Source organism: Danaus plexippus, chromosome 11, assembly GCF_018135715.1.
Source record: "Danaus plexippus chromosome 11, MEX_DaPlex, whole genome shotgun sequence".
Lineage (NCBI taxonomy): Eukaryota > Metazoa > Arthropoda > Insecta > Lepidoptera > Nymphalidae > Danaus > Danaus plexippus.
In genome coordinates, this window is record NC_083544.1 from 6,116,071 (window position 1) to 6,188,159 (window position 72,089).

General features: G+C 28.2%; 1 protein-coding gene across 1 annotated transcript; it reads right to left on the bottom strand.

Annotated features, from left to right (window-relative positions):
- Window positions 1-15,010: 15,010 nt before the first annotated feature.
- LOC116765938 (uncharacterized) lies at window positions 15,011-39,943 on the bottom strand. The gene is made up of 9 exons (XM_032655587.2): window positions 39,760-39,943; window positions 28,476-28,694; window positions 25,120-25,328; window positions 21,109-21,244; window positions 18,095-18,228; window positions 17,693-18,022; window positions 17,029-17,152; window positions 16,105-16,165; window positions 15,011-15,420 (listed from the first exon to the last, which is right to left on the bottom strand). Exons 2-9 carry the CDS (start codon window positions 28,537-28,539, stop codon window positions 15,408-15,410), a joined length of 1,071 nt encoding a protein of 356 aa, XP_032511478.1. The 5' UTR covers window positions 28,540-28,694; window positions 39,760-39,943; the 3' UTR covers window positions 15,011-15,407.
- Window positions 39,944-72,089: the final 32,146 nt, after the last annotated feature.

A 72,089-nucleotide genomic window follows, 5' to 3' on the forward strand; every position in this document is an offset into this window, starting at 1 on the left:
TTCCTTTATCTCTCTCATCATTTTATTAACGTTATAGTTATCATACGTATATATATATATATATATATATATAGATACTTGTCGCCCTGATGGTATGAATTATTAATTAAGCTAATACACTGTTGCCTTCTGTTTGGTGCCGTTCCCACATAACACGGACTAGTAAATATTCAACGAAATCTTTGGAGAAAACTATTATCTTACTGTAGATTATAATTAATTTAGGATATTATTATTTTTGGTCTCTAGAAATAATCTGGTATATAAATATTGTTTTTGTGTTTCTCCCTATTTTTTTATTTTAATATATTTTCCTGTTACAAAATTCATTTATATTATGTATGCATTCTTAGATATAATATTTTACTTACTTTATCATTCTCATAACCTAGCAACAAATGTCAATAAATTATTACCTGTAAACATTGTGATAATTGAAATAAGGTTTTTGCAAAGTAGAAAGTGAACTTTAAAATCTCAGACGACACTTTTTTCTTTTATATTATTCACAGTTAACATTCACTTGGGGATAAAATTATGTAAAATTTATTCACACAATCTTACTCGTAAACTTAAACTGATGGTTAGAAATTGGTAATGATAATAAAATAAACAACAACAAAAATATTGGTATTTGCATGTCATTATAATATATTCTTTTAGATAATAACGCAAATTAAAAACAGGGTACGATATTTATTTCTATCATTGATCATAATACAGAAATGCCGCAGAGCACGTGCGCAAATTAGTGAGTATATATGTACATCCACTGTCGGCTGTTGTCGCCTGAGATCGAAGGAATAGATCTCATCTTTCACTTTACTTTATTGCTATGAAACATGCGATAGATGTATGAAAAATTTAAGGAGACCTAAGAAAAATTTCCCGTAATGGAGTGTTAGACATTATTTTCTTTTTATACTATAAAATAACAATAGCTTCCTTTATGTTTAGTGCATTATAAAATCTTTCATGAAATTGTGGAGTCTATTTATCTTTTTTCTAATAAAGATACCTTACAGTGGGTGAAAGGTTATATTGTATCACTTACTTTGTCATTGTCGAATAGCGGCGAATAGCATTCTCGCTTTATATATTTCTGCCATTTATCAACGGGGAGACTTAATTAAATTTAGTTTTGGTGATGTGAAAGGTTTGTAATTCTATTCTACTCAAAAATATATCTATGTTAACGCAACTGGTTCATAGAAATGGCTTGCAAGAGCACCTATATTTACAACGATAACAACTATATATATAATATGTACAACGATAACAACTATATATAGAAATATGTGTCAGAAGTTTCACCAATAAGACCATTTACATGTTATTCTGGTCATCTTATTTCGTGAATTTTTTCGACGTATTGGAATAGAACAGTTAATTTAAAAAGTAGATTATTTAAAAACAGAACGTGATGAAAAACCGCTCATTGGTTTATAAATATAATCAGTCGAAGAATATCTTTTCTTTACGACTTGTATGCAGGTGGTATCTAAATTTACACCTACGTTGCGTAAAAGGTCTTTCGCAAGCCATAGAAGAAACCAATTCATACTTGTGAGAAATAAGTAGTATGAGCAAGTCTTATAATAAATGTTTGGCTTGGTGATAAATCCGGATAAAATGCTAGCCATAAATATTGGTGGATTCAGACAAGTGACAAAAGTAGATTGCCGTACATTACTGGTCGTAACTTTTAATAACACAAGGATTCTTTACACTGACACCCTAAAAATCGTTGTTGTCACATTCGATCAAAATCTTCATGAGGGTCCTCCTATAACCGAGGTTAGTAAAGGTGTCTTCGCTGCAGTTATGTCATTGCGCAAACCAAGAAGTGCTTCTTTCCTGGCATTTTTCAATGTTGAAATAAAAGAGTATCGGTATTCTCAAAAATATCTTTCCTAAACTATGTATCTCCATCCTGTCGCACTTATTATAATGTAAATTGTTTCTAAACATTGTTATCTAATGAAACAGAAAAGCGTCAAAACAACATAGATTTAGTTTAAAACACTAGAAAAAATTATCATAATTTACAGTGTTAACGAGAAAAATGCCAAATGCTAGCTATATCTGTGGTGGTTATTTGTAGGGCACTATAGATAATGTTCATAACAGCTAACAGAATCAGATACTAGATATATAGATGGATATTTTAAGATTTAGGCACTACCGGCAATATAATATTAAGATTAGGCACTACCGGCAATATAATATAATAATGAAACTAATATTTTTCGGATGTACTACACGTGCTTTATTTTTGATTAAAACTACATACTCCCGACGTTTCGGTTACTTTTCAGCAACCGTGATCACGGGCAGACGAGATGTGAATGTGAATGAATGTGATCTGATGATCCATTGACAAAATTAAAGCATATTTTTATAATTAATGTTCATTTAAACCAAATGCTTACAAGTATAGAGAGTTTGTGTTTATACTTATAAATAAAATTGCCATCATTCTTGTAGTTTGACGGGAGGGGACTATAGATATATGATTTTAAATATCCTTACCAGAAAAATTATCACATAATTATAACACTATACATCATTCAAAACGAATAATGAATTATTACATAAATTTGTGTAGCATTATTTATTTTGACCAGAATAAATTTTATTTGCAGTCTTTGTAGAGACGTTAATAGAAATTACAAGAGACTTTTAATTATTCTACTTCCTTATTTATTGCGTGAGATGAATATTAATGATGATGAAAGGATTAGTCTCATTCTTTACATATTGCAATACACAATCATCTTATTTCGTTGTTTTTCAACCATATTGAAAGTCTTTTATACCAAGTCATTCTCTTATTTTTCTACTTCAAATACATACTGCATTTAAAAACTTGATCCACATTTTATTGTTAACAACGTTCTTTTGATATCCAATGCAAACGATTAAGTATTTATTTTTATGTAAGAATATTTTTTTGAGTTTTATTTAAGAAGAAATTTCAATAGAAATTCGACCTTTATTAATATATGTATTTGGTTAACATTACTTCATCATTTCTATTTTCTTTTATATTTTTTATTTATTTATTGTTTTGATCAGGAGTTAGATAGTAAGTTATATTGTTATTGAACTGAAATTATTAAATGATTTCAGCTAATTCAGGACTGTTATAAAAAAATCTTTAAAAAAAACTAAATCAATTATAAATAAAGACAGTTGCGAATGCAATATTCTACTCAACATATTCATATTATATTTAAAGACGTGGCTGCTATACGTTCTACACAGTAAAACTTGTCTTCCTTTTAATTAAAGGGACTTAAACAAAGGGGACTTAATCATTCTGTGTATGTTTTTGTTATTTTATAATTACAATAACTGAACTTTTATGCTGAGTCACAAAATTACAATAGATTGATATGAGAATAACGCTCTTAAAAGGTCGTATAACATGTAATTCCAGGCATTTATTTTTCCTTGTTATTTCTTAAAACTGAACACGTCCCTCTTATTATAAAATACTATGTGTTACATCATGCTTAAAGTACTTTTTTAATTTCATACAGATGCCGGAATCCTTCGAGTTTAAAGTTGGAAAAATTGTGTTATAAATACTTAATTTATTATTATTATTTACGTTACATGTTGAATAAAATAACTTTTTTTCTGCTTCAATATTCCATCAAAAATGGGTTTGACATGCTGGAAATTGGTGACGTCATCTTACCCATAAGATTTGGGTCTCTATCGAAGCCTGAATGCAATTATTAGTGCAGGCGTGTTCATATTCGCATAATCAAACCAAGGGTATATGCATTGCATAGTTTTGTACTACACTGCTTTCGATCGTGATCGTACATCTAAATTACAAATACCATACAGAATACAAAGCATACAAACGATTTTTCCAAGTTTTCATCTAAACAGAATTCATTAGGATGAAGAATTATCTAAATTAAAACAATTTTTACTGTCACTTAGAATTGTTTTTCAATTTCTATCTATCCATCTATACATTGCATCTTTAATTTATTTCTAATAAACATAATTATAAATGTAAGTATTTATGTTTCAAAAACATTGATGCATATTAGTAAGATTTTTAAAAAGTATTCTTTATTGATTTTCTTTTATTTAATGTTCCTTCACAGCGATTAAATCAGCATATCATTTGTTTTTTTTTTTCTTATTAAACGAGTTTTATAGTCTCTTATAGATCCTGAATTAAACATCAGATAAAGAGTATTTTCAGGAAGCAGTAATGTAATGTAATTTAATGTAATTTATTACATGGAAAGACAAAAGTTTATTTCTTTCTGAACGACTGCATAATCTTCTTTATATTACTCTTACACCTCGTATTCTATACCCTTACTTATATTTGTAAATAAATTGTTTAAGAAGACGAAAAAAATATTGTGTAAAATTTGTATTGCAAAGGCCTGGTTTTCGGTTAGACATACTGAGTAGATGGCAAAGTTTTCCAAAATATTGACGAATTAATCGTATTCATCAAAACGTATCTGCAAAGAACTCGAATATGTAGTTTGTGTTAATATAGTTGAGAATGCTAGATAAATAAATTTCTGGTAGAAAGACACGGTCGGTGTTGTGAAATAATATTTCTATATATTTTTTTATTTCAATAATAATTACACTTTGTGTGTACTTTATTAATCGTCTCGTTTATTAATCTAATCAAAGTGAATATACTTATCGTTGATATTTATATTAAATTCATATGTCTTGACTTATTTTAGCATAATAAAGGAATTGACTATTTTTATTAAGAACATTAAAAGTATTTAAGTGAAAATCTTAATGATATTACCTTTAATTAATTATACTTTACTACATAAATATTTATTTACATTGAAGTGGTAACCAACTTATTCATATTTTTAATTTCTTTTCTAAATTACTTGTATTTTTCAAAATAGAAACCTATATCATAAGCTCGTTTTGAAAACAAAAGAAATTAATACTAAGAGGACTTTGCTGGAAAAAAATTACAATACAATAATCTTTCTGCGTCATATATTTATATTCAGTACACTAACATAATATAATAATAATGTTTAAAGAGTAAACAAGCATATTATAAGTATTTAGTATACCTATATGTAAATAGTAATAATATTAGAAATAAAGTTTATAAGGACGGACAGTTGTTTGGATGTATGGGTGTTTGTTGCTCTTTTACGCACAAACTATAAAATTCATTTTGTTTGAACATTACAATAGTGTAAGTTAAAAATCAAAATGATATATAATGTTTAACGGAATTCCGTGTAGTTCTCAGGGGATTATGTCATAGAAGTCTTATTGTGTAAAAAGTCACATGATGCATACGGTGGGTGTTAGTAACCGTGGTTACCATACGTAATGTTTATATACATCTTATACATATTACGAAGTTAACAAGGACGAAGTCCCAAGCAAAAACTAGTTCATGATAAACAAGAGGTATCCTATAAATAATATCATACATTATTTTTTAGTAATAATTACCAGATTTAAAAAAATGTATATTCTTGTAGTCTGTCTATCATTTATAATGCATTATCTATTATATGCAAAATTTTATAGTCCGACGTTGGAAGACTGGTGTTGGCTATTACTGGACTTGTTTCGATTAGATATGTTATGAATGACCCAAAAAACAGTGTGTAATATATTTATTTAATAGTAAGTATTGCGTCAAAGAGAGATGCAAGTAGAACAAATAATTTTAAAACTTATTTTTAAATTTTAATACTTTTATCTCACTTGTTGTTATAGAGTTTTCAAACTTTCTCAAGATTTCTAAACATTGGTATAATATTTTGATTGATATTAAACTATGGCTCCTGATCTGAGTGTAATTTTTACTGACTGAATAGTACCTGACTATCATTTCACTTGATGGTTAGTGGAAATAAAACCGTAGATAGCAAATCGACTATCCCAATAGAAGCCTAGAAACTTGCCTCGAAAAAGTGTTTTCAAAAGTAGAGTGTTGACTTTTTTTCTCAGTTTTCATTAACTGTAGTGGCAATCTCATTTCAAGTTCAATTTCAGAGTTGAGTGATATAATTGTATTTAGCGACTTGCCAATAGCCAATCATTAGTGTTTAAGCAAAATTTTTGTGATCTTAAAGTATTCATATAAATAAAATTGGAGTGCCTATTTATAATATTGAAATAATCGTTTTTACTGCAAGCATATATCATATATACACCAAAACGATTTTTTTTTTATTTGTGTTTGTTTTTTTTTAGTTTGACTAATCTCTAAAAGGGCTGGAATGATTTTGGCGAGATTTTTACAAACAGGTAGCTGATGAAATAAGGAGTAACTTAGGCTACTTTTTAATGATCGTGATCCTAAATCCCGATACCGAAATTAAGCGTTATCGCGAGCTAGAAAGCCAGGTTCATGTCACGCTTAGAAGTTTTTTCATTGTTTTTTATTTTGTTTTACACCGACGGAGTTGCTAGAACAAGTTAATGCATATTAGTGATTAATTTTTTCTAGAGTTAGAGGAACCACTAAGCACCCTTAATAAATTTATTTCTTATGAAAAGACCTTCTCATGTCAATTTTATACTTGTTCGCCTACTGTTCAAGTCCCATCTATTCAGTGTCATATTTGAAAATCCGTTTTTATGAAAAAGAAATCAAGTAAAAGTTACATCTACTTTTTATCTTTTCCTTTTCGATTTAAATGTGTTATTTGAAAAGCTTTTTAATTCATTTGTTTTGTATTTATTTGAATTTAAATTATCTTATTTAAATATTTTCCTTCATTATGTTTTGTTATATAAGCGGTTATAAGTTATTATCCCTAATCCATTAAGTTTCCTGCTACAGGTTTTTTAGATAAGCTTACAAGACTACACTGATTGGAGTACCCAGGTTAATGATATACTCATAAAATTTTTAAAGTGTTTAATAACTCTACTAAAATATCATTTAAAAGATTAATATGTATGTAATTATACTGTAATTACTATTACAGATATATGAATATTATAAAGGAAGGAAAAAAAATCGTTCATATTACTTTTTTTAAAACCATTGCACTGCTGTATCATGTAACCATTACATAGGATCTTTGATTTTGTAATTAATGTGAAAAATCTCATTTGACTGTACAAAGGCTTTCCTTATTTAATATATTTAATATATTTATAAATTTATCCTTGTGCATAAAATGGCTTGAAGAACATCAAGAATTTATTTAAGTTGCTTAAACTGGGTGCAAAGAAAGATCCTCATCTTTTTCATTATATAAGTTTCAAATTTTCAAAAAAATCGAATTGAAAATTCATTCTGTTGTTATAAGAAAGACAAATGTAAAATTTATTTGCGTTTGAATGTTCTATTAATTTTATATATGTATACATCTTTTATTGTGTATTTTATGTTCTTTTAATAATGACGTACGTGTATTTCTTTGTTTGTGTACCATTTGTTTAACAAAATTAGTTCATTTTAATTAGGTTAATGCCAATGAATACATTCATTTAAGATTCATTTCGAAGTTTTACAAACTTTTAATGGATGAATTGAAAATTGTAAAAAGGAAGAAGAAATTGAGTATTAAATTTACATAATTTATATTATCATATTTAATATTGTTATTCTAAAGAATAATGTGATCATAATCAAAATCACATAAATGTGATCATAATCTTAAAAAGATAATTCTTGGTTAACACTACGTACTTTGGGTTAAGGACAATAGAAATAATGATAAAAAAAACATACATTGTAAAACTTTATTTATGATCTCTGCCTTTCAAAGTATTTGTTTTAAACTTTGTGGAACTTAGAAAATAGGAAATTTCTCTAGCTAAAATAATCGATATCTACAAAACATATTGTTGGAGAAAAAAAGATTTATCGTATTGAAGATACATCAAAATATTCTCCCATCTAGGAGAAGTTAGCAATGTTGTACTGATCATTGCAATTTAAACTTCCTGGAGGTCAGTTTTAACGGTCTGGCTTTTAGCAGAGCGAAAGAGGAAACGTATATTACTATGAAGAATTAATGATTTGGTTTGTTCCGTTAATTTTAATGAATCCTTAAAAAAAAATAGACTAATAATTAAACAACGCTCGCCAAATAATCCTTAAGTTTAAAGGATTTGTTTTTCAAACGCCAAAGAATTGATAGTTTTTAAAAATTTAATGATTTATTCTACGAATTGTAATAACTTTGCATCAGGGACGTGCACAGAGATTTGGGATAGGGTAAGCAGAATGTCTAAAAAAAAATCAATTTAATCATAATTTACTCCTGTAATACAATGTTAATATTCGGAAATAAAGTTTCAGCAGTCCGATCAGAACTAACATCTATATATTTTATAAATCTATCAACTACCTTTGAGTAGTAGTAGTTATTTCAATGGGAATATACAATGGACACCTGATCATTGTTATTGTTATTATTTGAAAACAACAAACAAGGAAAACAAAATAACTTATTTGTGTGTATACAACCTGCCAATTATAACTATCATAATACTATTTATTAAAACGAGTAAAATTACCTTTTTTAGTTAAATCTAAACTGGTCACACACCTTCCCTTTGTAACTATTTTAATTTTATCATCAAATGACAACATTAAAAATGTACTTGCAATTAATTTCGTTAAACACACATACAGAGCTCAGAGCTATTATTTTCCATAATTCGTTAATAAATTCACTAACTAGATAATTAAAACTTATTCACTTGCGCTTAGAAAGACAATAATAACAAGATGGCGAAAAAAATATTTGTACAGTAACTGACAAATTAAAAATTAACTTATAAAATTTTATTTGACAATCAATTCGGTTTCTATGTCGCGTTTTAAACGAGTAGGGTTAAGGAAGCAGTTCCACTCCAACACTAACACATGCTCCGTTTTTGCACAGAGACATGCAAATGTTTCCTGCATACAACACGAGATTTGTAGATAATCTTTGGGTTTATTTGTATGGAATAAATGCACCGAGTAGTTGTGCTTACCTCCGCTTTAGACGGGAAGCGACGCCAGCCACTAACAGCGGCAAATTGAAAATGTTAGTTTTCACGTTGGTAGATGGCACTTTTAACAATTTTACCCAATTGTGAATCAAATGACATAATATTAAATGTGTGTAAACATTCTTATTCCGTAATTTATAATTAAAAGTATTAAAGTAAGAATTAAACTATGTAGGTTTAGTTGTTGTATGGGTAGGGCAAGCAGTGCTTACTTAAATCCAAGTTGCGCACGGCACTGCCTTGCATAAACCTTTTTTTCCATTGTAAGGAGTGCCTTATTTTTCATGAAATCTTCTCTTTAATATTTAAACATATCAAAACGTCATTATGAATAGTTTTTGGCAATGTATGTAATATTTTTACATAAATAGTTTTTCTTCCAAAAAGTTCTTCCAAAAACTTCAATCTCAGGTAACCTAGCCATAAAAGTTTCAAATAATTCTTCTGCATTGATTAAATAAAAATTCTATCAAAAATAACACATCCAATCAATAACAAAACACGAAAGAGTCCATTTTATGTCATTTGAATTTGGCATATGGAATTCTTATATATAGTAAGATCATTTTTAAGTAGGTGTTGTATGCGAATAAATTACATTGCGATTGTGATGATTAATATGCTTCAGTTGAATTGACGGTTAAGTAATCATATAAGCAGTACTTTTTAATTAGTTACCTCAAAATATACCTAGGTAAGTAATTATGGTACCTTATTATATTAAACAGAACACATTACATAACAGATTTTTCTGAGCAATGTTTACAACGTTTTACTCTTGTATTTTATCTAATATAAGTGTTTAACATTGTTATCGTTTTTGTTATTATTATACATATGGTTGAAAAAATAATAAAGTATTTTTTTAATACAATTCGTACGAAAAGTTATACAGTTCACGATAGCGCCAAAAAATTTTTTTTTCTTAATAATTAAAAAATTTTGGTGACATTTCCAAGCAAAATTATAGGAGATCATTACTTATTTTTATTTCTTAATTAGAGTGAGTCCAATTGAGGTTAAACGGTTACACTTAATATTTTCCTACTTATATTAAACTTACCTTCTGTTTAATGTTTTTTTTTTTTTGTATAATATAAGCGTAGATTTCAGTATATTTTGTCTGTTGTATTCGATCTAACTTTTCTTTTGAACAAAGTTTTTTTTATGTGCATAAAATAGAACTGAAGTCATAAAGCATCTAAAACTGGTTTTTTATTAAAAAAAATTATAAATTCATAATTAGGAAATGCCGCTTATTTTTTTATAAAGGTTGGAGATGTCTTAAAAATAAAACTAAGAAATTTTAAATTAAATTTGTCTAGTAAGTTTACATCACGTTTATGTCAAAGCCAACCTCTAGATTTTTATTTATATATAGAAAAATTATGATTTTAAGGTACTTTCATTCCATGGCAGATGAGTTCTTCAAGCACTTTCCTCATTTTTACTACTAAACTTGTGTGTAGTTTGGTTGCTGTAAAATAAACCGGATATTAAATAGTTTAAATCATAGGTAATAAAGAGTCAACAATCAACTACTACTTTCTGTAATAACTACCACTTATTGTTTTTATTGCAGGAAATGCAATTTATGCAATGTTATGCAATAAAATGAAAAAAAATATATATATTAAATCTACTATTGTGCATAAATTTCGTATTGACGAATCAAATGTTAATCATACTTCTGAATTTTAACTTAAATAGTTTTATTGTAAGAACAAATAAACGATTAAATTTATATCATTTGATATCAAAATAAATTTGATATTAATACCTATATCACTTAGAGAAAAAAATCTTTGATAATGTTATAAACATTCAAGTCTTTGTTACCATATAGTTATTACCAACCTCCAAATTAATTACAAATTTATGTTTAAAGGGTGATTTATTTCTCTTTAACATTTAACAGTAACTTAAAATGTTTATTAAACTTAGTAATATAATACAATCTATTAAGATATTTTAAGAATCAAAGAAGGAAAACAAATGGAATCAATTAATGTTAATTAATTATTATTAAAATATTCAAATTTATAAGGTATATGTGATGAGATACCAAATTTTGTCATATTGTATATCTCATATTAATTTTAGTTAACGATTAGCGCAGATGCTGTTTCATTAAAACTTTGCAACATCGTTATCCTTTACACATTATTGAACACCCAACGATAATTCTCTGTAATAGATCCAAAAGTTTTTGATATTGATTTATCAAAATTTTGCAATATATTAATTTGTAATGTTTTCCACACATTACCAATGTTTTCTTTATTTATATTGTAAATGAGAAATTATATAATGGTTAATTTTTTCTAGTTTTCTGTATATAATAATTATTATGTGTTTATATATAGGAGAAAAATATGTCTTGATACATTTTTGTATATTAGTAAATACAGTTTGGTAGCGTGTGTACTTAGTGCTTTGAATTTATTTTTATTATTAATTTTTTTGTAATAATATTACTTTTTTACTTCGAGTACATTTCTTTTTTAATCACATTTCATTATATAATGAATTGAGAAGTTATATTAACGATATGAATACAAGTCTGTATCAAAATCAATCTTCATTTTGCAGGTTTCCCAATTGATTCCACTTTTATACTGAAAAGTTAAATAGTGGTATTTCTGTAAACATTATCGTTGCTACTTAAAATAATTTATTTAAACCAAAATAGTTAGAAAAACACAAACAGACGTGAGAATGAGTTTCGTTTAATAATTAAGCGCTTAAACAATTTACACTCATTATATAAAAAACTAAGGCTTCGCTTCGATAACGTACGAAACTTAATTAAAATTTTATAATTTGCGTATCATGATATATTTATATAGCCTTTATATTTGGAAGAGGTGTTATGAGCTGAGCTCTTAAGGCGCTATGTGTAAATGAAAAACAAACATAGAGCATTCCATTCAGTCAGCCTCCTTTTATAATATAATTTGAATAAATTATGACTCTTAACAAATGATGCGTGATGTTTAACTCGCTTAAAATTCTTATATATTTCACATTATACTCCGTGTTGCCTGTATTCCGCAAAGATTTTAAATTTCAAGTAAACGAAGTTTGGGAAATTATTCCGCATAACCAATTACTGTTAAATCGCTTTAAAACTATAACATCTTTGGCGCCACAATAAAGTAGTAATAATTTAGAATTTCTTGCTGAAATAATTTTATAAAACCTTTTTTAAACTATTTTTTTTACTTATTATTGTATTATTATGGTTACCAAAGACAGCGGAATGACAACAATTTTTAATAGAAGTTTTATTTCAGTCCATTGCTGAAACAAAAATATTATATAACATTTTTTTCTTTAGAATTTGGTTCAGATATAAATGTAATAAGTTTGTTCAAACAAAAGATATGTGTATCCAAAAAATCTGCATCAAGTAGATTCATACAGTGTAACTGTTATACTGTGATTCCTCATTATAACACTGTTTCAATTACAATCCGTTTAGTAGCTTTTGCGTGATAGAGATACATACATTTAAACGTCGTCACAAACTTTCGCATTTATTTATTAGTAAGAATAGGATTTGTTTACCGAGTGAATTCCATAACTATATTTTTTAATGTTTTTGTATATTGCGAAGTCAAAGGTATGTTTTAGTCGACTTTTCCATTTAAATTTAAATATTATTATTTCAAAAATAAAGACTATTTGCTTGATGACCTTTGAGATAATATTTTTTTCTGTAACATTCAACTATTTAAGAATTTCTCCCAATAAATTGAGGTATAAACTTATAGGATCCTAGAAACCCTTTACGATAAACGTTAAACTTTCAATTTTGAACTAACTGCTTACATTAATTGATGATATGAAATAATATGCAAACATTTATAATCGGGTAAAACAGTTACCGATCATTATCCTTATCTATTCTACGTAGTAGGTGATGTTTGTTATAGACCTACATATATTCCCAAAAGTAAAATAGAATTAAGGTGAGTAAGTGACTTTATACTAACCATATCTACAACTAAATTGGTGACATGGAAATGTTAGAACCATGTCCGTTGACTGTATACATATGATTATAAATCACAGTTCCTCTTTGAATAAATTCAATATTTTTGAACACAGTTCCATGTGTACGAATGCTCACAAATCATTTTATTGTTAGAAGGTCATTCGCAAGTATATATGTTTATAATTTTAAAACAGTGAATTCCGTGAGTTGTTCGCCCTCGCTGTTGGATTACCCACTCCTATATTTGATACGCTGTTAGTATTTTTAAAAAGGTAAGTTTGTAAATTCATTATAAATTCCTCTTACTTCTTAGTTTCCAAATAAATTATGTCCAGTTTTTTTTCAAACATATCCATCAGCCTCATCTTTAGAGAATATTTTATTAGAGTATACCCGATGTAATTTGTTTGGTTATATAAGATAACTTCATTATTACAAATAAATAAATTTCAAAATAATGATTATTAATTAAAATACAAAAAAAAACATATAGGTTCTAAGCGTTCTCCCACGCTCTTACAATGACACTGTAAAAGCCGCAGGGCTAACAGTAACATTATTACAAAAAAATAAAATCAGGATAGCTTATGAAAAATACAAATGAAAGCATTTTCAATTTCAGAATACATGAAAGCGAATTTCCTCTTACTTCAGTTTTATTTTTTTTTTCACCTTTTTTGTTAATCTATATTCATAGACGACTGGTATCAAGAAATCCCTGCTTAATCGGAGTTGAAAACTAGTTGAACTAGATGCAGCGTCTCGATGAAACGAGCGTCTAATGTTTTCGAAATAACATTCAGAGAAAACTTGACTACAAATTACTGGATTATATGTATATAATTGTCAATAATTTTGTCATAAAAAGTACAATTTATTTTTACCAGAAGATTGTTTTTTATGACGCCACTAACAAAGATCTACACGGAAGCAGTTAATTAAGGTATTATTCATACATACTTAAAGCAATTTAAATTTATTAATATTCTCATTTTAAGAAGATTCATTATATAAGGACAAAATTTATTTATTTCGTATGTATATAAATATTGTAAAGTATTTTCTATAAATCTAAAGAAACTTTTCATTATATAATTGCAAAATAAATAATCAAGTTTCTTTTCATTATTTCGTCTATTTTATTAGTTTAAATAGAAAAAATAACATTTTAAAAAATACGAACACACAAGAGTCGAATTTTAAGCAACTCCCGAATTCGTTTTGATAATATTGGGTTAAGTAGAAGCTCAGTCATGTAAAGTGTCGCATCTACTCCATTTGGTGCCATTCGTTCGAGAAATTTCCATTACCTATAAACTGTAATGCGTGTGTTATATCACTTCTCAACCTGAACATGATAATAATCTCAAAAGCTATTGAGTTGGAAAATTACTCGTGAAGTCACCAGTAGGATTATTCCCACCGGTGCCCAGGTTTATTATAACAAATATGAACTGATAGTATTCTTTTTGAATAGTTGATTTCAAAGTAGTTTTATGTATTTGCAACACGTACGGCAGTGGTAAAGCTGATGTTTTAAGTTTCTTCGAAACTAAGAGAGCTATTTCTTGAAAACAGGTAATTAAAATAAAAATAGTTACATTAATATAAAATACAATAATGTAAACGTATTGAAACAGATGTTGCAAATCCATAGCAATTATATACACATTTGGGAAATTGTTAAGGTCAGTTTTAGATGAAATACTTACCTATTACTCGTTTTATTGAATTATTTAGTGAAGTTAAAAGTCAAGTCAAGTCCAGAGACCTAATAGTCGACGACATTCTTCCTCTCATATTTTCTGCTTCCATTCATTAATCAAGGAACCTACCAAATACTATTATCTCCAAAAGCTTCACTACCGTGATTACCAAACGGATTTCCAAATTCAAAACAATTAGGAGTGTAAGTAAATGATGTGATAACTTAAAGCAATGAATGAAAAAGTATTAAAAAAGAAATTCTTTTAATTTATGTTCCATATTTACCATTAACAGTTACATACATAAAATTGGTGAAGCAAGACATCACTATATCTTTATAGTTCTACAAATTTAAAACTATTTATATACAAGTATAAAATTCACTACATGTATCACTTCACTGATAACGTCACCGATCGTCGTTCTTCGTGTATTACCCAAATATATAGTGGAGTAAATATTTACTACAAAAAAATAATATAAAATGTTACAATACCAATGAAGACTTTCCTATAGAATAAATATTAAATGAAGTCTTCGCAATATTCAGATATATTTTTACTTTTTAAAACATTTTTAGAGCTTAGTTTTTGGATTCGTATTGTTATGAATAATAAATACTCAACTATAAATATGGGTTTAACTTATATAAGAAAATCTAACATTTGAAAATTTTACGTCCCCGTGTCTGAAATCATCGAAATACCCTGAAATGAAATAGAGAAATTAATTCTTAAATCAAATATAACTGTCTTACCATTTTTAAATAAATTGAATTTTATATATACTAAATTAATACTTTTTCTCGTTGCTTTTAAATTTGCAATGAAAAAAATCTAGAAAGAGAACGTTAAAAATTATTAAAAACTAAAATGAACTAGGTTTCATACTTTGGTAACTTTAGTTTACAAACTATGTATTTTACAAAATGGCGGTGGCATCGGACACGGTCAGTAGTGCTCATAAGTCGATGCCTCGAGGGATCAATTTATCACGGTGAATATAAAACTCTAACTCTTGAACACGAGCTGATGTCACAAAAACAAAGTTTGAAACCTATTTTTCATCGTGAAACATATTTTACTATGTAGCAACTTGCAGGTGATATTATAGCACGTAAGTAAGTTCTATGAAGTGCTCTATAGGTTTTGAAGCACGAATAGATTTTCTAAAAAACTATTTTATAAATCGAAGTATAATAATAATCTTTTCGATGCACATTCTTTTTATAAATACCTAAACAGAGAAGATTCTAAATGAATGTTAAAGGAACAAAAGAACTTCTCTGTAACATTTATATTGCAAATACGGTACATTTTCTTGCTTTGAGAATACAGCTTTCGCATCCACATAAGATATGCACGAAACTTGAAAGAGAAACAGTTTCTCACCAGTGCTTGAACAGTAAATAGTTTAGAAGCATCAAGGCGACGTGAGATGTAGGACGTGTACCTGGAACAAACAGGGTGCTTTAAGAAACCACTTTTATTCATTAGAATACAATTTGCAACTGTACTGTTTACTTACTTATTACCATTTTAAATTTAAAACATGAAAAACAAAGAATAATTGTTTATAGTTTTCAATGATTTAGTCACGATACGAAATAAATAATGTTTTCAGTTTCGAAACAGAATGTTAATTATAATAATGTTTTGATAATTAAATATGTTAAAGGCGGAGGCAGATGCGAAGTGCAAACTCGTCGAAAATTTATGATAGATTAGAGAAATTAATTAATCAGCGGGAGTAATCCTACACTCCGATAGAATTTTACAACCTCAGTATATCGCTTACGAGGCGGAACAAAATTCCCTTACATAATGTTATTGGCTACAGAAAAGATGAGTGAGCATTTTCTTATTTTTGATTTCCATTTATAGTACTAATAAATATATAAATTCATAAAAGATTGGTGAAGTTATTATAACGTAAACAGAAAGCTGATTGTGTTTGTTTTAAAATTGTTGTATTTTCTTTTTGTAACATTCGCGTTAACAAGGCGATTTTTTTGTAATGTCTTTGTTTCCGACGAAAGTTTCTCAAGACTAAAGTAATGAATCTTGCAATCTATAATAATATGAAGGTTATTTTGTTTGTTATTTCAGTACTAAGTTGCTTAACAATTTTTAAGAAATTTATAACTTTTAAATGAAAAACAAGTCATGCTATGTAAAAACAACTCATGATCTGATAATTATTATTATAAATGTTATTTAAACATTCTGAATGCTTAATTACTAGCGTCAATGTTAATAAATCTTACCTAGGGATCAGTATCTTCTCAGTTTAATTGCTTAATAATTTTCACTCACCATCATTAGTGTCCCGACTTCCCATTACTGGCGCTATTTGAGGTCGCTCTTCGTCTAACAAGATTGCGCCACTCGCTGACCATACAGAAAGAATCCGAGCCACACAAGTGACATTTAAATGACCCTGAAAGTTATATTATTCATTAAATCATATAATTTTTTTCAGAAACCGTAATTTAAAAAATTAGAATCGTGAATCGTGAAGTCGTTCTAAATTTCTTTTCTAAAGAGGTCTTACAAAACATTTTAATATAACTTTATTTTAATAAAACTTGTTTTTATTGAAACTCGATGAAAAACCTAAATTTAGGAAACATTATTTAGATTTTAGATCAGATTATTTTAAAACTGCATTAAATAATCGTTCAAAAACAACATTAATTTCAAATCTTGATAATATCACCGAGTCAAACTCAATAATTTATTACGGCTGGGATTTTATAAGTTCTATGGACTAATAATAGTCTAAGACTATGATGTGCTAGTTTTGTTTTATAATTTAATATTTGACAAAACCGTTTCAATATTATTTATTTTAAATTCAGGGTTATACTATTGGTTTGTACAATATTTTATTAATAAACATATTTTTGTGGAACAATAGATTTTAAAATAAAATAAGAATTCTTGTTTTCATAAATTCGAAGTTTCAAAAAGCTTATACCTTATAAAAATGTGACGTTTGAACTCGCATAACAAGTTGACTGAAGGAGGAAGACTTATTAGATTTCTCTTCTTCCATGCTAATGTTTCTTGTTGGAAATAGTTCAAGTCGAGGCACGAGTTTAGTTGTGCTTTCAGACTTCTTTTTATAGTTTGCATTAAGCACGCCATCCATGTCTGGAATGTCTATTATTTCAGTCGCTGTTTCTTCGTAACCGGGGAGTGTGTCCCATGGGCTGAATATTATTCTATTTGCGTTTTCTAGCGATGCATCGCTTATCGGCTGTCGTGCTGGATAATTCTCGTGAGGTGGAATATCAAGACCTTTAACCTTAAAATATATTTTATTACTTAGTTTCTCCAATAAAAAGGGTTCAATAAATCCAACATGACCATTTTCTACCTCATATCCATTAATTAGCCAAGTCAGGTTTGCCGGCGGGTCTGAAGGCGGAGACGTACAATTGGCACGTAGCATATCGCCCACAGAGTACCAACTCTTTTGCGCTCGAACTAACGGACCTGACTCGGGTAATTCTGTAATATTTCCTTTTTTTAATATTTCTAGACATCTAAAAGATTTTATAACACATTATCGAAAATTAAATCAATATTAAACACTTACAAAATTATGTAATATTTACAATAAAGTAATTTTATATAATCCCATGCCACTTTTCTGGGATTTCTTTTATTTAAGTCTAATTATAATCACCATTAACGGTGTATAACTCTTATTATATAAATTTTGTATATACACATATCCAATGGCAAGCGTTTCCGTTAAATGTCACAACTTCACCCTAGACTAGAATATAAGTTGGAGAGAATAATTCAAATACAAAATAAGCACACTTATATACAATATAGTATAATCATTCATAAAATAAATATAATATAAATTCGGGTAAGTTTGGATAAACAGTACCCGCTTTATCTATAAGTGCGAAAGCGAGCAATGCATATTCATCTTCCAAACGTTTATTTCATTTTAACGTGGGCTTGCAGAAATTGAAGCTAAAGCGCGGAGTATGGAGTCTGGATATATAGCACAGCTTTGTTTGCTAACAGAACCCCCTTTTCAGCGAGCGAAACGGCAAAACTCCTCGTCGAGTAAAGTTTTAAGTGTTTACATTGGTGTTCCGTTGTCGTTTTTTTACAAATTCCCTTTAACGGTAACGCGGTGGAATAAACGTCGTTGCGTGACTAAATTACCTTTAAGTATTTATGTCATACGAAAACATCTGTTGTTTATTTCCAGCCTACTTAATTTCGTTTATAAAGTTTTTTATTTAAAAGACATTGCATTTTTATTAATATATCAGATAAAGGTTTCACCATCTTTTTGAATTCAAATTAAAAATCGAATTATAGTAATCAAAGTGATCCAATAGTAAACCTTTAGCACATACAAAATAAATAAATGTAAAATATTTTTATAAAGAATCGTTCGTTATCTTACTTTTTAATTGTTTGTCTTATATGGATTTATCCTTACATGGGAGTGTATGCTGTACAAATATTTTTATCTGACCTTTTCAAACCTTTACTTAGTACGAGGATTCAGCGTTTAAAAATATTTGGTAGAATGCTAAAAATTTCACTTGGCTTATTTGACTTGAACTTTAAAACGCTGTAACTCTAAAAGTAAATGCAAAGTAAATCATAACTTAGTGAAGTTGAAACAGTTATCAAATTTTTAAGTTATTCTACACATAGGTACTTCAGCATTATATATGTTTACCAAACTATACTCAAGTTCCACGAAGACCTCACTTTTAAATTTAGTTGTTGAACTCTAAGAATTTTTTATCACATGACAATTTAATGATATGAATGTATAGAAAATAAGCTTATGACAACACTTATCTTTATAAAAATGTACAGTTAGCATATTACAATGTATGCAAGTCGTGAAATATGTTGATAAAAAAAAAATATTCCATAAGTTTTGACAGTTCGTATTGTTGATCCTTTGCTCCCAGATGATCTGAAATTCTAAGCTTCCTCCTTAAATATCTTTTATTCTCTGTCTTATAGCAGATATTCTGAGGGAGCGCTCAACATAGTGCGTCCATCATAAATTTATTTCTGACATCTTTGTTGTATGGTGCGATATTATCCACATCATCCGGATGGATTTAACAGTTACGTTTTACGTATGACTGAGAGTTTATATGCATTCAGGTGATGGATTTGAAAAATCATTTCTACCGAGAGTTTCTGCGTAAGCTATTGGCTATTATGAAGACATAATATAACTTTCTAATATATTTAAAGCAAATGTTGGGTTAACCTAAAATGGGAAATTTATTGGTTGAAATTCTTACAAAACACTATGATACAGATATATGTAAATGCTTTGAAACTAAAATAAAACAATACTCCATTATCAATAAATAAAATTATGCTATCACCTGCAAATTATTTTAATTATTTTAAGATATATCCACACTTTACAGAAAATATTACTATTAATAAATGAAATACTATACGTTCAAGTAGGTGATTTATGAACATTCAATTAACTAGAAGTTGATGAAACATTCAAATTTCAATGGTTTGTTTTAATAAAGATCTGTCTGTTTTTATTAATCACATAACGTAATACAGTTTACAATTTTCCAATAATATAATTCAATAGTAACAATAAATTAAACACGATAAACCTTAATCAAACATACCCTGCGCTCCACATTTATTGCTCAACAATAGTTATGATTTACGATTTAGATTTCCACTGTAGAGAATTATTCCTATTATTTATACCTGCAACCGTTAATCGGAGATGTTATCATCGGGTTTTGAATCATTATTATGGGAAAAGGTAATTTTCTAATGTCAATGTATACAAACCAAGAAGAATCTTTCTGAACTGCCATGAATTGAAAGATTATTTATACCTTATATAGCTTAAACTATAAAACTGGATATCTAATATGACTTATATTGATAGTATAGAAGAATGATACATATAATTAATATATTTTTATATATACGTGTTTATTATTATCGCTGAATTATATGAAAATTAAAAAAATGGAAATGACATTTATTAAATATTGACAAATTACGATGTAAAAAAAAATATATTTTAATAAAAGCGAAATTGCAAAATCAGCTATTAATATATGTACTTTATTTGCAATTTTTTATTGTGATCTATAGCTGTTTTATCTTTATTTTCCATTAAATCGGAAATTGTGTGGAGGAATTTATCCGTATGAACATATACGAGAACCGTAAGAATACACACATTAGTTGTATTTTATTATTACACTTATATTAATAAAATACTATGAATTTTACGGCCAGTGATGTCTTTGAAAGCTCTCCTTTAAATAGGAATAAAGTTTATAGCATTTAAGTTAGCAGAACATCTACAATAAACACATCATTGAAACTCAATATACTTACCAACAACTCGCATAAATGCACTTTTATAGACAGTGTGGAAGAAAGGAGCGTCAGCAGAAACTTCACAACGATATCTTCCACTAAGACTTCTTGTTGCACCACCCAGCACGACTTGGTGAGCACCAGACTGAGATACCTGATAAAGAATCGTATAACAGTGATTTTTTTTTTTTGATACAGAAAATTAAATAAATGTTGTTTTTAATATACTCATTTGCCATTACTTAGATAATTTTAATTGACAATTTACTATACACAAATAAAAATTCATTTAACTAGTAGCCCACCCCGGATTCGCACGGGTATTAAACAAACATTTCAGTAGATATATTTTTTTACACACACTCTCGCATACATACTTTCTCGTTTTTACGTAGCGTCATTCAAGAGAGTAAAATAAACAAAATTCAAATTTGAAATATATTGTTTATTGTATTTTTTTCTAAATCTGAATTTTTAATTTAGTAAAAAGGCCCCTACTATTTGATGGTTACCTTACTTTCTTTGCTCTTGAAAATCAACTCATTGAGTCAGAGCTTCCCTGTAAACGATATTTGATGTTAATTTATTATGGGGCAGCAAAAAAAAATGATTTTCAGGCCCCCCCAACCCGCGATAGACCAAAACACGCGTTTTCTGTTCAGCAATCGCTTGATAATCGATTGTTGCGCGCATACTTGAGAGGTCCTTAAATTTTGTTGTAGTAAGTAAGTAACATTTATATTTGGTTGGATTACGTGCTATACGAATTGAAAGCTATATATTCTAAAAAAAATATACGATTCCGCAGACGACCGCTGTTTTAGGAGACGACCACGCGGAAGCGCAAGTGAGCCGCGCGGCACTTTATTTTCTGGTATTGACTCCCCTTCCATGCCCCAGTGACACTTACATGGTTTACTATTATTATGGTGCCGTATAACCGAACGATGGGAGCGGTGACAATGAACAACTTTTCAACAAACTTATATTTTTAAAAATGTGATATCTTTCGAATGAAATATGCAAATTGAATAATTCAAAAAGTTATATAGTAGTATCGAATCAGATTTAAATAAGAAATCATTTATTTTAATAAGGATAATTTGAAATTTTTATTAAAAAGCGTTTATAACTGTTTCATTTATACATATTTTAAAATTAAAAAACACTTATTGTGACATAATTTTAATAGTTAGTCATATGCTGTCATGCTACTTTTTGTAGACAATTATATATGTGTTCTACAAAGTCGGAGTACATTATTTTGTTTTATAATCAATAGTTTTCACGGCACACGCGATGTAAAAAAGCTTTTTGGAATTTTTTCACACCTTGGGTTATATTATTAGAGTTTTAGTTAAGATACCTAACTTTTTGAAAATGTTATATAACATATTCACTGGAGATAGTGTAGCTCCCAACAGTGAAATGATTTTTAAAATCAGTCAAACAAAGAAGAACTATACAGAGACGATGCGATGAGAATAAATCTCATAATAAGGGTAATAGTATAGAACACATAAATGATTTAAAAAAAAACTATATGTAAATGTAAAGTTTGGTCATCTGTATTCGAAATAAAATACAAAATGTTTGTAGGCAACAAAATAGTTTTCTTCAATTTATTTAATTCCCTTTAGTTATTTTAAATTTTAAAACCAATTTTTTTTAATGCACCTACTTATAAATTACTGCACGTAGGGAACGACTGGCTTATTTTGTGCAATTATAAGACTATATTCTGAACATGTGAGATGGGCTCTTTGTACTAGAATAAAAAGTAGTAAGGCATTTTGTTTGGAAAACCTATATTGAAAACAGATATTTTCCATTTGGTTTCATTTTTCCCCATTACATTAATTTAAAAATATTCTAACTTGGTTTTCTGAATATTATTTACTTATCTACATGTTTATCGTGTTTGACCCGTCATTGTCAAGTCATTTCCGTCTTCTTAGTCTCACCGCTGACATAGTGCAGTGTCTGCATTAACCTCACGCTATGAGATCGTTACTAATTAACAAAAGTTTATAAAAATCTTTTTATTGTATGACTTTTAAATTATAATTTTCTTATAGAATCTTCTATTCCTTCGATTTAACTTCGATTCCTACTAACTTTGTAACTCATTGAAATGCTTGAGTAGTAATATATTGCCAGGCTATTGTTGATAGTTTTATAAAATTTAATTCTTTTTGTATAGATATATTTATGACATATACAATTAGATTATTTAAAGGGCTTCGTTTATATAAATTTTTGTTAGCAGAATTTTTCCAGAGTGTTTCACGTTCATTTGAAATAAATAAATAAATATGAAGTTGAGATATAATATTGTAACACTTTAATAGCAAGGAAATAGGAGCGACTATTGTTATGAGTATTATTTATTCTTGCTAAGGATCAATATGAAATAGCTGCAAGGCATGTCGCATTCCAAGTTAAACATGAATACTACTTCTGCTGCAAGCAAGCCACATAACCGTCGCCGGGATTGTTATTATTATTATTAAATATAACAAATTTATACTAGTATAATATTATATTTTTAAAAATAAGATTTTAAAACTTTAAAAAGAATCGCTATCCTTTCCTCCAAATCATGTTTAAACTTTAAATAAAATATATTTTTATATATCTACATATTTAAAGTTGATAATTTTGTCCTTAGCTCAAAAGCTTTTCAATGAAAGTAGAACTATTTTATCGCATTTTAAAAACTGGTTTATACTTATAAATTTATAGTATCGATTATAATTTATCTCTGATATGAATAAATTTTACTGCATCATTGCAGGTAGTTTAAATATTAATTTTATAAACCCTTTAAGAGTTGCCGTCAACGTTCTTGAATTTTTCCATTTACATTTGTCATCTCTTTCCATTAATTTTAATTTTATTTATTAATCCATCACCATTTATCTCATTTTCAAGCAAAGATATAACCAGGACAACATCAACAAAAAGACAAACAATATTTTAGTATCAATGCACTATATTTGACCACTATTTCTGCAAATCGGAAATAAATCGTCTCATAAATCAAGGATGGCGACAACGATTATGAAAGTAGACGCTAGTCTGTACTTTAGCGTACGCAGCTGGAGTTAAATTGTACTAAAAGCTTTCATCCATCTTATGTGGTGAGTTGGCCCACTTGAAGCTTCTAAAGCAATCTGAGCCATCCTTACAAGAATATTCTAGTCAGAATTTTGAAACCAAACAGCAGAGCATTTTGAGACATATATGTTAGAAATTCCATTGAATCTAGAATATATATTTTTTGTAGATTATTCTAAAAAATGGATTTAAATATATTTGGCATGATTTTATTTTGGGTCCCTATTATGGCAATGTGCCAAAAGCTAAAGGTTTAACGTGCCCGCCGCTCCGTGAGATTTTTAAGTGATTTTTTGTACCGTGCTCGCTGAAGGCAGTTTAACGAACTAGCAAGATGTCGCAAAACCATTGACCCATATATAATCACAGTTATGGCGTTGTTTATCACCACTGCGTAAGTTAACTATTCGCCTTAGAAATTTCATCTGGTAAATTTATGTCGCAGTTTACGTAAAGTTGCTACGAAATAAATTGCAAACTGTGAGAGGTATTTTATAAGATACTAAAAGCTCTTACGTAAATTATATCTATACAAAGATAAGCGCATTTGTATTAAAGCATCTTCTTTCCACGGGTTTACTCGATGCAAATTTAATTGAAACCCACAATTTTCACTTTCTGTAGCTTTTTGTATACTTGTAAAATTTACCTTTACTTATCATGATAGTAACCATTAAAGAGATTATTAAAACCACTTATTAAGTTAATGTTTGCTTTAAAATCCTTGGAAATTATATGAATACTTTAAATGGCGTGTTTTGAATACTTCTGAAGAGAAGTATTTGATATGGCATTTCTTTCTGAGCTGGTGAAAATGTGTTTAGCCGTACCATTTCAATTGCATTTACTTTGGGCTATAGAATATATACTTTCGGTAACTGCGGTCTACGAGTTCTAAATAAAGCTTACATCAACGCTTATTCCAGTTTGTGAAAAAACTCTGGTATTGGGTAGTTCCTTTGGGACAAATCGGAAGAACTCTTGAGCACCATGATACCATTTGACAGTGTATAGGGCTTCTCCAGTATCAAGAGCCCATCTACAGCCAAGAGTAGCGCTGGATCCAATGCCCACCGCTTCCGGCACACTAAGCTGGATATCTCGAAGTCCGAACACACCTGTAATTAGGAGCACGTCAATTCCTTTCCAAGCTTTATTGTAAAATATCATTTAAGATTTTCTAAATGTACAGAGATTTTTTTTTTTTTATAATTCTGTTATATAAAAAGAAAATAAATTTACTCTTTTAGGATTCAAAAGAATTAGTTTACTTATAATTTTTGAAAAGCGTATTTAAATTTGTTTATAACCGGACCCGGCTAAGACATATTTAATTTGAATTTTATACTTTTTAAGCGTTTTATTGATATATAAAACAAGGCGCTCTGGTAACATTAGAAGATAGAAATATTAAGAATACTTATATTAAAAAAATATAAACAATGTATTCGAACTTCGCTGCAATATTTGAGACATGGACAGTACTTAATATGTACGGAATTCTGAAAAGGACAAAAGAAAAAAATGTAGATTTGAATTGACGATATACTTGTCCGTAATCTTAATAAAAAATTATCAAATTTTAATTTCTTTTTCATTGCTTGCGATGGATCAGTTACTTCTTACTGCAAACAAGTAAAAGTACTACAAAAAATATTAATTCTATTTGTATATTTTTTAACAAAAGATAGAATTAATTGTATAAAAAATGCCGTGGAAAAAATCCCAGCCAAATAATAATAACAACAATGCAATTGCCCTACCAAAACCATCTATTTAAAGTCATCTATGTAATTAAAAGAAAAGTTATATTTTAAACCTATTTTGCTAAAGTCATTAATATTCTAAAGTCAGAACTTTAATATTAAAACCGAAGACAGTTAATTAACTACAAAATCAACGGCTTTGACTCAGAAGAATAAATAATCCTAATATAACAATCCTAGGCTATTTATTCATTAAAGTCGTTCACTAGTCGACAGTGTATCAAATACTTTATTATAATGGTTAGATATAAGTGGAAACTTTCTGTTAATTTCCTTAAATATAATTTTACCAAAAAAGAACTATCAAAGTAATTTCTATTATTTCTTGGTATTTTTTTTAATTTTTTATATTTTTCATAAATTTTATATAAAAGGGGCTTTGATATATAAATAAGTTATTTTCTTGGCTGTAATAAGTTTTGTTTCAAATCACTTTTATTGGTAATTCTTTGGGCGATTCGATAACGGTTCAGTGGTCAAAATCAAAACAAACTAAATAATCAAATATTGGGATAAAGCTAAACTAATACATCAATCAGTTGAAATAAATAAATCAAGCGAAATTTCCTTGATCGAATTAAATCTCAACCTAAAACCTCAATCTATACAGGTAAACAAATTCAATTTATTATACAGATTATAATATCTAATAATAGCTTATAGGTAAACATACATATCGGAAAAGATCGTAACTAATAACAAAGGAACCTATCATATTTCTATGCAATTGCTATATGAAAAAATATTTAGACGACAAATATACTGTTACGGTTCTTCGAGAATAAGAATATTGTTTATACTTCTGTTGAGTTTTTATTTTTAAAATATAGATAAAAGGGAATTAAGAATATTATAATTTAGTTTTGGAAACCTCATAGCAGTATAAGCCTTTCAACATTAAATGTCTAATTTATGAAATCTCACACACAAATGCCTTCAATACATAAGGGTTTACAACTTTGTATTTAATATAAAAGGTTTTTTTTAGACTCCACAGCTTTATATACTTTATTAAGAAGATATTTTGCTAAAACTATGTTTTAATGTTTTATCGCTACCACCTTTATTTTTTGAACATAATAATATTAAACGTTTTTTTCTTAGTATGGTAGTAAAGTCGTTATAAATATTTAAAAAAAAAATTAAAAGCGTTTGAAAAAATGTTGAGAAAAAATTTGGTTTCACAGCATACTTCAATTAAATTTCTCTTTAATACGTTAATTTAAGACTTAGAAATTAAGAGACGAAAGCTGTGTTTATCGAAAACTATAAAGTATAGTTTACTCTTACCTTCCTAAATACTTAAAATCATGTAGAAATGATTATATAAGAAGACTTCCTTTTGATGGAACATGTTTAAAATTTTCCATTTTTTTATATACTCACTAAATAACAATGAAACTAAAACATTGTCATTAAAGTTAGTAAAAAACTTTTTCAAGCAAGTATTACATTTATTGAAAGTAAAGATATTTTCCTAGAAGGGGAACCCGTGTCCTAACTATAATACTAAATGACATCTACATTTCTTTTTATGTCACAAACTTTCACATTCAATTTGATCACATTGCCAACCCTTCCGCTATAAATCTCTAACAAAAAATAATTCCATGCGAACGGCCTTCCGGTAGTGTCAACAATTGTAATGTGGTTACCTAATTTCTAAATATATTTTCTTTAAGTCGGCCATAAATGTCAAGAAGTAATATAATTTAGAAACTTTTGCCGGTCTCGATTTAGGAGTCACCGTCAGCCATCGTATATTGGAACCATTCCTATGTATAATAAATGAAGGGTATTGCGTGTTCCGAACCAATAATTTTGCTGTTGCCAGGTTGAGATACGAATAAGATTGGCACTTTACAGAAATTTTAGGTACTGAGAGCCCTCGGGGTACACCGATAATCAGCTTTACTTAAGGGATTGGGTTCGAAACTCGATTGTATCAGAGTGATTTTAATAATTCATTGGAAACATAGAGTTGGATTTCAATAAAACCACTCATCTTAATGCATTTTACACTTTAAGAATCAGCAACAAATTATAATAATCTATTCACGTTTCGATAGAAATAATACAGACACCAAAGTTTTAAAAGAAAAGGAAATAAGAGACAGGAAAGACTAGGAAAAGAATAAAGGAAAATAATTCAGTAGTTTTACTCTGAATTGGCATTTTTTAATAACTTTAACATAGTATCGTATAAAATATTCATAAATCGATACAAGATTGAATCTTATCTCTTATATTCTTCTTCCGCTTCCACATTACTAGCGATGTATTATAAAATATTGAAAATTTATTACGACGTAACAGTTTTTTTAATGTGGCTGAACTGAATAAATTGTTTGTACTTATTTTAATGACATAGAGATAAGAATAATAAGGAACGTATTTTAATGATGCGAGATAGACATCTTAATGTACTAACTTCCAAGCCTTAATGCCCAATAAATTTTCCTCCAAATGTTATATCCATCTAATATAAAGTTTACTTACATCCACCAAACCACAACAATATGGCTGCAAGTCGTGAAGCCATGTTTGACAAACTCCCCCACATCAAGTAGCTAGCATCACGTTACTTCCACGACACTTTCTTATAAGCAGCTTCATTTTGAAGCGCCTTCAAATATTGGATTCCGTCTTGTCATCCTTCAAATGAGTTCAGGTTATACATGCTCACAGTTACGTAACAGATTTTAGGAGACCATATTACTGTAAAGAAAGAAATATCATTATCAGTCCTGTAATTCTATCAGAAGAAGAGCATTAAATCATTGCTCCGTTATTGTGTTAAATATAAAAATATTGACAAAAATTGATAATGAATATGATAAATAATTATCATAGTAAAGATAAATTGTGAAGTCAGGATTTTTGAACTGTTGTTTAATATTAGTTATAGAATGATAGAATACTTAAACATAGGAAAAACATGAAAGCAGAAAATGGTTAAATAGAAGAATTAAATAAACGATAAATGTTATAAAATTATATCTAGTAAGTATCCGCGAGACAGTTTAGTCTGCAGGTCCAAACTCCTTAAGCTTTACGTTTACTGCATGCATCTTATATGTGACGGCATCTTCCCTTATAACCTAGTCTTTGTAAAGGTTACCTAACACAACCTAAGTATATTCCGACCATATCCATCTATTACTTAAGTAAAAACAGCACATTGTATTCTTAAAGATAAAATCTAAATTGGGGTAGTAAGTTTGTATATAAAAATATATGATCAGAAAAATTTCTGATGTCTTTTTGCGAATTTATTTTAGAATATTAAGGACATCTTTTTATAAATATATATTTATTGACATGCCCGAAATAAAAGCAAGATGTGGATTTAAGCGCTTTGCATTCGGTCATTCCTGAGAGTATGCAAAGAACGTGGTCTCAATTCAGACAGTGAAATAGTTCAGTGGAATTCAAGTCTTGTGCTTTAGAATTTATTTTTATAAATAAAATATCCTTTTTATTTTAAAGTTAGTAAAGAATTAATAAACATAGCTTTTATGATGTTTTATAATGAATATCCATGACTTCGCAGTCTCCAAACAACTAGACCCTCTAAGATTTTTTTTTTTTGGTGACTAAACCAACAAGATGACCACATAAAGATCAAATGTAATCTCAACGTTTAAATGTAAAATAAAATCACTTTCAAATTGATTAATAGATGAATTTATTTATGAACTTAAAAATAAGAAATACATGATAAAAATAACATAATCTACATCCTATACTTCTAGAACTTAGAATAACGTCACTACGTTTTGATATATTCAATTTAATTTAAAAAATTTGTCAATCTATTATTGTTTCCTGTTTTTCAACACAAAAATACTAGTATTCTAGTAAATCTAGTATTTAATACGTACAAATTGTAATATACATAAAACATCAGTTGCAGTTGAATAAAAGTACGTGGATTTATTTTCTTTTCAATGATAAATATAATGGCGACTGATCAAAGCTCAATTATTTTTCTTATTTAAAGAACAAATAATTCAATAATATTTTAAATTTTTTTATTATTAAATAATTTAATTAGTGTCAAAATGGATGTCACCTCATACTTTCGAATAGGTAATGAAACATAATGTAAGTTAATTTATTTAGAATGAATTACTATTATGATAGTAATTTAAAATGTTTTATATTCCGTATATATATATATATATATATATATATATATATATATATATATATTATTATTATTCTCATATATTGATCTCATTCTATCTAAATTTTAAAATATATTTTTATTTAAGTTATCGCTCAGGCTCAAGTTGAAAACAATTAAAATATTCCCAGTTATAAAAACCGCGATTCCTTTTGTAAAACGTATTGTAGACATCGGTGATTTATCAGCCCAGGAGACGCTCGATTCACAATGTGCGTCCCGTTACCAGGAGATCGATTGACACCGAATGAAATACATTCTCGAATTGAATAGCTCGCCCCACTGTAATGTTTCAACGGAGCGACACTTTTTCAAGGGACTAATAGCTTTACGCGTTGGCCCCCGACTTTCAATAAATGGTTACTTGCTTCGCTTACCTCGAACGGCTAATGTATCCATTCCACGTTTCTTTCTAATTCAATGTTTAGTGGATTTACGGCAGGCGTTATTTCATCTGTTTGAAGATTAAAGGTATTTTTTTCTGGTATCCCATTTATATTCTTTATTAATTTAAGAGCAGAAAATACATTTTGTCTTTTTCTAAGTAAAACGTTATTATCATTTCTTAGGAAGAACGTTAGATTTAAAATCTTATTTTCCTCAAGAAAACGACAAAACGATTCTCAAGTTCATTCGATTTACTCAATCTATTTCACCAACAACTACGTACCTGGGATTGCTACATTTTAACTTAACCTACCCTACCTAAACGAATTTACATACAGATTCAATAAAGTACGAAAAGACGAGATTCAGGTGGCGCGTATTATGTTTATCAGTTACAAAGGTTTATGAGAACAAGGCAAATAAAGAATGATTAGAACAACCTATTGGTAGTATTTTACTTGACTAATTGCAACTTTTAATACTTAGCACTACTTCAAATTTCACAGCGCCATTGTTTTCGACAACAAAGAATATGTGAAATATTTACAGACGACTTTATTAAGAGCTCTTTATAATAAGTATCTCTCAAATAACACGATATAAATTAAGTGTATTGTTATTGAATAGAAAAAATATCATCACAATATTTATTTGATTGAAATTAAACTTCGTTATTATTTAATTTTTTATTGATCAATACAAAGTTATAAATCCTTTCAATGTAAAAATAAGGTAATCCAGGTAAGAATATTACCTAATGCCAAAGATCAAGAATAGTATCAATATAAACTAGGGTACGCCGACCGGTTAGATCGAGCTTTTCAGGATTAAATAATTTCGATTGCCACAAATAACGATACTGTAGGAGCAATTAAACCTTTTAGTGTGTACCGTCAGAGCTTAAACTGTACACAGTACCAAAGCAATAAATATGAACCCTTCGATAAATAAACGCCATCCATGTTGTTATATCTGATTAACTTACGTGCTGTAACTAGTGTACGGTATTCATTTGGAATATAATAAAAGGGTATGATAAATTACAATATTAGCGGGACTTACATAATAATCAAACATTGCCAACAAACGCCAACTAAATTTGCAAGTTTCTATGAATCCTCCATATTCGTGTAATGCTATCATCTAAGTGTTCAAAACTTTCGCTATTGCCATCTCGGGACGTGTTCCGAACGATTGTGAATATATTTCGTCTTCTCAGCTTTTACAACTGTTAATACACTTCGCCGTAAAAGGTACTATTTTATGTGGTTAATTTACATTTTGAAGATTTTTTGCTCAATTCTTTTCTTTCTTTCATGCTTACAAATGTGACAATTAAAATTACTCTTGCTTTTGTCATAGTAATAAGAATAATAATAAAATTAGATATATTTTTTTTTTTACAATTTCTGAAATAATAAATTATCGGTGAAACTTACGAATATAAAGGATTTCATATATTTTCTACTCCCTTAATGTAGACTTACCTACCGTAATTTTAAAAGAAGGGTTATAATTTTAAATATATGTACGTATGAATTGAATATTTGTCACGTTGAAGTAAGGGTTTCGTAAAATAATTTGTCAGGCTAATGGGGTCATGTCATGAAAGTGGTTAAAAAACACTGATTAAAGTAACATTGTGTCATCCTTTACCTAAATATCTAAGTCATTTTATTGAATTATTATCAGGCAAGTTTCGGTTAATTTTCAGCAACCATGAGCGCGGGCAGACGAGATGAAAAGTAACCGAAACGTCGTGAGCATGTAGTTTTTAAAATAATAAAATACGCGTAGTATAATCCGAAAAATATTTGTTTTATTTCCTGAAAAGTTGATAACAATTTATTGGATGACATGAAATAGCTTTAATGCTGAAGGTAAAAATCCATCTTGGCTCATTTTCATTCAGAACTAATAGATATCTTTTTTATTTAACCTGACATTTCAATTACTTTCCAGGGGCCTTATTTCCGGGAAAACGAAATTAAGAGCCATCATTTTGTCTTGTTATATGACATTTGTCGCCAAAGAGTTACTAATTTTTCATTACTGTTTCGTGTTCACGGTGAAAGACTAACTACTTATGTATAGATATATCATGAGGTTATCCGTAATTTCATTACTTTTTTTTATCTTAGTATTTTTCTATATTTTATATATATTTTTCATTACTTATGTTTTAATGACATCTAAGACTTTTGCGAGTATTCATTTAAACGAAACTAAAATTATTCGGATTTTTACGGTTATTTTAATATTTTAAAAACAATTTACTCCCGGCGTTTCAGTTATTTTGCAGCAACCGTGATCATTGGCATCTCGTCTGCCTCTGAATCATATTATCATACCATCTGAAAAATATTAGTTTCATTTACTTTTGTTTTTTATCTCAGTATTTATCCATATTTGAAAAAGATGATAACTAGGTTTTGCAGTTCTTAATTTTGTAATAAATATTTTCCTAGCTTAATCTGTCACAACTATACGTTGACCCATGGCACTTATCCAAAAATCACGCTGAGTAAAATCTTTGCTAAAGGATCAAAATAATGTATTCATTTATATGATAAATTAAATTACTCACGAATATTTCCGTAGCATAAAGAGCTATTATCAGTTTTTTTCTTTCTAGAATATATTTCTTGGAAATTAAAAAAAATGTGAACATTGGTGTAACATAATGAGTTACATACATTCGTTTTCAGTAATTTTGTTCTGAATAACAACTAATTTAAACTCAGATCTCATTAATTTTAGAATTAAATAATAGACTTAAACTTCTCCACGTACACCATTCTTATACATAAGATTAAGATTAAGATTAAGCTATAAACCTTTAAATTTCTATGATATAAAACTCCTTTCCATAAATAAATACGAGTTCTTAAGGACAATTTTCAAAGACTCTCTTACAGTCAAACAGAAAGTAGAGTGACAACGTGGCTTTATCTAATACCATTTTCATTTTAGACTTAAAAGAAAACATAAACACATATTTCAGTTACATAATACCTTTCAGAAGTTTACTATAATTATTGTGTTTAATGTACCACTTAACTCTTAATTTATACAAGGAGTATAATTGTGAAACTTTTGTTACAGGCCCACCTGACCGACTGAAAAAAAATCATACGAGAACTACTTGGGTAAGAATATTTTTCTCTTTTTTTAGGACAGTTAAATATTTAAGTACATATAAGGTCATCAAATGGTACACTTAAAATAAAATTTTTAAAAGATTTTCTTATTTTGAATTAGGTATCAGCCCCGACTTTGCACAGGCTCTTAACAAAAAATATAAAAATAGCCTATTTAATTTTGAGACTTATCAAACATATATTATGATTACTTTCAAATGGTACGCCCGATTTAAATGATTTAAAAAGTATTTTACAGATACTGATGTAGGCCTGAAAACGAAGTAATTTGTTTGATTAGACTTAAAACCGTATTTATAAAAATAGCTTTCCAATAAACGCTTTAGGAATGCCAATTTATGAAAGTAGTAAAATGGATATAGTATGTTAACCTTAAGGTATAGACATATATATGCTACCGCGGACTTTTTTGTAGACCTATATAAGATACAAAATTCCACCAAATATTATTTTGTTATATCTTAAAAACTTTAGGCAACGTTTTAATTAAAAGCTCTCAGACTGCTCATGTTTTCCCGACATCTTCAAGAAATATCGTTAATGTATACACAAGTAAATACAAAAACTTAACAAATCATATACTAAAACCTTACTTGAGAATCACGCTATCGAGTGGTAATAATTGTTTGATAATCGGTGCAGTAATTTTTCCGTTCATTGCGAACAGACAGACAGACAGACGTGGCGAGGGACTTTGTTTTATAATATTTATTGATATTATAACAAACCACTTTTTGTATTTAAGAAAATTTCATAAAGATAAATTTAAACATCTTAAACTATAAATATCATTTTAAACTAACATTCTTTTTTTTATCGTTGCAATGGCATAGACACATCTTTCAATTGCATAGACTCGTCATAGAAATATGAAACAAAAACATTGGCTAATTATGACGCTCTTAGCAATAAATTGCACCGAGTTGCTTTTAATTGAGAGGCTTGTTAGACAGCGTACACTAACTCACTCGACGTAAACAATATTCCCTCGGGAATAAAAATGGAAATTCCGTTCCTTAGGCAATATATCATACATTATCATGACAAACTTGAGATTTTTGAACCGACTTTTAAATAACAAACAATAATTTTAAAATTGCTACGTTACGATGAAAATAATATCGGAACAGCAGCTAAACTAGCCATTTCTTCTAGATTGTGAAGTATCATGATGTGTTTGAGCGAACTAGGTTGCTTTAATTGTGTCGTTGTGATTTAAAAAAATAGCATTTTATAAACAAATTCTTTCAGCACTTACTATGAATGCATAAGCACAGAGATATATTGAGTACTGGAAGAATAGCTGACAGCCGAGACCTCCGCCTTAATGTCGATATATCAATGCGACACGCCCTCCCTTGACACTTTGTTTTATTGGCCCATTCTCTTGTCAACGATTCTATGAATAAATCGCAAAATACATATATTGTTCACGCAGAGGAAATTTGTTTTATAATATGTAATTCTTTTCTTTCTAGTAATTTTATACAATGAAAATGATTACAATCACAATCATAATTATATTTACACAGAGTCGTAAAATAAGTGCCGAACTACCAATTAAATACAATATGACAAATGCAAAACATAGCCTGAAATTTTTAGTCACATGAAACTAAAAATCATAAACATGGAATGATTAAGATTGTACCGAGATCTTTTAAAGTTAAACAATAAAGATAAATCTCTAATATACATTCATAAAGAGAAAAAATATTGCATATCAAAGGAGTTATCTAGTAATGTCTTAAAATTATAACTCGAAATTCATTTTCAACGGATTTATTGCATACATTCCTCGTATTATTTCATTAATAGTTCATTAAAAGTGCTGTAATTCAAAACGACTGTAAAAGGAATGTTTGGATGTAATTTCCTCAAGGCAATCTTAACTGTCATCCTGAATTACACATAGGTATTAGGTGACTGAATAACCGTGTTCATTACCTATTAATATGCAAATCCTCATCAGAAGTAACCACATACAAATTGTAACATTGAAAGTGAATTTAAAATAAAACAATTGTGAGTATTTTCTTTATAAAAGACAGCTTAAGATTTAAAATTTTCTTTCTTCTTGGCATAATTGTCATTAAAAATATTACAGCCCTTAATTATTAACCAAAGTTCGAAAATATTCTTCTTAGATTTTGTTTCGGTAACAAATAATTATTATTCTATAACAAAAGCAAAAGTTATTTAGCGAAAGATATATTAAGTTCTATAAACTCCGAGGAAGCCATTAGTACGGTCCTTATTTTTGGAGACTTTTATTATCATCTGCGTTTTGCTACATTTCATACACTAGTTTTATTTCGTAAAAACAAGTTTGATTTTTTCAAAAGTACTTTAAATATTATAATAATAATTTATTATAATAATACTAATAATACGTCTTGTTCAAAATTATCCGTATTTTCTGCCCTAGCAAAAGAATTGAAACATTACATCAACAGGATTAAAAGGTTTCACCTTTAAAATGTTAAACATTAAAACTCGCTTAAATGAAAGTCCCGTAACATTATTACCAGCTTAAAGGAAACACAAGTCTCACAGGTAATTGATGTTATTAAAATAATTCCTTGCAAATAAATTAAAGGCTTTCGATCTTCTTAACCGTATAAAAGGCTCTTATTGGAATGGGTTTTGTGATGACTTATATATGCCTTTATAATCTAGATCGTGCTAGGATGGCGTACGTGGAATAATTGTTTTTGTAGTTGTGTATTTGCCATACCATTTTTTTTTGTATTATATTATTTAATGTGATTTATAAAATGGTTATATAGTTTTTCGAATGATATCAGAATCAAGATGCAATATTGGTTACTTTTTTAATTTCGTCATTAAATTTTAAAGTTTAAGAACTTAAACTAGTAATTAAAAAAAAACATTTTGCATAGAGAAATTCCCCGTAAATTGTGTTAAAAATAATATAAATTTATTTTATTTAGGAGACACCAGACTGAAAAAGGCTATTTACAGTAAATGAATTAATTCTAAAGCTTGTGTCAGTAAAATTTCCTCTTACAAATAGCACAAATAATAGAAGGGTGTAGAGAGAAGTAAACAAATCAATTAAGTAAAATACTTACATATATATATATAACATCAAATTATTTAAAAAATATATATAATAAAGATCAAAGTTAGAAAATTTTTCAAAGCCATAAATTAGCACAAAATAATATTATTTCGGATATGAAACAAATGTTATTCTAACAACAAATTAAAATATAACAGACTGCTATCTGATATATGAGGTAAATATAATTGGAGGATATAAAATTATAACTTTATTACTTATTTGTTTGGTGTAGGGACTCTTATCGAAGCTATTTCACCCAAAACCATTGACTGCTAGAATTTTATTCTGATTGTTGATGCACTTGCACACTTCAATCTCATAAATGAATTATCCAGTTTAGATGTGATATCCGCTGTTTTATTCTAATGAGCTTCACTTAAAATTTTGTGTTTGCTTCATATCAAGAATTTCATGAAAAAAATTAGACCGAGACGGTGTTTATAATTCAAAATATATAGCTCAGAAATGAAACCCAAATGCACTATTCCAGGCAGTCAAAAGCGCAAGCACAGCTACTTCATTATCATATCTAGTAAATTAATGAAAAAAAAAATATCTGATCAGTCTTTTACAAAAAGAATTAAATTGTTTATGTTTCAGTCCGATATTAAAATATATTCCGTATATGTATTAAAATTTATTTCAGGTTATTTCAAAGTCAATATTTCAGACAGTAGGTAAAATAGTTCTTCGTTATAGATATTCCTAAAACAGGAAAGGGGAATCTCTCGAAGTTCTAAAAAGTAAAACTTAACATTCAATAGGCTCTACCTATTTTCTTAAAAATATTTTTTTAGACATAATTACTTCCGGCTCCCTGAACTCTATCACTCGGCTAACCACAACTCCGTCGAGACCAAAAGCAAATATTATAACATTGTATTGCCTCTAAATAAAAATAATATGTTTTTATTGTTATTTTATTAATTTTAAGAAATTTTGAATGTATACATGAGATCTTCAAGAGCAAAAGTTATATAGAAAAAAACTCGCCTATACCAAATAAACAAGAGTAACAGATTTAAAATTTACTCTATTAAAATTTTGAAAATGATTTATATTTAATCTGTAAAAATATTTTTTTTATACAAGTCTATAAAATATGTACTACATAATTGACATAGCTTAAAAGCTGTGTAAGTGAATTAAATATATATATTAATTTAAGGTATCCCTTAAGTTAATAAGATACTAAATGATATATGTTGTATATTAATTTTAAAACTAAAACGAATGAAGAAAGCTGTTACAATAGAATATAAAAATTGTAATAATATAGTGCAGCTATAAATTACCTAGCCCTTATTGTTGTAACATGAATGTTTGCCGTTTAATTTATATACTACAATATTAGAACAGATATAATTTACCATTTATATAAAGTCGTAATGTAATCGTAAGATACATAATTCATTTTTTATAATAACAAAGCTTCATGTAAATTATAAATAGTTTTAATCTTATCCAAGCCTGAACGTTTTGGCTTTCGTGACATATTCATACACAACTTTCAAATATTTTGTACATGTTCTCGAAGGCAAATACGACACGTCTCAGCGAATATTCGTGCCATTATACCATAAAATGTTTCTATGTAATATTTTTGCTTCATTTTCTTATAAATATGACATATTTTGTAATTCCTTTAGTTTTTAATTGAAATAAAATGTTATTTATTTACTTAAATAGGTATATAAAAGTCTTAAGGCTACATAGTTTAACAATTATCTCATTAAATTGAAATTAAATAATAGCAAAAAATATTTATTTCTTTATATATGACAAGGATAAAGTTTGTTGTATATATGATTAAATACAGTTAATGTTACTCACAAAAATAAAAAATAAAACTTTCTCGATATACGATTTTTCCAACAAAGTCATTGTTCTTGTTATGACAATAGAAAGTAATGTAAATCACTTCTAAGACAAATTTTCGAGTTCTTATTTCTTAAGAAATACTTTAATATTATCCGTTTTGGAACTTTTTCTTTTAACTTTTATTCTCAGAGGAAGTTTTGACTTAAATTCTCTGAAATTCTTTTTAATTCTTTTCAAATAATCATTAAAATGAGTTATAAGAATCTTTAGTACACGAAAAACGAGTTTATTACTTTTACTTACATTGCCATAATATATTAAACTTATAACGAAACCTGAAAAATTAATGAAAAAACTAAATTATATATAAATTATATCAAAGAAAAAGTTTCAAAACTATTATTTCATTTCAATATAAAACAATATATAGTTAAAAATAAAGTTTGAGAAATTCTAACAAACAAAATTTATGTATCTATTAACTAAAAACATAAAATTTCAATTTCGTTATAAGAAAAAATCACAACCTTATTCAAAACTAATTTGATAATACACTATGGTACGAAAAACAATAAGCGCTCTTTATAAAACGTAGTTGATATACTCCGGATAAAAACGCTTAAATCGATTTATAAAAGTTCTTATTGATTTCCAGTTCAGCATTAAATGAACTTACAAAGCTTTTAATTTTAATGGTCAAATTATTTTGGATGATGAATGTTATGAATAAAATAATACCTGATTTAATAAAAATTATAAACCGATATAGAAAAATATTTGCTAAGACTTGTTATTTATTATTAAAATTATTACAATTTATGGGAGTAACGCCTAAATATACAGTTGCTTTGAGTAATATAAAGCTATTTGCATATAAACTAAATTCTAGATTTCTCATAAATAAGTTATAAATAAAAGAAATCTTTAAGCTGTAGTCCAGTTCATATTGAACTGCGTGTTCGGATTAGACAAATATATATGTAATGCTAATTGAAGCTAAATACTATTTTCTTTTACCGAAATATAGAAATAGTTGTTTTCATTGTAAGATATAAAAGTTCCAAAATATCACAACAGCCATTATTTCACTCTTACGTTGATATAAAATTAAAAACTATTAAATTTCTGTAAACTTACCAAAAGTAATAAGTAATCGTTACTTCAATCCAACACCATAGTATAAATAACTAAAACTATTCACGTTCCCACTAATAACTATTAATATAAATGTCCAGAAAATGCATAACAGTTGTTATAATAACTACCTAAAACATTCGTAGACACGCTACAGCGTAGCGTTGTAGCACGTGCAAACGCAACGGGATCTCGTAGTCAACTAAACCGCCCGCCAACCGCTGCATACCTCAATCACAACTCAACGTCCATGAATCTCAATTGCATAATTTATACAAAGAAATCTTATATTAATCTATTACAAATACCATAGTTTTAATATTCGTCAACATAATTTTAATATAACGTCAAAAAAAATATCTCGGATTGCAGGATATTACTAGGATTGCTTTAAAAAGTCAGTGTTGATACTTGTTATATAAACCATAAACAAGGCAAAATTTATAAAAAAAAATAATAATTTTGGATAGAAGTTTGCCATGGCTGGCTTGCCCATATTGAAGTAACAAGTAAATGAAATTCCATTATGATATTAAAGAAAACCCCAGAGCCATGGCTGTCCTTATGAAAGAATTTAATAATGAAGAACAGAATATTATACAGTTTTAGAAGAAAAACAAAGACGGGACGAGAAGAAATTCTGTTTCCACCTGAGGCCTTGGGGCTTAGTCGAATTTATTAGCATTCAAATGATTTATAACTAGCGAGCGCAGCTGAATATTTTCTGATTCGTCTTAAATTAAATTCTTTCTTTCCTTTGAGTGGATTTCATTAAGGATATGAAAGGCCTTCAAGGTAAAAAAGATAATCTACAGCTGTCTGTAAATATTTCATACATTTGTCTTGACTGTGTATACTTATAACATTTGATTCTTTTATATAAAAATCTTTTCACTCATATAATTTACTTAATACATAAAGGAGCATATACATACATTGTGTTAGACTATTTGAATATTTTTAGTAGTGTCATAAATAAAATAACAATCTATATACATTTTTATATTACAAATAAGAAATGATCACAGGTTATGTATCATATTAATATAAACTCATAACGAGTAAAATAAAAAATATTATGTTCTTAAAAATGTTATAGTTTTTGTATGTTTGTTTATGTTCATATAAAATTATTTATTCCTAATATTTATGTTATTTTTTTAAATAATATATTGTATTTAATATATAATAATAAATAGTGTTAGAAAAAAACTACTGTAATAAATATTTATAGGCGTTAATGTATGCAGAAATTGACCTATTTCAATATAAAAGCATAAAGGGGAACGTGACCCTTAATCCTCTCATTAAAGGATATTGACCTAGCAAAAGAGTTACACGCAAAATTTTTTTCTCTTTGGAATAAAAAAGGTTTGGAATCAAAAATTAAAAATGCTAGAAAAAAAGTTTTTTCCATGATCTGTGTGTATTATTATTTTACCATATAACTTTTAACTATTTTTCTTTCTATGCTTGATACAAAAAAAAATACTATCTATCTAAATTTTAAAAAAGCTGTAATCAATAATTATTATTTTTAAACTAGGATTTCACTGCAGTTTTCATTTGCTTCGTCTTCAATGTTCACAGAGAAATTAATAATTATACTATACGAATAGATAGTTTCTGTATCATGTAAGTTTATTACATACAATTGTTATGATGTGTTCCTAAGCAAACTAGACAAAACCAAGAGGTAGGTAACCTATTTGTTAGATTGTTGTCTAAGCTACATTATTGGAAAATTTCACCAAAATTCGATCCGTTTATTTTAAGTGAAAGAGCAAAAAATTATTCGTAAATCTTCATATATTTTTGCACCTATAAGTAATAGTTACAATATAAAGTAAGGAATAAAATATATTTTTGACTTGGGATAACCTTCAATAATTTTCTTTATACATTTCCTATTTTGTTTGAAATCTCTAGACAATGCCTTTATTTTCTCTGGTCTACTCCGGTTGCAATAGTACAGTAGTTTCATGAAAAGGCCGGTCGTTCGAGTTTAAATATTTAACGAGGGCTGTGCAAAAGAACAAAGCGCACTCAGTTTAGTACAACCTGTCTATCGTCCCCGAAAGCCTGACGTCATTAAATCCAGGGCTTTACACTGACTTCGTTAGAGCTACCGCAGCTAAAAGAAAATAATGGTACTAGCAAAGCAACTGCGTAATAAGAACACTTGCTGACAGAGGAATATTAAAAATCATTGTTTTCTAGTATTGAACATTTTTTAAACTATCATAAGCTATAGCTTAAAACAACATCGAATACAAATTATATATCATATGCTGTTTTGAAAACAAATGAAAAAAATATCAAATTAGTTATTTTTTAAGGTCAAAATATTTTTAATGAGAACATTCATCATGAATTTAATGTTTAAAACGTTACGATGAAATATGTTTTTTAAATAATTTCCTCTGGCTGATTTAAAAAAAAAAAAAAAAATATTTTAAGAAATCTAATTATAAAAGTACTTTAATTAAAAAACTAACAATAATCATATATAATGTATACCAAATACTTAAACAACACACATTAATTTCCGATATGTAATAATATAATACAATACGGTATTTGACCAGTATAAATGTAGCCATCCTCATTAGAAAATATTGCGGTGTAAATTATAATGACGAAGAGAAACAAAGGCGACACAATCCGCTCCCACATACGTTATTGTTCCACCTTTTATTGAATTCAACGCTCATTAAAAACCGCATATAAATTACTATGCTCACGTGTCTTGCTATATTAAACATTACAACGCAGCTTTATTAAATGTAATGGTTATTGAAATCATCATAATTATGGTAATTATGATTACATGTTGTAATGTGGCCATTAATATGCTAATGTTGGTATTATAAATTGCATCCAGATAAAATGGAATAAGCTTTACGGCATCAGAAATGTTTATAAATACCTACCAAAAAAACATTTTCATATTATTAACAATAAGACAATTTTGAGTTATATTATATAAAAAAGCGTTCTTTTTAATTATTTAAGCAATACTAATATTTACCCCAGCCATCGTAATCATTTACTTTAAACCAGCAGGGACAGAAATAACACAAAAAAGAATATAAAACTTAAACGAGTAAAATATTCGTATATTAAAAATTATTGGAATATTTACTGAGCACAAAGAGAATGTGTATTTATATTTAGGAAGTTTTAAAAGTAAAAAGCTTTTATATAGCAAAAAATATTGAAAGGTCAATATAATAATATTAAATATTATTCTTCAATAATATTCACTTCTGTCTGAAAGTAAAGAATTTAATCTTTTAGGTAATGTTAACGTTTGAAGAATATTTATATAGTTGTAAATCAATATTTTTTAAATACTCAGATTCAATAGTGCTTTACTATCATCCTTCCCGTTGGTAGATAGACGTATACCCTTAAACGGTAAGCGTATTATCTCAGTAAAAGTATTTTCATTTTTTCCTTTAAGACCTCCAAATTTTAGGAGGGAATTACAAACCAGAAAGTTGTACTAGTCCTTTCCTGTGTACCTATATAAGAAAGGAGGATGCATATAGCTTGCACTTGTACTGCGAGCTAGATCTGCAACGAAAGAATGGCGGCATGTAATTCGTCTGAGAAAAAGATGTTTTTATTTTTGTCTTGACTGTCATGTCATGAATTGGTCGGTGCGAGTGAAGCTATAGGTGGTAATCGCATCATCTTCTATTAAGATCCTATTGACTCTAGTCTTGAACACACACAAATTAGAATTGGAAAGAAACATAGACAAACAAGCAAACGATTTCAATGCTTTGCTGAGAAAGCTCTACAACGAAAGGATGAGAGCCACCTCGGGTAGTCCGATGATAAAAAGGGTATTGTGAGTATGATAAAAAAACATAAATGAAAAGAAATTTCCGACTTACGTCTGGATGTATTTAAGTCCTAATCGCACAATAAAAAAATATTAGAATTCACAAATAATACTACAATCATACTACAGGTGAAATCTATTGCGCAATCGCTATCACTGTGGAGTCACCACGTTGTTGCTACACGAGCAACCCCAATTAAGACTTAGTATAAGCACTCTAAACAATGTTTATATTCGGGTTTAAATCATTAAGATACATTCAATATATGATTAGACATCGATTATTATTGTAATTTAGAATCAGTTTAAATTATGTTTTAATTTCAATTAATTTGTTGGCGCAGACGGTCAAATAAGATGAAGTAGTTTTGATACGACAAAAAACAAAAAATGATTTCCAGGCTGATCGTCTCCAGCTGCTTACATTATTTAAGTGTTTTCGATCCTCATCCCTCCATTTTCAATGTACGAAAAATAGAGGAAAAATCTGTCCTTGTAAGACTCAAGACAAGAAGATTAATACAATAAATCTATTAGACAATAAAAGAAATTGAAACCAATATAAATAAAATGTTGATATAGTTTTAATATATAAAACTAAACTAAACTAAACTAAACTGATATCATACCCAGGAATAAAAAGTAAAATAAGAAATTTAATAATGGACCCACATAAGGCTCTCCGCTCAGTTCCCGAGTTCTATGGAAACCCTAATGTCCTTATTCGTTTAATAAGAATTTAGAAACGAACCAGAGAACGAGCTTACTAATTTATACTCAATTAACAGAATATTAAATAAAGTAACCGGTGCTGCCGATATAACAAAGAACTCAAACAGAATTCTTGCAAGTTTATGAGAAATTAGGAACGCTTTTCAAATAATTTTGCAAAGCAAAGGGATGAATATAACGATCTGTTAATTATTTCTCAATGCAACGACACCTCGCAAGAGTTGCGAGTTAAATGTCAGAACCTTTTCTTCTTTTCCTTTTGCATGAGTTTATGGCTGTAACCATAAACACCATGCAAGAACTATGTTGCAAATTATCGATGCAGGCGTATGTCAAAGGTTTAAAAGAACCTTTCGGGTCGTATGTATGTATGTGTGCGGTGTATGAAATCTGACACAATCGAAAAGACTATGGACTTTATCCAGGAAAAAATAAATGTACCTTAGCCTATTCTGATTCTGAAAATATAATAAAACTAATAGGATCCTAGAAAGTTACGGGAAGACATTATTAACCGAATAAAAAGATCATATGAGCCTTGATAAATTTAATTGCTATACAACATCACTAGAAAATGGTGAAAAAAGAAGAAGATTAAAAAAAAGCAAAGAATATATTTACGCTGAGCAGAGGGTATCATACACCCAGGGAACTGTACTAGCAACATTTTCGCTTAAAGTTCTCAAATAGTTGCAGTTCTGGGGGCGGAGGTGTTACATCAATAACTATTAGGCAACTGCTGATGCTGTTGAACGACCAGGTTGTCGCCTTACGAGCAATTACATTCCATACTTAATATAACCACTCTAAACAATATACATAAATTCGGGTTTTAATTCTCAACAGACATTAAATATTTAATATAACATCAGTAATTTTTCTGACTTAGAATAAGATTAATTGGTAACTTTAAATTTCTAATGAATGGTAATAAAACTTAGGTATTACAACTTTACTTTTTTACTTTACTGTCACTGGTACTTTAGAAAAAGTCGTTTAATATATTTTTGGGCGTAATGTTTGTGTTAGCCACTAAGTCATTTATTGGACGTGATGGATTTGCCTTAAATTTTGACTCCAACTGACCAATACCTATAGCTGTGCGATCTTATAATCTTATTTGATAATATAATGACATGAGATGTTCAATTACCCATCTCTGTAGTCCTTAGTACAGCCAGGAGTAAGCCTCGTCCTCCGGTGAAATCGCGCACTATCAACTTCTTACGCATTGTTTTTTGCAATCTGCTCATCCCTCACGTGCTTCTCAAACGACGGTTATAACTAGTCTAAACGAAATCCAAACGTCCCAGAAATATTTTGACAGACTACTTTTTGTGTACTGTGTTCAGTGATCCTACACTAACAAAACCCGCTGAAGAGTAAGTTTTGCGCCTAAATTTTAAATAATAGCCGTTTTAGTACTCTTTTGCACTGCCTCAACACATTACCAGCCATTTATCGTAAGTTGGATAGTATTTTATTAAAATAAAAGATCTCTATAAACAATGTCATAAAACTTCGCAACAGGAAATGCTTTTAAATATATAATAGAGTAATTAATTTTAACAAAGGACCCCTCTATGGTTACAGCCACATATGAATTTGATGATGCTTTTTTTGTTTGTGGATCTATTAATATATGAATGTGCTCATTATAGATCGGAGCATCTAGAAGAAGTTTTAAATTTTACATTGTATTGTTATTGTATTTTACGCCTTATTGATTCATAGTATAGGGTTATAAAATGTCAAATGAATTTAAGTATCTAAGATAACAGGTTATCATATTTTAATAAAGCACTTATCTATTTACGAACGTAAGCTTTATGACTTAACACTTAAAGGAAGTTTCCCACTTTAATAAAGTATTATACGGCAAATAAAAAGTATTTTGAAACGTGATTGCGTTGGATTTTACTGGAGTTGACTAAAGTTTTATGATATTTTGAATGAACTAACTGCCGATATCTACTGAGGTAATACGAACAAGTTAATTAACTGAGGAATTCGTTAGTACCTAAGTTTAAAATTTTATATACATAATTGCGTTTACGTTTCATCGCTTTAGTGTTAACTTTTAGGTGCTATACAATAATTTTATTACTATAAAAGTTAGTTAATGGTTTCCAATGTCTTTGAAAGTATTAAATATATAACTATAGAAAACTTTTCATTTGAACTCCTTTATGTTATGTTTCATTTTGTAATTAAACACAATATGTTTTTCTTAAAGCATTATAGTAATCAAAATTCTAAACACACAAAAACGTTACTTTTATAGATCAATTTTGTGGAGACAATTTTATTTTATTCAGTAATTTATCAACAATTATAGAATCATATAGACCAATTGTCAACATGGCTATCCAAAATCTTATAAACATAATTGTATTGCTTATACAGAAGGTTTTCAATTCGTAATTTTAACAACAATCCTTAAACCTTAATTTATTTTATAACAAATTCTTTTTATATTAAAACGACAACAAAAAATAATATACTATTTCTCAGGTGGTATTATTGAACGTGGTACTAATAAAGAATACTATACAATGGTTTAATCATTACAAAATAATTGACCAAATTTCTCGAAAAGGGGCTGCTACGTCCAGTTATTTCTGAAATAGGTGATAAACTAGATTTCCTGTGTACATATACCTTTTCCGTCGTAATTTACTTGCTGCAGCCCCGGCTGGCATGTTTCAATTACAGAGGTAGTTCAACGGACGTCATTATTTCCTGCTCTTACTGGGTCCCCACGCTACTGAATCTGACTTGAAAAATTTTCATCGTTGCACTTTTTCTTAGTATGTAGAAAAATTGAGAATGTTTTAAATCAGTAATTACTTTAAAAGTCTGTTATAAAGCAACATATACATATAAGCTATTTATTAATATATTTTTATTAAACATAATATATGATTATTATATCGCATTTCGTTTTCAATCGTTTTATCTACTTTGACAAATCTAAAAAATGAAAATCCTAATGTTGTATTTAGTATAGTGAATGTATAGGTATATTATAAAGGATTCACTTGTAATTACAGCATTATGAAACAATGTTTAGTAGACCATCAAACGTAATAATGTTATACAATCTTACTTGATACAAAATTCATAAAGTCTCAAATTGGTCACCTGCTCTACTTGAATGTATTTGAGTTTATATTGAGATAAAATTGAAATAATAATTAATAAGTTAAAATCATTATCGTTAGTAAAAAGGAAATATGTTTTCCGCTCGTGTGGACTTGTTCATTCCAATTAAGGAGGGGATGGCATTATTTCCGTAGCAGTAGATCGCCTGTTTGTTGATGCTTTGTTGACCTCTATGTTCACCTTCTGCCCACTCGACTAATACTTGCGCTCTACCTTTACAAGCCTAAGCAGAACAATCTAAAATAAAATGGTGAAAATCTTCTAGCACTTAATGAGATACTTGAATTAGGGACCTCTATATCACTAGTAATTACATAAAAGGTTGTTTTTATTCTGGTTCTCTCTAAAATTTCACAGAAAACAATTAATTCCACAAACGACCTAGCCACTTATATACATTTATATGTGCGATATAATTTGATAGGTGAGAAATATTTACTAATAAACTAGTGAACATTCCATATTGTCAACATCTAGGACCATTACAAAATTAATAAGCATTCACTTAAAGTTGCTAAGGGCAAGTTATTGTAATTTTATTTTTGGTATTTTACATTCAATTGTAATTGGATTAAGTTGATAAATGGGGCTGTTAAAAATTATTATTTTAACTAAAAATTATTACACCGTCGTTAGTAAATGTGGAATGTCTTTATGTATATGTGTTGGTGGACTATATTGCTTTAGAATGAATGAAGTATTGTTAAATTTCCAGATGAAAAACTGCGCAATTTTAATGGAATTCACAGACAGGCTTTGGACATTGGATATAAAAATTCAATTTGCACTGATGGTTAATGCTCAATAAAGTTATTGTTATATATATGATGATACTCTTAATTATTAAAGAAAAAACACACTACAAACAAAGCCTTAACAGAAGATACGTCATATAATTTAAAACACACATATTCAATAACACACTTACAACACTACATATTAAATCAAATAGATTATTGAACAGGATTGAAAATCAAAATTAAGAAATTGAACAGAAAAAAAAATACATTAAATGTCAATATTAAATTTTAATTCATTACAATTGTGGAGACATGAAACGGAAAATTTTATAAAACATTCAATATTAAACATCTGAAATGCGATCACAGTGAGAAGTGTTCAAATTGACAAGAATAATAAGCATTTTATTGTTTTAAAACTCTTAACGAACCTGTTATAGGAGAAAATAGTAGCAACGTTTAAAATTTTGATTTAACAGACTCTATTTACGTAATTAATAATATTATATTAAAGAAAAAACCGTTTGGTTGCTGAGATATTTTATTACATATCAATTGTATATAATGTCCGACAAATAATCTATAGAACTCCAAAGAAAAGTAGAATTCTATTATAATGGTTGCCTAAGATTTAGTAATAGGGATCGTATCCCCCGGTGCGCAATCAACAATTATTCACGAATATAAACGTCATGTCACACTGGAATTAACTCTGTTAGCTCGTAAACATGTTCTGACATTGATTTATAGCATTAATTCCGCAATTCCGCGCCATAATCGTTAAACACTTGTTTTAATAAATACGCCATATATTATGACCAATTGTGCGTGACAGAAATCTAGACATACAATTTAGCTAAAATAACCTATTTTCGTAAGTATATATAATTTTCATATAATTTTACCCCCTTAAAGCACTCTTAAATTAATAGATAATCTATACACAGTTTTGTATTGTTAAATTTTCTATAAAAAAATCACCTCATCTCTAGGTTACGCTGCATCAGTAAAACTATTTTTAATTAAAAATATCTGGATTAAAAACCAAATGATTGTTTTGAAAACAAATAGATAATTTAAGAAATAAAATAAAAGGTTGGCTTGCGAATTATCGATCAAATGTCATAATTATTAGACATATAAAAATCCTTGGATGGATTCTTAACTTTCTCTTATATTATGGATATTTAAAAATCTTTATTTTCTTAAATAGAAAATTATGCACAAAAAATACATACATACATCTAAATGTACTCTCATTTTTAATGAAGAAAACTAAAGTTTTTTTAAGTACATATGTTTTAAGACTTGAGGATTATTTGCAAAATTTCTAAATCTAATTAAAAAAATCTCCATTTGTTAAGTTGGTACTAACCAAGAATGACGTCAGTCATTGTCAGGAGGGTATCTAGTTAAGAAGTGATTTTTAATAACTGTTCAAACACAACAATAGAAAACGATTTTAAAAATCCTCTCTGACCTGTATTTTAATTGATGGTGGGGTTAAAGAACGTATTATTTTTGTTTTCACAATTTTTATATGAATTATGTTAAGGACTGTATTCTTTTGTTATAAGTTAATTATACTCAATTATTTAATATTTCTAACATCATAATAATATTTACCGATACAATTTCCATTAATCATTTCTTATCTGAGACAAAAACACAACTAAACAATCATAGGATCAAACACCTACATCTTTAGAATGTTATAAAATTAGAAGCTTCTAACAAATAATGAAAATTAACACTTTACCCTATCAACTGTTGAAGTACATACTTTAATTATAAATATAACAAAGTTTCCAGTTTTGACCACTTTTGAGCTATCGTGCTCTTCCATGAGCTTTGAATGAAACACTCACTATATTCAAAATTTTCTGAATAAGAATTATGTCTATGAATGTATAATGTTTCCTAGAAAAGAAATATGTTATATCAGGTAAATAAAAAAAAACAAAAAAAATTATTATATATCGTTCATAAAATATGTTTTAATAAAAAATAAAATATGAAAAATAATACTCGCTTAGTACGAATAGATGGACTTTCGAAAACCACTCCTAATAACCTCATCTTGATTATGGAAACCGAAACAATCAGTAAAGCGGAAAAAATAAAAGCATTGTCGCCTCTGAATGTTCACATTCTTAGCAAGGGTCCCTCGTAAAACTTTATTAGGCGCATTAAGGTCGTGGTTGAATCTTGTTTATGTAACCGCCAACGGAGACCTTTAGTAAGAAAATATTAAGTGATATACACTATTTTGTTTGAAGGTGCGTAGTTTATATAACATTCTTATATATTCAACGTTTAAAAAGAATGTTTATGTGTTTCCTGTTCAGATACATATGTCGAAACATATTATTATTTTCTCCCTAAGTATATTTAAGAATTAAACATCCGTCGTAGGAAATAATACTTGAAATATAACAAGGATTATGTTAAATGAACTCTGAATTAAACTTGCCAATTATTACATTTATAAAAAAAAACTCATCAAATCCTTACATTTTAATAAAAAAATGGAATGACTATTTCTTAAAGATATCTCAATCAAGACACAAAGAACTCCAATATTTATGATACCACTTCTAAATTTAAAAAATCGAACTGAATTAAGCTTAATCTGAAAATAGACTATAATTGCTTCTAATCAATTAAAAATAGTTGGCGAAATATATTATGTACTATACTTTATAATTAACTATTTTTATGTCTTTCTTCTATAAAAAGTATACTCCTTTTGTATTTGTTTGCAAATTTTTGAACATTTCCTATTAAATATAAAAAACACCTTTGAAGTATTCGCCACTTCACCGTGTTATAAATTGATTTTAGTAGTAAAATTTTCACAATAATTACTTTAAGCAAAAACGTCTTTGCAACTCGCAGTGAAGTTAATTTCTATGCAAAGAATTGCATGCACTCACATTAAGGAAACATAACTTTCTAAAAGGAACTCAAAGTTTGAATTTTATGGAATTAATATAGTTCACATAATAAACAAACTTTGTTATTCGTATCAAAAGTAACATCTTACTGACACTGAAATTATGCAGATATTATGTAATTAAATTGAACAAAAATTTTTAAATGGTTGTTTTAAAAAACACAAGAAAAAATCTTTTCTTGTTGCAAAAAAACTACATGGAAGGTTATAAAGGCAAAGGAAATTTTAGCAATATACATATTTTATTTTGCAGGAATGGTTGTTACCAATCGAATAACGGATGGGGAGTTATGCTTAATAGTGACATATGAAATGTGTAATAGACGTATGTACATTGTTGTTTCAAAATGTGATGATAATGAATAGAAGGGACGAATTCAACCGCTGTAGACTGAATGTGACGAGATATTGAAAACTACTTTTTGTAAGGATAATATTAATTTACATGTGGAAAAAATTAATGAAAATTTAAGAAGGGCCTAAAATGGATAGATGCTTGGAATGTGAAAGTTATTGCAAGCGATTTCTTCTTTTAAGGTTGCAATAAATTGTCTTTTTATATCTTCGATTAGCATTTAATAACATAGTATGTAAGAAAATCGTAAATGGTTTTTTATAAAACTCAATAGGTTTAACATATTTAATACTTGAAAATTAATACCAGTTGAAGAGTAGTCTCCAAACAAGAATTCCTTTTATTGGATTTTCAAAAAAGTCTAAGGAACCCAAAACAAAACATAACAAGACTCTCACCTCATCGAAAAGGCTGGAAAAGCTAATAGGAAATATTTATAAGGGTTGAAGTAAAGATTCACAAAACCTATACTGACCACTCGTTTGGAGAATTTGCTGGTACATCCGGTTATTCCTATGACTTTAAAATTATAATTTTCTCAAACTTCATGTACCTAAGATGATAAAATTAAAATAATTGTACTATAAACCAAGATAGACAAAATAAAAGATACACTGATTAAGTGTCAACGGGTCATAAGATACCTTTTCAAATTTATTAATATTACAAAACGGTCATGGGACCGATCATGATGCATTTCTGCAGTTTTTAGTGTTATTCATAAAATATATATGAGAACATTACATGCAGCAAAGATGCGAATATTTAGGTATATTTTTGGAGTTGAATTATCTTAAAGTAAGCTTGAAAATTGAGATAGTGACGGACTAATTGAGGATGGATGATTAGTTTGCTTGGGTGGTTGCGGTGAAAGATAAGGTGAGCCAAAAGTAGTGGCTGTTCAGATAACGGTATATCGGTACTAATGAAAGAGAATAATATTTTGTGCTAGCCCAAAATAAACGTACTTCCCTCGTATTTTTTATATTTGCAAAAAAGTTAAATATTATACATATAACTTAAACTTAGCTTCTTTAAAAATGGCGAAAATTTAAATACCTTTTACGATAGATATAGGATTATGAGGCTTTATTGAGTTAAATGTAATAAAAATCTGTTCATAATTTCATCATTCATCTTCAACGAATTATTTACTTTTGAAGTTTTTAAGATGAATTAAATATTAACAAGATCATTAGAATTTCCTCTATTAGAAAGCCACACATTATATAATTTCGGACACAACACATTCAGTAATATGTTTATAGAACAAAATACTTTCTTACTTATTTTACACACATCTTTCATCTTTTAAAAGCAAAACATAATTATTTTAATTTTAGAATGATAAAATTTACTTCATTATTGTATTTCTTCTCGATGAAATAGTATAATATATCACAATCTTTTAACGTGTCTTTATTTTAGTATCGCCTCAAACCTTGTTGCTCTTTTGTTTTTGTTGTTCTTTTGCTACTGTGAGTAATTTTCATAAACATTGTAAGAATATACATATGTATGTATATCATAGTTTGAACCGCAAATATTTCTTTTAGCACATTATTTGTTTTGCAAATACAAAGTCAAATATTAACGAAATATTTTTATCTAGAAAATGATTTATCACTCAACCCAGATTACATTAAATGGGCGATAATCTCATCCCGCCTTGAATGTTTATCTTAGGCTAACGGACTGCCCAATACCAGTCACTCTTTCACGAGTTATCAGAATAAATGCCTTAACGAAATTGTTTGAAGTATATAACAACAACAAATTTCATACCAACGATAATAAAAGGATGGCAATGAATTACAGTTTTGCCAAACTATGCTAATTGCTGACAATCTGTAGCAATTTTTATATGTATTATATGATTGCTCATAAATTTGCTAAAAAAAACATAATTAACTTCTTATATTTTGCTAGTCGCATATAGATATTCGTATAAAGCGTACATTACATAAATGATTACTTCATTATAAAATATATGATATAAATAACTTTGAATATAGTCCTACACGCATTGAAATGGCATTTAAAGTTTTTACATTTTTAAAATCGGAAAACATTATTTCACATATAAAATTTATGACAATAATATCGAAAAATCATTTGTCAACGGATATCGACAAGCGATTGTAGTATACATATGGACATATGACGCCAATTATAATAACTTTGTAACTATGTTGATTTTTATTTATATGCACTAAAGCTTCGTATCGTATCGTATCGTATCGTAATTCATGTAATTTAAGTAGTAATGAAGTCTAAGTACAGTGGAAAGTACTTTTTTTAATATATAATTAGATTTGGCTTATGTAAAAAAATTACAATGATATTGACACGGTTTTAGAAAGATTAACCAAACACTTAAAGCGGAGTCAGGGTAATTCAATCAAAACTTTTGATGAATTTGCTCTAAAATTGTCTTTGTTTCCCTGTGTAACTTTAATAATAAGATCAGTCAAAGACATCGCTTATATGATTATATTTATTATATTGTACACAATTGGTTAAATTTTTCAAACATGAATATATTACTTTTGATGCCACTGGCGAATCTATTTATCTGACAGGTTGAATAAAATTAATTTTACGATTGATCTCCTTTCGGTTTTTCGTATTAATATAAGCTTAAAATCTTATGTAGTATAAAATAGTCATTCTAATAATAGTTCAAGTGACAAAAAAATAAATAAATGTATGTATACAAAGAATGGTGGGAATTCAGTTAGCTTGTTATTTCTTTCACGTCCGCGACCTTCATTCACGCGAATCTAACGGCGTAGATAATAGAGACTTATTGCGTACTTTACTTTGTGGTGTATAGAGCAATAATTCACTCTGAGTTTTTCTAAAGAGTAAACGACGAGATCGAAAGTTGTTTTGAAGATACAAAATTTTTCTCCGGCCATTGGGAACTTTCCCGACAGCACATTCAACGAACACACTAGCCGTTCTTAGTGAAATTTAAGAGAGAGTGTTTAAACATTGGTGATAATACTGGGTGTGTTTCTTTTTAACCCTAACTATTTATATTAAGGTCACCCTGTATGTTAGATTGTCCACACAATAGACTTGTATTTTTGTCTTTATATTATTTTGTTGTTTTTAGCACATTATTCATTATATATTCATTTATTATGTTACTGAAAACATCATACATTTATTTTTATAAAAGATTTTCTTGACTTTTATATACAAGATATGCCTGTGCTAATGTTACGATGTTTTATCAAGCAATTTAATATAATTCTTTTGGCTTATCTAAATAGCCTAGAGAATTATACAGAACATATAAAAGTGGACCCATGTGTGAAGTTTTGGAACTTTTAGTTCGATTTCACTGTCAGCTTATGTAAAATACTGAGGGTGTCTCATAATAAGTGCTTGTTTCAGAGTTTACTTTGTTAATTAAATAATTATACGCCAAGAAATTTATAATATTTGAAGTGGACCTTATGGTATATGGTTTTAGCCCAACGTTCAGTGAGTTCTTAGAGTCCTCGAGTAAACCAATTTTTCCGCAATAGATTAATTAGTCATTTCAACGTATTATGGCTGGACTAAATTGTGTATGACGTAGAAATTCAATACTAATAAGTTTTTCCATCATATTCCGGGTAACTTTTGCAGTATGTGGTTTAGAACTGTGTTGTTGGTTTACAGTTAACTAAACCTGAATATTTTTCTTATAAAACTTCATACATTCGCATTAGCCGTCCACTATACCTTGACATTGATAAATCGACCGTCTGGAATGATTTCGAAGTTTATTAAAGATTAATAATTCCACTAAACACCCAACAAGAGCTTCCGATTGTACTAAGATTTATTAAAGAAGGGTTCTGGTAATTCTCTTTTGTCTAATCACTGATTTTCCATGTTCAGGTTTTTTACACAAATCGTAACAATACGTTTACGTAACAAATCGTTTAACACAAAGATCTATCGGCGAGGCAAGTCGTTGTTTACACAACTGTATTTTGAATGGCTATGTATAGAATTTTTAGAAAATCGCAGGAAGTCTGATAAACGTGATGATGGAAGAGTGCTAGTGTTAGGTTGTATTTTAATAATTCCTTTATATAGACAACCTGAGCGAATACGATCTTTAAACGTCAAATCTCCATTACTGAAAAGATTAAAATAACGCTGTGCCGGTTGCTCATTAAGTGTTTATGCAATTTAGCATATTTTCCTCGCTAACACCGCTGCTTTGAACTTTTGTTTATGATAATATCTTAACAAAAAACGGGTTTTACATTTAACGTTCCAAACTATTTATTATGATAACATTCGGTTTATTCATAAAACAAGATACTAGCCCTAACAAGTTACAACATGTTTAAATTGAGCCGTAGGAATGCTCACATCTGGAAACCGACGTTACTTATGAGACACCGCCTGTATATGAATACCACAAACTAAATTTACAACCTAAATAAATATATATTTATTAAAAAAGTTTGTGAGTGTATTTTGTTTAATTAAAATCTTTCAAAATAAAACGAGGTATCATTTACAATAATAAAGAAAGTTATTGATCGTAACATTTTAAATAAAATTTATAACCGACGTGACTGAAGATTTTTATTAAGGTAGACTTTATGAGAGATTATTGTGTCATAAAATCGATGTTTGATTTGTGATATAAACTTTATAAGGAAAGATGATATTCTTTTCTAAAATGTGTATATGATTTAATAAAGAAAATAAATGGAAATAATTTAAATAATGTTGGAATTTCAGTCCATATAATTTTGGAACTGTCGAGTCACTTTACAATATTCATTATGCTGAAAGTTTAAAGTTCTGTAGAAAATTAGTGATTTAAGCAGCAAAATCTTAGTTATTTTATTTATATGTTGCATATTAATAAATTGTACATCATTTAAAACAAATAGCTATTTGAAGTGGAACATAAAATGATATCAAAAAGAAAATCTTGAAAGACACTTTCCGTATAAGATACATACATTAAACAAAACGGTTATTAAAAATGGGTTATAAAATTGGGTACTGGATATTTTATATCTTCATTCACCGAAACTTAACGTGTAACGTTTTTATGATTTTTCACATAACTCCGCTTTCCGCGTATATTTATATATTTATTCATGCATTTGTTCATTATATTTTATTTTAAATAAATTTTGTCTAGAAACTAAAAAAATGTAATTTGCATTTCTATATAATAACTTTTATGCTTCATAATTTTTTATATATACCAACCAAATATTAGAAAATTTTATTCATAACAGACAATCAATAACATAATTTAGTTACATTTTATTTTTATTTTTTTAATAAAAACTAAGTTCAAATATTATTCTATTGAATGAAAATGTATGTAAAATCTTCTTACAAAAGACTCTTGTGTTTTTATAATTTGGACAAAGGATTAAGTTGGGGAATTATCTTATTATGTATTTTTTCACATCCGCTCTCTTGTATCAGTGAGTTTAAATTGCTTTATTATTTCAAAAACTCAACAAGCAATTTTAGTATTAAACGACTAAATCTTCAGATAAAAAAACGAAATAGGATTTTCAGTGTCCGCAAATCAGTTAAGCATATTTAAATAATTTTCTTCTCCATTATATTACTCAAAAGTGTAAATGTTGGTTTAGATGTTACGCAAGCATAATGAAAGACTCACTTTATACTCCATCAGTGTGAACTACCAAACGTACGCTCAGCCCTCGGTGGGAATGGGAAGGTGAAGATAACACCGCACGTCTTGCACCATCGGTGGGGATGGGAAATTTTAACATATATTCAGTCTGGAATCAATCGCTGATTTATAGACACTTCTTATAATGTACTTACTTATAAGTCTTAATGGTAACTTGAGTATAGATATATAAGTTTTAAATTGATTTTTACGGTCTCCTTTGCTGTTAGTGAATGTAATTTACCATTATTGTACAATATTTTTGACAAGTTCAATAACTTGAAATTTTATACTTCCAGTAGTTCAACAGTCGAAGTAGGTCAAAGATGCTATATGCATGCGTTTGATAGAATTGTTATAATACAGTAAATATAAGATAAATAAAGAGATATATTACCTATCCCGGCATGGAATTACGCCAAGTTTAACGTTGACAAAGGCGCGTTGTTACTTGTCATGGAATGAGTGTTCGTGAATATTGTGAGTCTATTGAAAGGCAGGGAGCGTGAACATTTGACTTCGGTCTGTACACAACACATTATCATGTATCATATTCTAATAAAAAATATATATTTTTATTTTTTTCCCTTTCAAGTTATGTATATGAATGTATATATAATACGTTCAAAATGTATATAAATGTACATGTAATACATTCTATACCATGTTAAAATATGAAAACAGTTTTACTTATACATTTCTTGACAAGGTTTGTTTTATTATAAATTTCGCTGTACTTTTGAAAAGTTAAATAAGTTTGAAGTTTTAAATTATTTATTGGTTTGAAACTAAAAGGTTTAAAAATAATATAAGTGACAACAAATAACATATCATTTTTTATATAAACAATAGCTTTTTAAGATTTCATTTTTATATTTCATAGCTTTTATGAACTGATTTTATCTCCAGGAATATTTCATCATTAGCAATAGCTCTATATTGAGAATATACCCTGAAAAAATTAATGAGGGTCACATAAGCACAACATAAGAATGTAGGTTGGCCGCAATATCAAACGTTGGATATTAGGTTATCAATGTATTTGTATCATTTTTAGTTTCGACAATAAATAGTCATTATTAATAATCAATATTTTGATAGGATTAATTTCTTAAAATTTTATATTACACAGGATTTTTTTAACACAATTATATCCTATTACAATAATAAACAAGAACGTTGTTTTTTAACTATTAGTATTTTTATTTATTGTTTGCTCTTTTAATTATAAGTTATAATGCTTAAGGTAGAGTAGTATAGTTTAGTTCTATATTCCATAACGGAATAGTATTTTGATAAAAACGAATTGCTCAAAACGCTTCCTTTAATTTCGTTCATTATGTTAACTAGAAAATAATAAATTAAATGTTAAATAAATTCCTTATATTTAATAACATTAAAACGAGATATTTTTATTTATTTACAATACACAATTATACAACTACAATATGGGGACATTTTATTCTTGTCCCCATAGTAAGATTTTCCTATACAATTTCATTAAAAGCATTTTGTATCAGAATTTAACCAGTCTTACTCAAAATGTTTAAATAGTTATCGATCATTGCCTAAAATATGAGCGGAATATATAGTATTAAACTTATAGACTCACATAAATAAAATAACTGACGTGTTCTAGAATTTGATAAACGTGAACAATGACGTCTCAACTACAACAACAAGCAAGAAAATAATTCGGAAATTTTAGTAATTAACTTCCGTCGCTTTTGTGTGATATTAAAAGTAAAATTGTAACAAATAGGATTTCCCTTCAAAAATAGAATTATTTCCAATAATAAAATAAACATTTAAAGAATAATCTAGAACTATTAATACCAATATTACAGATTCGTCCAAGTTTAAAATTGGTCGCTTAACTTTACAAACTTTATAAGAACTGCAAATTTTGAAGTTGGAACTCTTAAATTGCTACTCATAATTTGAGAGTAAATTTTGAATAAGCATTTTTTACTTTTCGTTACTATAGCTATCCTTTCATAGTAGTTCTTACAATTTTAAGCGTTTATTTTTGTTACATTAATATCTCGTATTGCTTAGAAATGAAAAGTAAACATAATTTGTTTTCAAATCAGTTCGTTTCTGTTTTTGCTATGAATAATAATTAATTGGGGTAGAATTTAAAGTGGAATCACGAGCAAAGATATAAATTAATGTGTCTAAATAAAAAAACAACTTTCACCGCTGAATATTTTCTCATACATCTAATGGTCCCGTGTCGTATGGCTTTACGTGTTAAAATCCGCATTGTTGTATTATTTTTCACTATTTTATAATTCTTTTGTTATTAAGCCATGGAATTATGGAGCCGATATATTATAAAGAAAACTAGTTATTTCTCGTACAAAGCTTTTTATTAATTTACGTTTATTAAATTGTTCATCATACAAAAATCTTTTCTTTCCTTATCCTTACATAAAAAGATCATACAGTTTCATCTTATTTTGTAACTCACGCCTTTGTTTAATGTTTGTTTTGCTTAGATTAATTTGTTAACGTTTTAAAATTCTTAATAAGCTTATTAAATAGAATTTGTTTGTACGTTTCTTTTTATTCCTTTCTGCAATAAAAGATAAAAATCGCAAAATAAAAAATAGTTCATTTTAAATTGTTTCAATATAAATTTTATTAAGAAACTTGATTTATATTAATTATAAAAACCTTGCCTTATGCAAATATTAGAAGTTGTTATTTAAGGGCTCAGTATTCGGCGGCAAGTGGCGGCATGATTAATGCGGCACAGCTAAAAAATACGACTAGAAAAATCGGTAAAATGAGGCTGTGTTTTTTAGTCCTGTTTTTCATCTGCTACAATTCATCTTCATTTACACAACGGGTATTACATTTAAACATTGCCACTAATTTAATTTTCAGGTCAAGGAATACAAGGAAAAATATTAATTTTCAATAAAACTATTTAAGCACCAAAAATCAATTCACTCTTACAAACAAGTATAGTAGGAACTTACACACAAGCTTTGTTCTACTACTTCTGATCATCAAACCTATCTTAATTTCAATGATTCACAGCTATGTCTCTTTTTTTTATTTTTGCGCTTGCACTCGCAGCCCGGATGGGCAAAGGCTGTAGGGCCCCATCTGTGATGGTCTGATGGCTCTTTGAGGCGAGCGCGGTATGCTACGCACGGTACGCTTAGGTCTGGTTCTGATCGGGTGACAAGCTACCCTTGCTCGCCATCCGCAGACCCGCGCTTACAGAAGCTGGTGATCGTCTCGCGATCCCCAACGCCTGGAGCGTCTCATGTCATATATAATATCTTTTCAACATTTAAAAAATTTATTTTATTTTAGCAACAACTACTTAATGATGTGAATATTTCTAGATAATTATTAATCTATTTATTTTCGTTAATAAGGCTATGTATTTGTTCGGTAAAGCTTTATTTGCAACTTTTTGTTTTCGTAACTCAGTTTTGAAAAGGTGTTATGTACATAAACGATTATCATACTATCGATATTAACAAAATTCTCTTGTAAGTTACCAACACAGTTATCGTAATCTGAAAAGCATTAAGGAAATTAAATTAAAACAAATTTGAAAGTTTAATTAAAATTAAGCTGTAACTGATAGTAATATCAAAAATATCGAAAAATCATTTGTCATTAAAAAACTAAAGAAGATATTTTTTCAAATCTATTTTTTTTATTAATATAAAAAATGAAAATCATTTAAATGAAACTAATATATTTTCGGACATACTACGCGGATTTTATTATTTTAAAACTACATAATCCCGACGTGTCGGTCACTTTTCAGCAACCGTGATCACGGGCAGACGAGATGTGAATGTCTGTCAATCGGTCCTTGTTATTTATCATAATTAAAATGAATAAAACTCGCGAAAGTCTAAGATCTCATTAGATCTCAAAATCAAAATCTAATTAAATATATTAACACCTACATATATTAAACAAAAAGTAAGGATAAATTAACACAATTATTTTAAACATAAGAATTTATTATTTCTAAAATTAATATGCAATTTTGAATGAATATTCGGGTTTACATATTAAATAATACTCACTACGTTATATTCGATTTCCGAGCACTTACAACCTCTTTTCACAAAAAAATTTGATACAATATTTTAATAGTTAAAGAGAAAGTTAAACAACTTTCAATTGTATAAAATCATTCATTTGTAAGAAAACACCCGATTTCACCTATTACATACTTATTTTTATTTTTATTGTAAGGATTTGATGATAAAATTAATGAGGGTCACATAAGTACATCTGAAGGATACCCTCGAACTCTGTGTCTACGGTCTACATCGTGTAAGCGGCCCGTAACATTTTACGAGCTTAACGTACGTACGTTATGGCTCTTGTCGGTGTCACTTACCCTGCATTTGTAACAAGAACCTCGTTATACTCTCATGCTAAGACTAAATATATTTATAGGAAAACTCCGTATATGTATTTTAATTACAAGTGCAATCGGATCTAAGAATTGAAGGACATATTAATAATTTAATTTATTGAATATTAAAATGAATATTAAAAGTAATGTTTGTTAAGAAATAGTTGCAAAGTAATAAAACTTTAACTTTGAAAGGTAAAAAATGATAAGTTATTTAATACGAAATTAAAAGCTTTTAAACCCATTAAACATTTTATTGTATAATTGACACAATTAATATAATTTTATGTATTGTAGCCACGTTTATTAATTTAACTTAAGGTCCTAAGCTCTTAAAACGAAATTCATCTGTGAGAGTTCATAAAACATTTAAAAGTAAATTGAACCCTTATTCGATTACTTAACATAACACACGTATGTGTATATATATATATATATATACACATATATATATATATATATAAACTATATATAACTATATTTATATATGTATATATATAAATATATAAACTATATAAACTATAGGTAATATAAATGACATGAGTATACTCGGACCAGTGAAAATGTTTCTATAGACTGAGTGACAACATATTAAATAAATATGTCCAGTAACAGTATATAAGCCGAGAGCCTCATACTATTATTCGTCAAATTTTAATTTACTCAGCCCATATTCCTAACACTATTCAAATACGATAACTATTCAGTATAGATTTTAGTGCTTAGCAGTTTACAATAACAGTAGTAAATAACTGTAATACTTTCTCCTTAACAAGAATTATATGATTAATTGTCAAACACTTGGTATCTTTGTGATGTTCAGTTGCCTTTTAATTACAAAGGTGTAATTAATTACAGAGACAATATAAACTCTCATATTTATGTGATTTTTATGTATTTTAGGTTGATATTATATATTTTTGGTTTCACTTGCTTGACAGATTTTTTTGTTTTAAGATTCAGCTATGCTAAGTAAAAGCCGCTATCGCTTGCCTAAACTCATACTCATTTGTACATATGCGATTAGAGAGTGAGTTTCAACTTTCAAGCTCTTTGCAATGCTTTCCTCGATGTTCTTTGATCATACAAAAAATTTAATATCTAGAAATATATATATATATATATATATATATATATATATATATATATATATATATATATATATATATAATCTAGTTCTTTGCATTAAGCAAGAGATCTCCAAGAAAGTAAAAAATAAAAAATTCCTACTATTGAGTAACAAGTACTATAATATTCAGTCACCTGCTATTAAGAAACATTATTAAAAATGCCCCTAGAATTTAAATTTCATTTAAGTTTTAATTCCTTAATTTTCGTGGACTATTTGACGGCTGTAATACTGTTACTGAAACATAAACATAAATAAAAACCTGATATATATCTCTTTCTAATATCTAAAAACCATTTAAAACTCCAAATTTTTGAACATCGAAATGCATTATCTTGTATGATAGCACTTCATTATTTTACTTCGTTAATTTCAGACACTACAACTCATAATTTACAATTGTTCTATTACATGCACTAATAAATTCCATTGATTTCATATTTCTCCTACAATAGTAGCAAGGTAATTGAATTAATTTACGCTTTGAATCGAACATGAAGCGTGGTTTGTAACTAGTATAAATGGATTTTCCATTATCATACGATTGCAGACATGTCGTTCCTAATACATAAACTTCTACGCCTAATGCTGGATAATTGCGATTAGTTTCTATTAAACAATGCAATATAATTCAGTGTGCTATTTCCGCGTATATACGAAAGAATGATGGTAGAGCCAAGTTGTGGTCAAATGACTTCAGCTCCAACATGAGCTGGCTCACGGAAGATCGGTGAGAAGTAGTCTTTTATAGCGTTTCATCCGATGAGTGAGAGATCCGGTTGCCCTTTCCCTTTTTCCACCTTCTCCTGGAAGATTGATGTGTACATAGACCTTCTGTCGTGCATCAGTCTAAGTCTGTTTTAAGATATTGAGCGTGTTTCTTTGGCTTGGGATCTAGGGAGACCTTGTAACTGCGAGTTGAATCGCCAGTGACACGCAAAACTCGACCCAAGTTTAAGTTAAAACCAAGGCAAATGCTCTCGACAGGATGGTTTTTAGACCGACAGAATGCTTCCATCCTTCCCTTCACCACAAGGCTGGCAATGTATCCGCAACACCTAATTGCAGATGACCATGGGCTATGGTAACTACTTCCCATCAGTAAAACGTGTGCTAAAAAAAAGAATGGGAAAATTATTGGTTAATTTGTTTTCTGTGGAAATAATTATTTATTTTGGTTTCCTAAAATTTCAAAAATTCCACGATTTCTGTTACAAATGTCTATAATGTTAATTTATTTCAGAGTGTTAACCTCTACGATGACTTCTAAGCTATTAAGTTAGTAAACATAGCGTTTGTTTCATATAACATGTATGTAAACACTAATCAGAACTTCATAATTGTAAAAATTAATATCCTAAAAAATATCAAGAACTGACAGGTGTCAATTCGGATTTTTATGTTGTAGTTTTAATGAAACTACCGCATTAAATAAGAATACAAGTATCCATAAATATATTTTAGTTTGCTAAAATGACACGAAGTTATATTATTAATTGTACATTATACGGTTTTTATTCGGATTATGAACAGATTACTAGACAACATACGTATATATCAAAAGCTTACATTATAATAAGTAATAGTTAATATACTTAAATAACCTATTGACATATTAAATATTATTTTTATTGGAATAGAACAGGAAGTATTAATTTTTTTCTAATATATTATTAATATAAGGAACTAATTAAAAAAAATATTAAATTTAGTAGACTAATACTATGAAAACAAAGCTTAGAACGAATACATGTTCGTGAAAACAAGCCATAAATGAAAATTAACTCCTAAAGCTAAAGGAGTGAAAAACTTCCTTATAACCCCAGAACACGATTTCACAAAAATAAGCGAAACCTATTACTGTGACCAAATTACAATACTTCAAGTTACATCGAGGGCACTCTGCGCGCTTACAGAGCTATAGCTCAACCAATTAAAAAATCACTGGTTAGAGGATAAATAACCAGTCTAACTGCAAAACACTCAACTCGTCTCACCATGAACAAGTTTGCTTCAAAGTAATTGAAAATAAACGCATAAATACAGTTTTTTTTTGGTGAAATCCTTAATATGTAATGTCCAATTTTTATTAAAAAATTCAAATAAATATTTGAACTATCTCAGTCAACAAGGCATTTCTAACTTTAATAACCTAAAAAGACAAATACTATTTTGAAACACCTTTTATTAATAATCAATATTTTTTTCGATACACGCACTTCGAAGACTTTCGTCTCAAGACATATTTTGAATAGAGAAGTGATTATTTTATCTGTGTCTGTAATAAACGTACATATGTATGTATAACATTTAAAAAAATATTATATTTATATTTGCTATTTTAATTTTTCAAGAATCCTAACGTTTCTCATTTAGATCGTAAAACATTAGACGTACTTCAGTTCACAAAGTTTTCCTAGCAATCGATTCCGACAAGCTTACTTGAGTACACTCAGCAAAGTCTTAAACTTTCTTATAGTAGTAATGAAGCTTCTAGAATAATAGTAAGAAATTAATGAATTTTATATATAATTTTATATTTCTTATACAAATATCATCCGATTACAAATATAACTTTAGTTTTAAATTTCCGTTTATACAATGTAGATAAAAAATCACAAATCACAATGCCGCTTACCTTCAATATCCAATTCTGACAAATATCACGGATGCGACCATCCTAATTTCCAATGACAAGACCTACATTAACCCTAAGGGTCCTCTGTCATCAACTCTCCACACAAAATAAATCCAGTTCAAGAATAAATTAAGGTCTTTGTGTGATAAATTGGTGCCCTTATAACAAGAAATGTGGTTGGAGTATTTCAGGTACAGCTCTGTATACGCTTGGGAGGAAGCTCAATAGGGTAGCCGGTGTATGTATAAGGATATACTCAGTAATTTGTTTCTCTAAACTGCAAAATAATTGAATCGTTTTACTTGTTGTTTTGTGTTTGTTTTAGGAGATTTGTAATTTTTTTGTTTTGTTGGTTTTTTGTTAATGTTGTTCCTTTTCAAATAAAGGTATTTTAATACACTTTAACGTTTCAATAGTAAAAAATGTGAATTATGAAGTTTTAAATAAATTAACCGATTTAGTAAATAAAAACACTTTAAAAAATAAGATAATGTTTAATATTAAAATAGTATCCTTATAAAATACGTGTAAAAAAAAGTTTGCGACAACTAGAAACAGATTAATTCTAGTAAAGATTACAAAGAAATATAGATAATCTATCTATGTTTATTAATATTTTTTGTACACCTTGATTTAAGTAAATATTCCTATCAACTATTATACATTTTTATAATTAGCATAATGATGATTACGTGAGTCAAAACTAAACGATAACATTTTCTAAATATAAAAATTTCTTTATAAACTAAAAGAAAAACGAAACCCTATAAAGGAAAATATAATATTTGGAACTAAACAGTAGAACATCATCGATGAATTTTACGTTTCTCTTCAGGTTTTATGACGGCTGCTCGTAAAATATTCGGCGCCGAGATTTTATGCCAATTTTTTTGCAGTCGTTGTCTTCATAAACACAAGTCATTTTTTTATAAGCCTCCTTTGAAGATCATCACTTTATGGGAAGTTTGTGTACCGAAAGTAATTTAGTAAATAGGTAGTGTGCTATAAATATAGTTTTTATTATATTTATCAATATAGAAATCCTCATTCACACGGATAATAAAAGAAAAGAAGACGCTACGAAAATTATACTGATATATTATTAGATTTTACTTCTTGGAAACTAAAGGGTGAATATTAAAAATTATTGTGCAACACAAGTGAATTCTTTATATTACTTATTATATAGGCTACTAAATAAAATTATCTTCATTAATAAAAAAAAACAATTTGCAATTCCACATCAGTTGTTGTACCGAAGAACTTTTAGAATGAAAAAATTTATTTCATACGTCATAAATTATAGTCGTAACAAACATATGAGTACATGAAAAATTATTTAATAATAAGCACTAAACGTACACATAAAATGAGATTATACGCATTATAATATATAACTTACAAAGAGAAACATAATTCTGGCAGTTCGTTGATGAAAAGGATCTTTACCTTGAAAATACTTTTTGTATTGAAGATTTGGATGTGGTCGTTCAACCTTATTTCACGCATAATTTAGAAAGGGCGTCCTAAATCTCTGTTATCTTTGTCTTTGGATGCGTGTGAATGACAACGGACGTGAATGGCATACAAAATTAACTCATTTCTCTTGATTTCCACGTGGATATAAGATTCAATATTATTGGTTGGTTTATTAAATGTATCTTAACTTGCTGAGGGTATGAATTAGTTAGTTCCACTATGTTAACGTCTTTATCACAAAAGTTTTCCGTCTATTAACATAGTACGAAAAGCTTAAAAATGTCGTAGATGGGTAAAAAAAAAAGTCCATTTATGTTGTTTAAAAGATAAATATCTAAAATAACAACATTCGCTATTATGTGAATGAGATTACGGGTGACATATTATACACGGACTGAATAAAAATATCTCCTAAAACGGCTATTTTACATGCTTGAATCCAAAGCGTAATAAATGACATAGCGCTAATATAACACATTAATCAGTATAATACGTTTTATAAATAATAATATCTAATTCTTGTCATAAATTGAAGCTGTAACGTCTGTCATAAAATTTTATGAGAAATCTTCCCGGATCTCTGATATAACATTAGAAAATACATCCATAATAGAAAGTACTTTTTGTAATAATAAAAAATTCAAATGGTTATGAATGATCAAGGGGCTTGTTAGTAATTTATATGTTGTTTCTGGGGGTATCAAATAAAAAATATCATTATCAGTATTTATCATAATAAGTTATAAGAAACTGACTTAACAATAAAAGTGTGTGAATAGACAGGTAAATTAAATAAAAAGTAATTTTAATTACATTATAATAATATATTGACTGATTCAATCAAAACATGAATAACTTAAGTTTTTTTATCGTATATAATTTCAAACCTCATATTCAAAATGATTATGTGAATAACAATTTAAAAAATATACTGAAAATACTTTAACTTTTTTCTTTTCAAACTTTTCTATGTACTGTATTGAGACCTCATAATTTATGATTGTAACATACATTTTTTACTCAAAAGTTTCAAGTTGATTATACATAAATAAAGTTTTTTTATATAAATAGTATATATTTATTTATAATATTAATTTTTTACCATTTAAATACGTGTATAGGATTAAAAACTGTTGCATAACTTTCTATTCACTATTCCTACAGGTATGATATTGTATGTCGCGGCAAATTTATTTATAGCGTTTCAAAAATACCGTCAATTACTTACATGCGAGTAATTTGATAGCAATGTATACTTACTTTGTGTTTTCATTACTCACGTTATAACTGAAACTGTATAACTATCAAACGAAAATGCGAATTTAAAGCTGCATTTATTTTAAAATACTATTTTATTCATATATGAACTACAACCACTTGTGTATAGTTTAGTTTAACTGTTTAAAATGTAAGTGGTCACGATAAAATAAGTGAAATAATCTAACTATAAATAAATTTTTATCATAACTATTAAAAGTGTTGAGCCTGTGGGCTAAATATTTTGAAAGTTTGACCTAAATATTATACTTAAATTCGTTTTTAATTAATTATGAAACAATAACGGTATGTTTGCTGATTTACTTAACGACGAATAATACCTTTAATGCATACATCTGAAACACGCTTTCAATCGATAAATTTAATCACTTAATATTTGTTTCTGATGATATAATCTCCTTTTCTTAGGCTCTACTGCCATTCATACAAAAAATATTTTTAAATCCATTATTTGTACCATAAATGATTTCTTCGTTACAAATATAATTTTAGATGTATAATAAATCACTCTTTTGTTATGGAAAAAGATTGATTTAAATAAAAGGAAGGATTGATTTAATTCCAGTTTGTTATTGGAAAGTACCAGAATCCAAATTCGGAAATATAATTCTTGTCTTAAATTCTTTTACACATTTTCCATCACTTTGTTGTTATACGGAGCTCCTCGATATCTCAATATTTAACTTCCAAGACTTGTCCTAACACAACACATGGTAGATTCAAGTGATGGTTGATTATAATGAACTATAGCCATTCTAATACAGACACATTAATACAAATATTGAATACATTATGATTTAAGTAATTTACAGACAATAAAAAAGGGTCTGATTGCCGGGATTGCCCCCTTTTCTCCGCGGGAGTAAGTCCGGTCTTAGCCAGGACCGGCCAGTCGCTGGTGTGCCCTGTCGCTGACAGATCCGGGGTGCACCAACATAGCGGCCGATGGCTTTCGCAGTGGTTTTAGTGAGTAGGGGCCTGCCCAGGCCGAGTCTCACACATCCTCTCCGGCCCCACCAAGGCCGGTTAGACGGCTCGCAAAAAGAGTTTCCCTGCGTCATCAAAAAAAAAGGGTCTGATTGGTCTGATTTAGTTTCAAATCAAAAGATTTGTATGCAATAATACTGACGATAGTTATAATTACAAGTTTTATTTGATTGTGTTATATACTCGTATATGTCTGTTTAATCAGAATCTTAGCGTGATTATTTTAGATTTTTTTTTAATGATGGTTGGAAGCTGAAAATTATTACAATTTTTGAACTCGGAACATTATCTAAAAAAAATGTAAATTGGTTATTTATGATAACATATTGATTTAAATTGTTTTAAGTATGATCTTCTCGTTGGAAAGATAGATACTGAATCAGACGAAGAAATGAGCCTGTTTGACGCTGCTATTAATTAAATGTATTATATGTTAATAATAACGGTGGATGACAGTTTAATATTAGGGACATTGTTAATTTCTGAAGTCTCTTATAAATATCAACATTAAATTTATTGAGTTGAATTCTTATAATTACGAAAATTTAAACATAAAATACAACTAGAAACTCGGTCCTAGTATAATAAAAGGGTATTTTATTAAAACTGTTTTAGTTACTTAAGCTCAAGTTATAAACATTATAACACATAAATAAAAAATATTTTATGATTTAACGACTTTAATATTGCTGTAATAACAATGTTAGCTTAACGTAAGGCGAACGTAATTTACTAGAATAATTGTTACAATGTTAGTCGTTTCGTTATTTATGTTATAAATTAAGTGGAACTCATTTTAACATCATACGCAGTTTGTGTTCCCCACGAGTGTTTTTCAATTAAATATTATGCTTGTACATTTGAGTTGTCATATTTCAACGTACTCATTATTTATTACATTACAAGTACCAACTTGTTCGAAATTGTAATAAATGAATACTGTTTTATTTTCGTACTAAATAAATTTGTCTGTCTTGTTTATTTTTAGGGGGATTTCAACAACTTGTCATAGTAGCAATTTCGGCTTAATTGGTGTCTAGATGACGGACGAAGGGCGTTGATTAATTGACAGCTCAATCTGAACAAAATCTGCGTTGATTGATACCAGATTAAATCTTATTCATATATAGCAATATATACCTATATTCAATTGAACTAAGAATAAATAAGTTTCCAAATACAAAAAAAAACAAAGAAATTAACAGACAGGCATTTTGTCATAAGTTTTTGATTCATTTTCACGTGTATTTTACAGTTCTTACTATTAACAATTATAAATTCCACGTAACTAGGTCCTGTAAGTATGTTTCCAAGGTATATTTAAATGAAAACCAACTGAAATAATCTAATTAATGTCGTCTAGGAAAAGAGTGACATCTGTTTCAAATAATTTTTATTTTTTCTCCATTCATAATACATATGCAAATTTTTATAAAAGACTATTAAAACTTTTGACAAAATTTAATAGATACTTCAACGGGTAACACAATGAATATTAGAAAAATATTTAAAATATCTTAGAGTAGTATCAGAGTATGACGAAATGAACAACGGAATGTTTATTAAGATATTTGAAAACTGATATTATATATTCAGTTTTCAAGTTTCTTACACCACAAGTCAATGAGATCTAAGACTTTCGCGAGAATTCATTTAAATGAAACTACTTTTTTTCGGATTACTACTCGTAATTTATTATTTTTCAAAATCGGAGTGTGTAGTTTTTAGAAATAATAAAATACGCGTAGTAATCTGATAAAATTAGTTTCATCCCAAGTGAAGTTAAAATTCGTAACCAAAGTTCAAAAAAGGTAGTGTGTTTTTATAATTGCAGAATTTTAAATATTCAAAATATATACAAATATAAAGAGAATTTTATTAACACGAAGGATATTTGAACTTTTTTAGAGTGCAACGTCTTAGTAAGATTTGATTATTTTGCAGAACACCTCAGAAAACTGAATTGGAATCATGTTAACATAGACATATTATTACTTATAACTAATTCAAATTAATCTTAAGTTTTAAGATAAAGTCTTTTATTACATTTAACAAAATAGATTTACACAAATATTTGACAGTTATACAATTTAACATACTAGTATAAACAATGTAGAGAATTTCCTTTTTTATTAAATATACCTTTTTTCTAATTTAATATAAAAATACAGAAATATTTCTTTAAGAGGAAATAATATACCTAATGTGCGAAAAAAAAAACAAGACCGATAGAGTTTTCGACATTCAAGTAACTTTATTTTCAACCTTACATTTGATACATTTTTTATTGAAAGTATTACACATAGTTGTGATGTTTTTTTTTTTATATGAAAGGTGGCAAACAAGTAGACGGCTACTTGATGGACAGTAGTCACCATCACCCATGGACATTCGCAACATAAGATATGTTGCAGATGCGTTGCCAACATTGGTTGTTGAGAAAGAGGGAGAGGTGGGAATAAGCAGATGGCAGGAAATGGTGAGAATATGAAAAGGGCAATCGGCTCTCTCACTTATCGGAAGAAACGCGGTCTTTAAAGACTACTCACGCCGATCTTCTGTGAGAGGGTGATACTTGCCCTGACAAGCGAGCTGTAGTTACTTTTCCAAAACTTGGCTATACCACCTTAAAAATGTTACACAATGTTTGGATTCGACGTAAATATATTCGACGTACATATGTAAACCAGTGTGGAAGTTTCAAACATACAAATTTGATGAAAATAAATACGTAAGGATTTAAAAAGTTGTCAAAATAATTTGTCAAAAACTTTTCATTTTCAAAGAAGGCGATAAATTGAAGAACTGCATTTTGTTTTAATTAAAATATATTTTAAACCCAACATATTTTTACTAAATAATTTCATATTCTCATGACGTACAAGTCAAGTACAGATAATATTAAGGCAAGCCCGAAAGGGAAAACCAAGACAAAT

Excerpts from the sequence above, each read along its gene's own strand:
- LOC116765938 (XM_032655587.2), bottom strand. The coding sequence starts at position 28,539 with ATGTGGGGGAGTTTGTCAAACATGGCTTCACGACTTGCAGCCATATTG. Across the intron at positions 25,329-28,475 it reads ATTGTTGTGGTTTGGTGGAT|GTGTGTTCGGACTTCGAGAT; the intron begins GTAAGTAAACTT and ends TCCTAATTACAG. Across the intron at positions 17,153-17,692 it reads AAACGTCACATTTTTATAAG|GGTCATTTAAATGTCACTTG; the intron begins GTATAAGCTTTT and ends TATAACTTTCAG.